Below are 72,089 nucleotides of genomic sequence, written 5' to 3' on the forward strand. Positions count from 1 at the left end.
CTATACGGATTCTCCTGCACAGTGGCAGATTTGTAAATACGGGGTTTACATACCATTTCTTGCGCATTACGGTTCGAACACTCGAACACCTATACGAATTCTCCTGCACAGTGGCAGATATGTAAATACGTGGTTTACATACCATTTCTTGCGCAATACGGTTCGAACACTCGAACACCTATACGGATTCTCCTGCACAGTGGCAGATATGTAAATACGGGGTTTACATACCATTTCTTGCGCAATACGGTTCGAACACTCGAACACCTATACGGATTCTCCTGCACAGTGGCAGATATGTAAATACGGGGATTACATACCATTTCTTGCGCAATACAGTTCGAAACCTCGAACACCTATACGGATTCTCCTGCACAGCGGCAGATATGTAAATGCGGGGTTTACTTACCATTTCTTGCGAAATACGGTTCGAACACTCGAACACCTATACGGATTCCCCTGCACAGTGGCAGATATGTAAATACGGGGTTTACATTCCATTTCTTGCGCATTACGGTTCGAACACTCGAACACCTATACGGATTCTCCTGCACAGTGGCAGATATGTAAATACGTGGTTTACATACCATTTCTTGCGCAATACGGTTCGAACACTCGAATACCTATACGGATTCTCCTGCACAGTGGAAGATATGTAAATATGGGGTTTACATACCATTTCTTGCGCAATACGGTTCGAACACTCGAACTCCTATACGGATTCTCCTGCACAGTGGCAGATATGTAAATATGAGGTTTACTTACCATTTCTTGCGAAATACGTTTCGAACACTCGAACACCTATACGGATTCTCCTGCACAGTGGCAGATATGTAAATACGGGGTTTACATACCATTTCTTGCGCAATACGGTTCGAACACTCGAACACCTATACGGATTCTCCTGCACAGTGGCAGATATGTAAATACGGGGTTTACATACCATTTCTTGCTCAATACGGTTCGAACACTCGAACACCTATACGGATTCTCCTGCACAGTGGCAGATATGTAAATACGGGGTTTACATACCATTTCTTGCGCAATACGGTTCGAACATTCGAACACCTATACGGATTCTCCTGCACAGTGGCAGATTTGTAAATACGGGGTTTACATACCATTTCATGCGCATTACGGTTCGAACACTCGAACACCTATACGAATTCTCCTGCACAGTGGCAGATATGTAAATACGTGGTTTACATACCATTTCTTGCGCAATACGGTTCGAACACTCGAACACCTATACGGATTCTCCTGCACAGTGGCAGATATGTAAATACGGGGATTACATACCATTTCTTGCGCAATACAGTTCGAAACCTCGAACACCTATACGGATTCTCCTGCACAGCGGCAGATATGTAAATGCGGGGTTTACTTAGCATTTCTTGCGAAATACGGTTCGAACACTCGAACACCTATACGGATTCCCCTGCACAGTGGCAGATATGTAAATACGGGGTTTACATTCCATTTCTTGCGCATTACGGTTCGAACACTCGAACACCTATACGGATTCTCCTGCACAGTGGCAGATATGTAAATACGTGCTTTACATACCATTTCTTGCGCAATACGGTTCGAACACTCGAACACCTATACGGATTCTCCTGCACAGTGGCAGATATGTAAATATGGGGTTTACATACCATTTCTTGCGCAATACGGTTCGAACACTCGAACTCCTATACGGATTCTCCTGCACAGTGGCAGATATGTAAATATGAGGTTTACTTACCATTTCTTGCGAAATACGTTTCGAACACTCGAACACCTATACGGATTCGCCTGCACAGTGGCAGATATGTAAATACGGGGTTTACATACCATTTCTTGCGCAATACGGTTCGAACACTCGAACACCTATACGGATTCTCCTGCACAGTGGCAGATATGTAAATACGGGGTTTACATACCATTTCTTGCTCAATACGGTTCGAACACTCGAACACCTATACGGATTCTCCTGCACAGTGGCAGATATGTAAATACGGGGTTTACATACCATTTCTTGCGCAATACGGTTCGAACATTCGAACACCTATACGGATTCTCCTGCACAGTGGCAGATATGTAAATACGGGGTTTACATACCATTTCTTGCGCAATACGGTTCGAACACTCGAACACCTATACGGATTCTCCTGCACAGTGGCAGATATGTAAATATGAGGTTTACCTACCATTTCTTGCGAAATACGGTTCGAACACTCGAACACCTATACGGATTCTCCTGCACAGTGGCAGATATGTAAATACGGGGTTTACATACCATTTCTTGCGCAATACGGTTCGAACACTCGAACACCTATACGGATTCTCCTACACAGTGGCAGATATGTAAATACGGGGTTTACATACCATTTCTTGCTCAATACGGTTCGAACACTCGAACACCTATACGGATTCTCCTGCACAGTGGCAGATATGTAAATACGGGGTTTACAAACCATTTCTTGCGCATTACGGTTCGAACACTCGAATACCTATACGGATTCTCCTGCACAGTGGCAGATATGTAAATACGGGGTTTACATACCATTTCTTGCGCATTACGGTTCGAACACTCGAACACCTATACGGATTCTCCTACGTAGTGGCGGATATGTAAATACGGGTTTTCCGTACCATTTCTTGCGCAATACGGTTCGAACACTCGAACACCTATACGGATTCTCCTGCACAGTGGCAGATATGTAAATACGGGGTTTACATACCATTTCTTGCGCAATACGGTTCGAACACTCGAACACCTATACGGATTCTCCTGCACAGTGGCAGATATGTAAATACGGGGTTTACATACCATTTCTTGCGCAATACGGTTCGAACACTCGAACACCTATACGGATTCTCCCGCACAGTGGCAGATATGTAAATGCGGGGTTTACATACCATTTCTTGCGAAATACGGTTCGAACACTCGAACACCTATACGGATTCTCCTGCACAGTGGCAGATATGTAAATACGGGGTTTACATACCATTTCTTGCTCAATACGGTTCGAACACTCGAACACCTATACGGATTCTCCAGCACAGTGGTAGATATGTAAATACGGGGTTTACATACCATTTCTTGCGCATTACGGTTCGAACACTCGAACACCTATACGGATTCTCCTGCACAGTGGCAGATATGTAAATACGGGGTTTACATACCATTTCTTGCGCAATACGGTTCGAACACTCGAACACCTATACGGATTCTCCTGCACAGTGGCAGATATGTAAATACGGGGTTTACATACCATTTCTTGCGCAATACGGTTCGAACACTCGAACACCTATACGGATTCTCCTGCACAGTGGCAGATATGTAAATGCGGGGTTTACATACCATTTCTTGCGAAATACGGTTCGAACGCTCGAACACCTATACGGATTCTCCTGCACAGTGGCAGATTTGTAAATACGGGGTTTACATACCATTTCTTGCGCATTACGGTTCGAACACTCGAACACCTATACGAATTCTCCTGCACAGTGGCAGATATGTAAATACGTGGTTTACATACCATTTCTTGCGCAATACGGTTCGAACACTCGAACACCTATACGGATTCTCCTGCACAGTGGCAGATACGTAAATACGGGGTTTATATACCATTTCTTGCGCAATACGGTTCGAACACTCGAACACCTATACGGATTCTCCTGCACAGTGGCAGATATGTAAATACGGGGTTTACATACCATTTCTTGCGCAATACGGTTCGAACACTCGAACACCTATACGGATTCTCCTGGACAGTGGCAGATATGTAAATACGGGGTTTACATACCATTTCTTGCGCAATACGGTTCGAACACTCGAACACCAATACGGATTCTCCTGCACAGTGGCAGATATGTAAATACGGGGTTTACATACCATTTCTTGCGCAATACGGTTCGAACACTCGAACACCTATACGGATTCTCCTGCACAGTGGCAGATATGTAAATATGAGGTTTACTTACCATTTCTTGCGCAATACGGTTCGAACACTCGAACACCTATACGGATTCTCCTGCACAGTGGCAGATATGTAAATACGGGGTTTACATACCATTTCTTGCGCAATACGGTTCGAACACTCGAACACCTATACGGATTCTCCTGCACAGTGGCAGATATGTAAATACGTGGTTTACATATCATTTCTTGCGCAATACGGTTCGAACACTCGAACACCTATACGGATTCTCCTGCATAGTGGCAGATATGTAAATATGGGGTTTACATACCATTTCTTGCGCAATACGGTTCGAACACTCGAACACCTATACGGATTCTCCTGCACAGTGGCAGATATGTAAATACGGGGTTTACATACCATTTCTTGCGCAATACGGTTCGAACACTCGAAAACCTCTACGGATTCTCCTGCACAGTGGCAGATATGTAAATACGGGGTTTACATACCATTTCTTGCGCAATACGGTTCGAACACTCGAAAACCTATACGGATTCTCCTGCACAGTGGCAGATATGTAAATGCGGGGTTTACATAACATTTTTTGCGCAATACGGTTCGAACACTCGAACACCTATACGGATTCTCCTGCACAGTGGCAGATATGTAAATACGGGGTTTACGTACCATTTCTTGCGCAATACGGTTCGAACACTCGAACACCTATACGGATTCTCCTGGACAGTGGCAGATATGTAAATACGGGGTTTACATACCATTTCTTGCGCAATACGGTTCGAACACTCGAACACCTGTACGGATTCTCCTGCACAGTGGCAGATATGTAAATACGGGGTTTACATACCATTTCTTGCGCAATACGGTTCGAACACTCGAACACCTATACGGATTCTCCTGCACAGTGGCAGATATGTAAATACGGGGTTTACATACCATTTCTTGCGCAATACGGTTCGAACACTCGAACACCTATACGGATTCTCCTGCACAGTTGCAGATATGTAAATACGGGGTTTACATACCATTTCTTGCGCATTACGGTTCGAACACTCGAACACCTATACGGATTCTCCTGCACAGTGGCAGATATGTAAATACGGGGTTTACATACCATTTCTTGCTCAATACGGTTCGAACACTCGAACACCTATACGGATTCTCCAGCACAGTGGTAGATATGTAAATACGGGGTTTACATACCATTTCTTGCGCAATACGGTTCGAACACTCGAACACCTATACGGATTCTCCTGCACAGTGGCAGATATGTAAATACGGGGTTTATATACCATTTCTTGCGCAATACGGTTCGAACACTCGAACACCTATACGGATTCTCCTGCACAGTGGCAGATATGTAAATACGGGGTTTACATACCATTTCTTGCGCAATACGGTTCGAACACTCGAACACCTATACGGATTCTCCTGGACAGTGGCAGATATGTAAATACGGGGTTTACATACCATTTCTTGCGCAATACGGTTCGAACACTCGAACACCAATACGGATTCTCCTGCACAGTGGCAGATATGTAAATACGGGGTTTACATACCATTTCTTGCGCAATACGGTTCGAACACTCGAACACCTATACGGATTCTCCTGCACAGTGGCAGATATGTAAATATGAGGTTTACTTACCATTTCTTGCGCAATACGGTTCGAACACTCGAACACCTATACGGATTCTCCTGCACAGTGGCAGATATGTAAATACGGGGTTTACATACCATTTCTTGCGCAATACGGTTCGAACACTCGAACACCTATACGGATTCTCCTGCACAGTGGCAGATATGTAAATACGGGGTTTACATACCATTTCTTGCGCAATACGGTTCGAACACTCGAACACCTATACGGATTCTCCTGCACAGTGGCAGATATGTAAATGCGGGGTTTACTTACCATTTCTTGCGAAATACGGTACGAACACTCGAACACCTATACGGATTCTCCTGCACAGTGGCAGATATGTAGATACGGGGTTTACATACCATTTCTTGCGCAATACGGTTCGAACACTCGAAAACCTCTACGGATTCTCCTGCACAGTGGCAGATAAGTAAATACGGGGTGTACATACCATTTCTTGCGCAATACGGTTCGAACACTCGAAAACCTATACGGATTCTCCTGCACAGTGGCAGATATGTAAATGCAGGGTTTACATAACATTTCTTGCGCAATGCGGTTCGAACACTCGAACACCTATACGGATTCTCCTGCACAGTGGCAGATATGTAAATACGGGGTTTACATACCATTTCTTGCGCATTACGGTTCGAACACTCGAACACCTATACGGATTCTCCTGTGCAGTGGCAGATATGTAAATACGGGTTTTCCGTACCATTTCTTGCGCAATACGGTTCGAACACTCGAACACCTATACGGATTCTCCTGCACAGTGGCAGATATGTAAATACGGGGTTTACGTACCATTTCTTGCGCAATACGGTTCGAACACTCGAACACCTATACGGATTCTCCTGCACAGTGGCAGATATGTAAATACGGGGTTTACATACCATTTCTTGCGCAATAAGGTTCGAACACTCGAACACCTATACGGATTCTCCTGCACAGTGGCAGATATGTAAATACGTGGTTTACATATCATTTCTTGCGCAATACGGTTCGAACACTCGAACACCTATACGGATTCTCCTGCATAGTGGCAGATATGTAAATATGGGGTTTACATACCATTTCTTGCGCAATACGGTTCGAACACTCGAACACCTATACGGATTCTCCTGCACAGTGGCAGATATGTAAATACGGGGTTTACATACCATTTCTTGCGCAATACGGTTCGAACACTCGAAAACCTCTACGGATTCTCCTGCACAGTGGCAGATATGTAAATACGGGGTTTACATACCATTTCTTGCGCAATACGGTTCGAACACTCGAAAACCTATACGGATTCTCCTGCACAGTGGCAGATATGTAAATGCGGGGTTTACATAACATTTCTTGCGCAATACGGTTCGAACACTCGAACACCTATACGGATTCTCCTGCACAGTGGCAGATATGTAAATACGGGGTTTACGTACCATTTCTTGCGCAATACGGTTCGAACACTCGAACACCTATACGGATTCTCCTGCACAGTGGCAGATATGTAAATACGGGGTTTACATACCATTTCTTGCTCAATACGGTTCGAACACTCGAACACCTATACGGATTCTCCAGCACAGTGGTAGATATGTAAATACGGGGTTTACATACCATTTCTTGCGCATTACGGTTCGAACACTCGAACACCTATACGGATTCTCCTGCACTGTGGCAGATATGTAAATACGGGGTTTACATACCATTTCTTGCGCAATACGGTTCGAACACTCGAACACTTATACGGATTCTCCTGCACAGTGGCAGATATGTAAATACGGGGTTTACATACCATTTCTTGCGCAATACGGTTCGAACACTCGAACACCTATACGGATTCTCCTGCACAGTGGCAGATATGTAAATGCGGGGTTTACATACCATTTCTTGCGAAATACGGTTCGAACGCTCGAACACCTATACGGATTCTCCTGCACAGTGGCAGATTTGTAAATACGGGGTTTACATACCATTTCTTGCGCATTACGGTTCGAACACTCGAACACCTATACGAATTCTCCTGCACAGTGGCAGATATGTAAATACGTGGTTTACATACCATTTCTTGCGCAATACGGTTCGAACACTCGAACACCTATACGGATTCTCCTGCACAGTGGCAGATATGTAAATACGGGGTTTACATACCATTTCTTGCGCAATACGGTTCGAACACTCGAACACCTATACGGATTCTCCTGCACAGTGGCAGATATGTAAATACGGGGATTACATACCATTTCTTGCGCAATACAGTTCGAAACCTCGAACACCTATACGGATTCTCCTGCACAGCGGCAGATATGTAAATGCGGGGTTTACTTACCATTTCTTGCGAAATACGGTTCGAACACTCGAACACCTATACGGATTCCCCTGCACAGTGGCAGATATGTAAATACGGGGTTTACATTCCATTTCTTGCGCATTACGGTTCGAACACTCGAACACCTATACGGATTCTCCTGCACAGTGGCAGATATGTAAATACGTGGTTTACATACCATTTCTTGCGCAATACGGTTCGAACACTCGAATACCTATACGGATTCTCCTGCACAGTGGAAGATATGTAAATATGGGGTTTACATACCATTTCTTGCGCAATACGGTTCGAACACTCGAACTCCTATACGGATTCTCCTGCACAGTGGCAGATATGTAAATATGAGGTTTACTTACCATTTCTTGCGAAATACGTTTCGAACACTCGAACACCTATACGGATTCTCCTGCACAGTGGCAGATATGTAAATACGGGGTTTACATACCATTTCTTGCGCAATACGGTTCGAACACTCGAACACCTATACGGATTCTCCTGCACAGTGGCAGATATGTAAATACGGGGTTTACATACCATTTCTTGCTCAATACGGTTCGAACACTCGAACACCTATACGGATTCTCCTGCACAGTGGCAGATATGTAAATACGGGGTTTACATACCATTTCTTGCGCAATACGGTTCGAACATTCGAACACCTATACGGATTCTCCTGCACAGTGGCAGATTTGTAAATACGGGGTTTACATACCATTTCTTGCGCATTACGGTTCGAACACTCGAACACCTATACGAATTCTCCTGCACAGTGGCAGATATGTAAATACGTGGTTTACATACCATTTCTTGCGCAATACGGTTCGAACACTCGAACACCTATACGGATTCTCCTGCACAGTGGCAGATATGTAAATACGGGGATTACATACCATTTCTTGCGCAATACAGTTCGAAACCTCGAACACCTATACGGATTCTCCTGCACAGCGGCAGATATGTAAATGCGGGGTTTACTTACCATTTCTTGCGAAATACGGTTCGAACACTCGAACACCTATACGGATTCCCCTGCACAGTGGCAGATATGTAAATACGGGGTTTACATTCCATTTCTTGCGCATTACGGTTCGAACACTCGAACACCTATACGGATTCTCCTGCACAGTGGCAGATATGTAAATACGTGCTTTACATACCATTTCTTGCGCAATACGGTTCGAACACTCGAACACCTATACGGATTCTCCTGCACAGTGGCAGATATGTAAATATGGGGTTTACATACCATTTCTTGCGCAATACGGTTCGAACACTCGAACTCCTATACGGATTCTCCTGCACAGTGGCAGATATGTAAATATGAGGTTTACTTACCATTTCTTGCGAAATACGTTTCGAACACTCGAACACCTATACGGATTCGCCTGCACAGTGGCAGATATGTAAATACGGGGTTTACATACCATTTCTTGCGCAATACGGTTCGAACACTCGAACACCTATACGGATTCTCCTGCACAGTGGCAGATATGTAAATACGGGGTTTACATACCATTTCTTGCTCAATACGGTTCGAACACTCGAACACCTATACGGATTCTCCTGCACAGTGGCAGATATGTAAATACGGGGTTTACATACCATTTCTTGCGCAATACGGTTCGAACATTCGAACACCTATACGGATTCTCCTGCACAGTGGCAGATATGTAAATACGGGGTTTACATACCATTTCTTGCGCAATACGGTTCGAACACTCGAACACCTATACGGATTCTCCTGCACAGTGGCAGATATGTAAATATGAGGTTTACCTACCATTTCTTGCGAAATACGGTTCGAACACTCGAACACCTATACGGATTCTCCTGCACAGTGGCAGATATGTAAATACGGGGTTTACATACCATTTCTTGCGCAATACGGTTCGAACACTCGAACACCTATACGGATTCTCCTGCACAGTGGCAGATATGTAAATACGGGGTTTACATACCATTTCTTGCTCAATACGGTTCGAACACTCGAACACCTATACGGATTCTCCTGCACAGTGGCAGATATGTAAATACGGGGTTTACAAACCATTTCTTGCGCATTACGGTTCGAACACTCGAATACCTATACGGATTCTCCTGCACAGTGGCAGATATGTAAATACGGGGTTTACATACCATTTCTTGCGCATTACGGTTCGAACACTCGAACACCTATACGGATTCTCCTACGTAGTGGCGGATATGTAAATACGGGTTTTCCGTACCATTTCTTGCGCAATACGGTTCGAACACTCGAACACCTATACGGATTCTCCTGCACAGTGGCAGATATGTAAATACGGGGTTTACATACCATTTCTTGCGCAATACGGTTCGAACACTCGAACACCTATACGGATTCTCCTGCACAGTGGCAGATATGTAAATACGGGGTTTACATACCATTTCTTGCGCAATACGGTTCGAACACTCGAACACCTATACGGATTCTCCCGCACAGTGGCAGATATGTAAATGCGGGGTTTACATACCATTTCTTGCGAAATACGGTTCGAACGCTCGAACACCTATACGGATTCTCCTGCACAGTGGCAGATATGTAAATACGGGGTTTACATACCATTTCTTGCGCAATACGGTTCGAACACTCGAACACCTATACGGATTCTCCTGCACAGTGGCAGATATGTAAATACGGGGTTTACATACCATTTCTTGCGCAATACGGTTCGAACACTCGAACACCTATACGGATTCTCCTGCACAGTGGCAGATATGTAAATGCGGGGTTTACATACCATTTCTTGCGAAATACGGTTCGAACGCTCGAACACCTATACGGATTCTCCTGCACAGTGGCAGATATGTAAATACGGGGTTTACATACCATTTCTTGCGCAATACGGTTCGAACTCTCGAACACCTATACGGATTCTCCTGCACAGTGGCAGATATGTAAATACGGGGTTTACATACCATTTCTTGCGCAATACGGTTCGAACACTCGAACACCTATACGGATTCACCTGCACAGTGGCAGATATGTAAATGCGGGTTTTCCGTACCATTTCTTGCGCAATACGGTTCGAACACTCGAACACCTATACGGATTCTCCTGCACAGTGGCAGATATGTAAATACGGGGTTTACGTACCATTTCTTGCGCAATACGGTTCGAACAGTCGAACACCTATACGGATTCTCCTGCACAGTGGCAGATATGTAAATACGGGGTTTACATACCATTTCTTGCGCAATACGGTTCGAACACTCGAACACCTATACGGATTCTCCTGCACAGTGGCAGATATGTAAATACGGGGTTTACATAACATTTCTTGCGCAATACGGTTCGAACACTCGAACACCTATACGGATTCTCCTGCACAGTGGCAGATATATAAATACGGGGTTTACATACAATTTCTTGCGCATTACGGTTCGAACACTCGAACACCTATACGGATTCTCCTGCACAGTGGCAGATATGTAAATACGGGGTTTACATACCATTTCTTGCGCAATACGGTTCGAACACTCGAACACCTATACGGATTCTCCTGCACAGTGGCAGATATGTAAATACGGGGTTTACATACCATTTCTTGCGCAATACGGTTCGAACACTCGAACACCTATACGGATTCTCCCGCACAGTGGCAGATATGTAAATGCGGGGTTTACATACCATTTCTTGCGAAATACGGTTCGAACGCTCGAACACCTATACGGATTCTCCTGCACAGTGGCAGATATGTAAATACGGGGTTTACATACCATTTCTTGCGCAATACGGTTCGAACACTCGAACACCTATACGGATTCTCCTGCACAGTGGCAGACATGTAAATACGGGGTTTACATACCATTTCTTGCGCAATACGGTTCGAACACTCGAACACCTATACGGATTCTCCTGCACAGTGGCAGATATGTAAATGCGGGGTTTACATACCATTTCTTCCGAAATACGGTTCGAGCGCTCGAACACCTATACGGATTCTCCTGCACAGTGGCAGATATGTAAATACGGGGTTTACATACCATTTCTTCCGCAATACGGTTCGAACACTCGAACACCTATACGGATTCTCCTGCACAGTGGCAGATATGTAAATACGGGGTTTACATACCATTTCTTGCGCAATACGGTTCGAACACTCGAACACCTATACGGATTCTCCTGCACAGTGGCTGATATGTAAATGCGGGTTTTCCGTACCATTTCTTGCGCAATACGGTTCGAACACTCGAACACCTATACGGATTCTCCTGCACAGTGGCAGATATGTAAATACGGGGTTTACGTACCATTTCTTGCGCAATACGGTTCGAACAGTCGAACACCTATACGGATTCTCCTGCACAGTGGCAGATATGTAAATACGGGGTTTACATACCATTTCTTGCGCAATACGGTTCGAACACTCGAACACCTATACGGATTCTCCTGCACAGTGGCAGATATGTAAATACGGGGTTTACATACCATTTCTTGCGCAATACGGTTCGAACACTCGAACACCTATACGGATTCTCCTGCACAGTGGCAGATATGTAAATGCGGGGTTTACATACCATTTCTTGCGAAATACGGTTCGAACGCTCGAACACCTATACGGATTCTCCTGCACAGTGGCAGATATGTAAATACGGGGTTTACATACCATTTCTTGCGCAATACGGTTCGAACTCTCGAACACCTATACGGATTCTCCTGCACAGTGGCAGATATGTAAATACGGGGTTTACATACCATTTCTTGCGCAATACGGTTCGAACACTCGAACACCTATACGGATTCTCCTGCACAGTGGCAGATATGTAAATGCGGGTTTTCCGTACCATTTCTTGCGCAATACGGTTCGAACACTCGAACACCTATACGGATTCTCCTGCACAGTGGCAGATATGTAAATACGGGGTTTACGTACCATTTCTTGCGCAATACGGTTCGAACAGTCGAACACCTATACGGATTCTCCTGCACAGTGGCAGATATGTAAATACGGGGTTTACATACCATTTCTTGCGCAATACGGTTCGAACACTCGAACACCTATATGGATTCTCCTGCACAGTGGCAGATATGTAAATACGGGGTTTACATAACATTTCTTGCGCAATACGGTTCGAACACTCGAACACCTATACGGATTCTCCTGCACAGTGGCAGATATATAAATACGGGGTTTACATACCATTTCTTGCGCATTACGGTTCGAACACTCGAACACCTATACGGATTCTCCTGCACAGTGGCAGATATGTAAATACGGGGTTTACATACCATTTCTTGCGCAATACGGTTCGAACACTCGAACACCTATACGGATTCTCCTGCACAGTGGCAGATATGTAAATACGGGGTTTACATACCATTTCTTGCGCAATACGGTTCGAACACTCGAACACCTATACGGATTCTCCCGCACAGTGGCAGATATGTAAATGCGGGGTTTACATACCATTTCTTGCGAAATACGGTTCGAACGCTCGAACACCTATACGGATTCTCCTGCACAGTGGCAGATATGTAAATACGGGGTTTACATACCATTTCTTGCGCAATACGGTTCGAACACTCGAACACCTATACGGATTCTCCTGCACAGTGGCAGACATGTAAATACGGGGTTTACATACCATTTCTTGCGCAATACGGTTCGAACGCTCGAACACCTATACAGATTCTCCTGCACAGTGGCAGATATGTAAATACGGGGTTTACATACCATTTCTTGCGCATTACGGTTCGAACACTCGAACACCTATACGAATTCTCCCGCACAGTGGCAGATATGTAAATACGTGGTTTACATACCATTTCTTGCGCAATACGGTTCGAACACTCGAACACCTATACGGATTCTCCTGCACAGTGGCAGATATGTAAATACGGGGTTTACATACCATTTCTTGCGCAATACGGTTCGAACACTCGAACACCTATACGGATTCTCCTGGACAGTGGCAGATATGTAAATACGGGGTTTATATACCATTTCTTGCGCAATACGGTTCGAACACTCGAACACCTATACGGATTCTCCTGTACAGTGGCAGATATGTAAATACGGGGTTTACATACCATTTCTTGCGCAATACGGTTCGAACACTCGAACACCTATACGGATTCTCCTACACAGTGGCAGATATGTAAATATGAGGTTTACTTACCATTTCTTGCGCAATACGGTTCGAACACTCGAACACCTATACGGATTCTCCTGCACAGTGGCAGATATGTAAATACGGGGTTTACATACCATTTCTTGCGCAATACGGTTCGAACACTCGAACACCTATACGGATTCTCCTGCACAGTGGCAGATATGTAAATACGGGGTTTACATACCATTTCTTGCGCATTACGGTTCGAACACTCGAACACCTATACGGATTCTCCTGCACAGTGGTAGATATGTAAATACGGGGTTTACATACCATTTCTTGCGCAATACGGTTCGAACACTCGAACACCTATACGGATTCTCCTGCACAGTGGCAGATATGTAAATACGGGGTTTACATACCATTTCTTGCGCATTACGGTTCGAGCACTCGAACACCTATACGGATTCTCGTACGCAGTGGCAGATATGTAAATACGGGTTTTCCGTACCATTTCTTGCGCAATACGGTTCGAACACTCGAACACCTATACGGATTCTCCTGCACAGTGGCAGATATGTAAATACGGGGTTTACGTACCATTTCTTGCGCAATACGGTTCGAACACTCGAACACCTATACGGATTCTCCTGCACAGTGGCAGATATGTAAATACGGGGTTTACATACCATTTCTTGCGCACTACGGTTCGAACACTCGAACACCTATACGAATTCTCCTGCACAGTGGCAGATATGTAAATACGTGGTTTACATACCATTTCTTGCGCAATACGGTTCGAACACTCGAACACCTATACGGATTCTCCTGCACAGTGGCAGACTTGTAAATACGGGGTTTACATACCATTTCTTGCGCAATACGGTTCGAACACTCGAACACCTATACGGATTCTCCTGGACAGTGGCAGATATGTAAATACGGGGTTTACATACCATTTCTTGCGCAATACGGTTCGAACACTCGAACACCTATACGGATTCTCCTGCACAGTGGCAGATATGTAAATACGGGGTTTACATACCATTTCTTGCGCAATACGGTTCGAACACTCGAACACCTATACGGATTCTCCTGCACAGTGGCAGATATGTAAATATGAGGTTTACTTACCATTTCTTGCGCAATACGGTTCGAACACTCGAACACCTATACGGATTCTCCTGCACAGTGGCAGATATGTAAATACGGGGTTTACATACCATTTCTTGCGCAATACGGTTCGAACACTCGAACACCTATACGAATTCTCCTGCACAGTGGCAGATATGTCAATACGGGGTTTACATACCATTTCTTGCGCATTACGGTTCGAACACTCGAACACCTATACGGATTCTCCTGCACAGTGGCAGATATGTAAATACGGGGTTTACATACCATTTCTTGCGCAATACGGTTCGAACACTCGAACACCTATACGGATTCTCCTGCACAGTGGCAGATATGTAAATACGGGGTTTACATACCATTTCTTGCGCATTACGGTTCGAACACTCGAACACCTATACGGATTCTCCTACGCCGTGGCAGATATGTAAATACGGGTTTTCCGTACCATTCCTTGCGCAATACGGTTCGAACACTCGAACACCTATACGGATTCTCCTGCACAGTGGCAGATATGTAAATACGGGGTTTACGTACCATTTCTTGCGCAATACGGTTCGAACACTCGAACACCTATACGGATTCTCCTGCACAGTGGCAGATATGTAAATACGGGGTTTACTTACCATTTCTTGCGCAATACGGTTCGAACACTCGAACACCTATACGGATTCTCCTGCACAGTGGCAGATATGTAAATACGGGGTTTACATACCATTTCTTGCGCAATACGGTTCGAACACTCGAACACCTATACGGATTGTCCTGCACAGTGGCAGATATATAAATACGGGGTTTACATACCATTTCTTGCGCATTACGGTTCGAACACTCGAACACCTATACGGATTCTCCTGCACAGTGGCAGATATGTAAATACGGGGTTTACATACCATTTCTTGCGCAATACGGTTCGAACACTCGAACACCTATACGGATTCTCCTGCACAGTGGCAGATATGTAAATACGGGGTTTACATTCCATTTCTTGCGCAATACGGTTTGAACACTCGAACACCTATACGGATTCTCCTGCACAGTGGCAGATATATAAATACGGGGTTTACATACCATTTTTTGCGCATTACGGTTCGAACACTCGAACACCTATACGGATTCTCCTGCACAGAGGCAGATATGTAAATACGGGGTTTACATACAATTTCTTGCGCAATACGGTTCGAACACTCGAACACCTATACGGATTCTCCTGCACAGTGGCAGATATGTAAATACGGGGTTTACATACCATTTCTTGCGCAATACGGGTCGAACACTCGAACACCTATACGGATTCTCCTGCACAGTGGCAGATATGTAAATACGGGGTTTACATACCATTTCTTGTGCATTACGGTTCGAACACTCGAACACCTATACGGATTCTCCTGCACAGTGGCAGATATGTAAATACGGGGTTTACATACCATTTCTTGCGCAATACGGTTCGAACACTCGAACACCTATACGGATTCTCCTGCACAGTGGCAGATATGTAAATGCGGGGTTTACTTACCATTTCTTGCGAAATACGGTTCGAACACTCGAACACCTATACGGATTCTCCTGCACAGTGGCAGATATGTAAATACGGGGTTTACATACCATTTCTTGCGCAATACGGTTCGAACACTCGAACACCTATACGGATTCTCCTGCACAGTGGCAGATATGTAAATACGGGGTTTACATACCATTTCTTGCGCATTACGGTTCGAACACTCGAACACCTATACGGATTCTCCTGCACAGTGGCAGATATGTAAATACGGGGTTTACATACCATTTCTTGCGCAATACGGTTCGAACACTCGAACACCTATACGGATTCTCCAGCACAGTGGTAGATATGTAAATACGGGGTTGACATACCATTTCTTGCGCATTACGGTTCGAACACTCGAACACCTATACGGATTCTCCTGCACAGTGGCAGATATGTAAATGCGGGGTTTACATACCATTTCTTGCGAAATACGGTTCGAACGCTCGAACACCTATACGGATTCTCCTGCACAGTGGCAGATTTGTAAATACGGGGTTTACATACCATTTCTTGCGCATTACGGTTCGAACACTCGAACACCTATACGAATTCTCCTGCACAGTGGCAGATATGTAAATACGGGGTTTACATACCATTTTTTGCGCATTACGGTTCGAACACTCGAACACCTATACGGATTCTCCTGCACAGAGGCAGATATGTAAATACGGGGTTTACATACAATTTCTTGCGCAATACGGTTCGAACACTCGAACACCTATACGGATTCTCCTGCACAGTGGCAGATATGTAAATACGGGGTTTACATACCATTTCTTGCGCAATACGGGTCGAACACTCGAACACCTATACGGATTCTCCTGCACAGTGGCAGATATGTAAATACGGGGTTTACATACCATTTCTTGTGCATTACGGTTCGAACACTCGAACACCTATACGGATTCTCCTGCACAGTGGCAGATATGTAAATACGGGGTTTACATACCATTTCTTGCGCAATACGGTTCGAACACTCGAACACCTATACGGATTCTCCTGCACAGTGGCAGATATGTAAATGCGGGGTTTACTTACCATTTCTTGCGAAATACGGTTCGAACACTCGAACACCTATACGGATTCTCCTGCACAGTGGCAGATATGTAAATACGGGGTTTACATACCATTTCTTGCGCAATACGGTTCGAACACTCGAACACCTATACGGATTCTCCTGCACAGTGGCAGATATGTAAATACGGGGTTTACATACCATTTCTTGCGCATTACGGTTCGAACACTCGAACACCTATACGGATTCTCCTGCACAGTGGCAGATATGTAAATACGGGGTTTACATACCATTTCTTGCGCAATACGGTTCGAACACTCGAACACCTATACGGATTCTCCAGCACAGTGGTAGATATGTAAATACGGGGTTGACATACCATTTCTTGCGCATTACGGTTCGAACACTCGAACACCTATACGGATTCTCCTGCACAGTGGCAGATATGTAAATGCGGGGTTTACATACCATTTCTTGCGAAATACGGTTCGAACGCTCGAACACCTATACGGATTCTCCTGCACAGTGGCAGATTTGTAAATACGGGGTTTACATACCATTTCTTGCGCATTACGGTTCGAACACTCGAACACCTATACGAATTCTCCTGCACAGTGGCAGATATGTAAATACGTGGTTTACATACCATTTCTTGCGCAATACGGTTCGAACACTCGAACACCTATACGGATTCTCCTGCACAGTGGCAGATATGTAAATACGGGGTTTATATACCATTTCTTGCGCAATACGGTTCGAACACTCGAACACCTATACGGATTCTCCTGCACAGTGGCAGATATGTAAATACGGGGTTTACATACCATTTCTTGCGCAATACGGTTCGAACACTCGAACACCTATACGGATTCTCCTGGACAGTGGCAGATATGTAAATACGGGGTTTACATACCATTTCTTGCGCAATACGGTTCGAACACTCGAACACCAATACGGATTCTCCTGCACAGTGGCAGATATGTAAATACGGGGTTTACATACCATTTCTTGCGCAATACGGTTCGAACACTCGAACACCTATACGGATTCTCCTGCACAGTGGCAGATATGTAAATATGAGGTTTACTTACCATTTCTTGCGCAATACGGTTCGAACACTCGAACACCTATACGGATTCTCCTGCACAGTGGCAGATATGTAAATACGGGGTTTACATACCATTTCTTGCGCAATACGGTTCGAACACTCGAACACCTATACGGATTCTCCTGCACAGTGGCAGATATGTAAATACGGGGTTTACATACCATTTCTTGCGCAATACGGTTCGAACACTCGAACACCTATACGGATTCTCCTGCACAGTGGCAGATATGTAAATGCGGGGTTTACTTACCATTTCTTGCGAAATACGGTACGAACACTTGAACACCTATACGGATTCTCCTGCACAGTGGCAGATATGTAGATACGGGGTTTACATACCATTTCTTGCGCAATACGGTTCGAACACTCGAAAACCTCTACGGATTCTCCTGCACAGTGGCAGATATGTAAATACGGGGTGTACATACCATTTCTTGCGCAATACGGTTCGAACACTCGAAAACCTATACGGATTCTCCTGCACAGTGGCAGATATGTAAATGCAGGGTTTACATAACATTTCTTGCGCAATGCGGTTCGAACACTCGAACACCTATACGGATTCTCCTGCACAGTGGCAGATATGTAAATACGGGGTTTACATACCATTTCTTGCGCATTACGGTTCGAACACTCGAACACCTATACGGATTCTCCTGCGCAGTGGCAGATATGTAAATACGGGTTTTCCGTACCATTTCTTGCGCAATACGGTTCGAACACTCGAACACCTATACGGATTCTCCTGCACAGTGGCAGATATGTAAATACGGGGTTTACGTACCATTTCTTGCGCAATACGGTTCGAACACTCGAACACCTATACGGATTCTCCTGCACAGTGGCAGATATGTAAATACGGGGTTTACATACCATTTCTTGCGCAATACGGTTCGAACACTCGAACACCTATACGGATTCTCCTGCACAGTGGCAGATATGTAAATACGTGGTTTACATATCATTTCTTGCGCAATACGGTTCGAACACTCGAACACCTATACGGATTCTCCTGCATAGTGGCAGATATGTAAATATGGGGTTTACATACCATTTCTTGCGCAATACGGTTCGAACACTCGAACACCTATACGGATTCTCCTGCACAGTGGCAGATATGTAAATACGGGGTTTACATACCATTTCTTGCGCAATACGGTTCGAACACTCGAAAACCTCTACGGATTCTCCTGCACAGTGGCAGATATGTAAATACGGGGTTTACATACCATTTCTTGCGCAATACGGTTCGAACACTCGAAAACCTATACGGATTCTCCTGCACAGTGGCAGATATGTAAATGCGGGGTTTACATAACATTTCTTGCGCAATACGGTTCGAACACTCGAACACCTATACGGATTCTCCTGCACAGTGGCAGATATGTAAATACGGGGTTTACGTACCATTTCTTGCGCAATACGGTTCGAACACTCGAACACCTATACGGATTCTCCTGCACAGTGGCAGATATGTAAATACGGGGTTTACATACCATTTCTTGCTCAATACGGTTCGAACACTCGAACACCTATACGGATTCTCCAGCACAGTGGTAGATATGTAAATACGGGGTTTACATACCATTTCTTGCGCATTACGGTTCGAACACTCGAACACCTATACGGATTCTCCTGCACTGTGGCAGATATGTAAATACGGGGTTTACATACCATTTCATGCGCAATACGGTTCGAACACTCGAACACCTATACGGATTCTCCTGCACAGTGGCAGATATGTAAATACGGGGTTTACATACCATTTCTTGCGCAATACGGTTCGAACACTCGAACACCTATACGGATTCTCCTGCACAGTGGCAGATATGTAAATGCGGGGTTTACATACCATTTCTTGCGAAATACGGTTCGAACGCTCGAACACCTATACGGATTCTCCTGCACAGTGGCAGATTTGTAAATACGGGGTTTACATACCATTTCTTGCGCATTACGGTTCGAACACTCGAACACCTATACGAATTCTCCTGCACAGTGGCAGATATGTAAATACGTGGTTTACATACCATTTCTTGCGCAATACGGTTCGAACACTCGAACACCTATACGGATTCTCCTGCACAGTGGCAGATATGTAAATACGGGGTTTACATACCATTTCTTGCGCAATACGGTTCGAACACTCGAACACCTATACGGATTCTCCTGCACAGTGGCAGATATGTAAATACGGGGTTTACATACCATTTCTTGCGCAATACGGTTCGAACACTCGAACACCTATACGGATTCTCCTGGACAGTGGCAGATATGTAAATACGGGGTTTACATACCATTTCTTGCGCAATACGGTTCGAACACTCGAACACCTATACGGATTCTCCTGCACAGTGGCAGATATGTAAATACGGGGTTTACATACCATTTCTTGCGCAATACGGTTCGAACACTCGAACACCTATACGGATTCTCCTGCACAGTGGCAGATATGTAAATATGAGGTTTACTTACCATTTCTTGCGCAATACGGTTCGAACACTCGAACACCTATACGGATTCTCCTGCACAGTGGCAGATATGTAAATACGGGGTTTACATACCATTTCTTGCGCAATACGGTTCGAACACTCGAACACCTATACGGATTCTCCTGCACAGTGGCAGATATGTAAATACGGGGTTTACATACCATTTCTTGCGCATTACGGTTCGAACACTCGAACACCTATACGGATTCTCCTGCACAGTGGCAGATATGTAAATACGGGGTTTACATACCATTTCTTGCGCAATACGGTTCGAACACTCGAACACCTATACGGATTCTCCTGCACAGTGGCAGATATGTAAATGCGGGGTTTACTTACCATTTCTTGCGAAATACGGTTCGAACACTCGAACACCTATTCGGATTCTCCTGCACAGTGGCAGATATGTAGATACGGGGTTTACATACCATTTCTTGCGCAATACGGTTCGAACACTCGAAAACCTCTACGGATTCTCCTACACAGTGGCAGATATGTAAATACGGGGTTTACATACCATTTCTTGCGCAATACGGTTCGAACACTCGAAAACCTATACGGATTCTCCTGCGCAGTGGCAGATATGTAAATGCGGGGTTTACAGAACATTTCTTGCGCAATACGGTTCGAACACTCGAACACCTATACGGATTCTCCTGCACAGTGGCAGATATGTTAATACGGGGTTTACATACCATTTCTTGCGCATTACGGTTCGAACACTCGAACACCTATACGGATTCTCCTGCACAGTGGCAGATATGTAAATACGGGGTTTACATACCATTTCTTGCGCATTACGGTTCGAACACTCGAACACCTATACTGATTCTCCTGCGCAGTGGCAGATATATAAATACGAGTTTTCCGTACCATTTCTTGCGCAATACGGTTCGAACACTCGAACACCTATACGGATTCTCCTGCACAGTGGCAGATATGTAAATACGGGGTTTACGTACCATTTCTTGCGCAATACGGTTCGAACACTCGAACACCTATACGGATTCTCCTGCACAGTGGCAGATATGTAAATACGGGGTTTACATACCATTTCTTGCGCAATACGGTTCGAACACTCGAACACCTATACGGATTCACCTGCACAGTGGCAGATATGTAAATACGGGGTTTACATATCATTTCTTGCGCAATACGGTCCGAACACTCGAACACCTATACGGATTCTCCTGCACAGTGACAGATATGTAAATACGGGGTTTACATACCATTTCTTGCGCATTACGTTTCGAACACTCGAACACCTATACGGATTCTCCTGCATAGTGGCAGATATGTAAATATGGGGTTTACATACCATTTCTTGCGCAATACGGTTCGAACACTCGAACACCTATACGGATTCTCCTACACAGTGGCAGATATGTAAATACGGGGTTTACGTACCATTTCTTGCGCAATACGGTTCGAACACTCGAACACCTATACGGATTCTCCTGCACAGTGGCAGATATGTAAATACGGGGTTTACATACCATTTCTTGCGCAATACGGTTCGAACACTCGAACACCTATACGGATTCTCCTGCACAGTGGCAGATATGTAAATACGGGGTTTACATACCATTTCTTGCGCAATACGGTTCGAACACTCGAACACCTATACGGATTCACCTGCACAGTGGCAGATATGTAAATACGGGGTTTACATACCATTTCTTGCGAAATACGGTTCGAACGCTCGAACACCTATACGGATTCTCCTGCACAGTGGCAGATTTGTAAATACGGGGTTTACATACCATTTCTTGCGCATTACGGTTCGAACACTCGAACACCTATACGAATTCTCCTGCACAGTGGCAGATATGTAAATACGTGGTTTACATACCATTTCTTGCGCAATACGGTTCGAACACTCGAACACCTATACGGATTCTCCTGCACAGTGGCAGATATGTAAATACGGGGTTTACATACCATTTCTTGCGCAATACGGTTCGAACACTCGAACACCTATACGGATTCTCCTGCACAGTGGCAGATATGTAAATACGGGGTTTACATACCATTTCTTGCGCAATACGGTTCGAACACTCGAACACCTATACGGATTCTCCTGGACAGTGGCAGATATGTAAATACGGGGTTTACATACCATTTCTTGCGCAATACGGTTCGAACACTCGAACACCTATACGGATTCTCCTGCACAGTGGCAGATATGTAAATACGGGGTTTACATACCATTTCTTGCGCAATACGGTTCGAACACTCGAACACCTATACGGATTCTCCTGCACAGTGGCAGATATGTAAATATGAGGTTTACTTACCATTTCTTGCGCAATACGGTTCGAACACTCGAACACCTATACGGATTCTCCTGCACAGTGGCAGATATGTAAATACGGGGTTTACATACCATTTCTTGCGCAATACGGTTCGAACACTCGAACACCTATACGGATTCTCCTGCACAGTGGCAGATATGTAAATACGGGGTTTACATACCATTTCTTGCGCATTACGGTTCGAACACTCGAACACCTATACGGATTCTCCTGCACAGTGGCAGATATGTAAATACGGGGTTTACATACCATTTCTTGCGCAATACGGTTCGAACACTCGAACACCTATACGGATTCTCCTGCACAGTGGCAGATATGTAAATGCGGGGTTTACTTACCATTTCTTGCGAAATACGGTTCGAACACTCGAACACCTATTCGGATTCTCCTGCACAGTGGCAGATATGTAGATACGGGGTTTACATACCATTTCTTGCGCAATACGGTTCGAACACTCGAAAACCTCTACGGATTCTCCTACACAGTGGCAGATATGTAAATACGGGGTTTACATACCATTTCTTGCGCAATACGGTTCGAACACTCGAAAACCTATACGGATTCTCCTGCGCAGTGGCAGATATGTAAATGCGGGGTTTACAGAACATTTCTTGCGCAATACGGTTCGAACACTCGAACACCTATACGGATTCTCCTGCACAGTGGCAGATATGTTAATACGGGGTTTACATACCATTTCTTGCGCATTACGGTTCGAACACTCGAACACCTATACGGATTCTCCTGCACAGTGGCAGATATGTAAATACGGGGTTTACATACCATTTCTTGCGCATTACGGTTCGAACACTCGAACACCTATACTGATTCTCCTGCGCAGTGGCAGATATATAAATACGAGTTTTCCGTACCATTTCTTGCGCAATACGGTTCGAACACTCGAACACCTATACGGATTCTCCTGCACAGTGGCAGATATGTAAATACGGGGTTTACGTACCATTTCTTGCGCAATACGGTTCGAACACTCGAACACCTATACGGATTCTCCTGCACAGTGGCAGATATGTAAATACGGGGTTTACATACCATTTCTTGCGCAATACGGTTCGAACACTCGAACACCTATACGGATTCACCTGCACAGTGGCAGATATGTAAATACGGGGTTTACATATCATTTCTTGCGCAATACGGTTCGAACACTCGAACACCTATACGGATTCTCCTGCATAGTGGCAGATATGTAAATATGGGGTTTACATACCATTTCTTGCGCAATACGGTTCGAACACTCGAACACCTATACGGATTCTCCTGCACAGTGGCAGTTATGTAAATACGGGGTTTACGTACCATTTCTTGCGCAATACGGTTCGAACACTCGAACACCTATACGGATTCTCCTGCACAGTGGCAGATATGTAAATACGGGGTTTACATACCATTTCTTGCGCAATACGGTTCGAACACTCGAACACCTATACGGATTCTCCTGCACAGTGGCAGATATGTAAATACGGGGTTTACATACCATTTCTTGCGCAATACGGTTTGAACACTCGAACACCTATACGGATTCTCCTGCACAGTGGCAGATATATAAATACGGGGTTTACATACCATTTCTTGCGCATTACGGTTCGAACACTCGAACACCTATACGGATTCTCCTGCACAGTGGCAGATATGTAAATACGGGGTTTACATACCATTTCTTGCGCAATACGGTTCGAACACTCGAACACCTATACGGATTCTCCTGCACAGTGGCAGATATGTAAATACGGGGTTTACATACCATTTCTTGCGCAATACGGGTCGAACACTCGAACACCTATACGGATTCTCCTGCAAAGTGGCAGATATGTAAATACGGGGTTTACATACCATTTCTTGCGCAATACGGTTCGAACACTCGAACACCTATACGGATTCTCCTGCACAGTGGCAGATATGTAAATACGGGGTTTACATACCATTTCTTGCGCATTACGGTTCGAACACTCGAACACCTATACGGATTCTCCTGCACAGTGGCAGATATGTAAATACGGGGTTTACATACCATTTCTTGCGCAATACGGTTCGAACACTCGAACACCTATACGGATTCTCCTGCACTGTGGCAGATATGTAAATGCGGGGTTTACTTACCGTTTCTTGCGAAATACGGTTCGAACACTCGAACACCTATTCGGATTCTCCTGCACAGTGGCAGATATGTAGATACGGGGTTTACATACCATTTCTTGCGCAATACGGTTCGAACACTCGAAAACCTCTACGGATTCTCCTACACAGTGGCAGATATGTAAATACGGGGTTTACATACCATTTCTTGCGCAATACGGTTCGAACACTCGAAAACCTATACGGATTCTCCTGCGCAGTGGCAGATATGTAAATGCGGGGTTTACATAACATTTCTTGCGCAATACGGTTCGAACACTCGAACACCTATACGGATTCTCCTGCACAGTGGCAGATATGTTAATACGGGGTTTACATACCATTTCTTGCGCATTACGGTTCGAACACTCGAACACCTATACGGATTCTCCTGCACAGTGGCAGATATGTAAATACGGGGTTTACATACCATTTCTTGCGCATTACGGTTCGAACACTCGAACACCTATACTGATTCTCCTGCGCAGTGGCAGATATATAAATACGAGTTTTCCGTACCATTTCTTGCGCAATACGGTTCGAACACTCGAACACCTATACGGATTCTCCTGCACAGTGGCAGATATGTAAATACGGGGTTTACGTACCATTTCTTGCGCAATACGGTTCGAACACTCGAACACCTATACGGATTCTCCTGCACAGTGGCAGATATGTAAATACGGGGTTTACATACCATTTCTTGCGCAATACGGTTCGAACACTCGAACACCTATACGGATTCACCTGCACAGTGGCAGATATGTAAATACGGGGTTTACATATCATTTCTTGCGCAATACGGTCCGAACACTCGAACACCTATACGGATTCTCCTGCACAGTGACAGATATGTAAATACGGGGTTTACATACCATTTCTTGCGCATTACGTTTCGAACACTCGAACACCTATACGGATTCTCCTGCATAGTGGCAGATATGTAAATATGGGGTTTACATACCATTTCTTGCGCAATACGGTTCGAACACTCGAACACCTATACGGATTCTCCTGCACAGTGGCAGTTATGTAAATACGGGGTTTACGTACCATTTCTTGCGCAATACGGTTCGAACACTCGAACACCTATACGGATTCTCCTGCACAGTGGCAGATATGTAAATACGGGGTTTACATACCATTTCTTCCGCAATACGGTTCGAACACTCGAACACCTATACGGATTCTCCTGCACAGTGGCAGATATGTAAATACGGGGTTTACATACCATTTCTTGCGCAATACGGTTTGAACACTCGAACACCTATACGGATTCTCCTGCACAGTGGCAGATATATAAATACGGGGTTTACATACCATTTCTTGCGCATTACGGTTCGAACACTCGAACACCTATACGGATTCTCCTGCACAGTGGCAGATATGTAAATACGGGGTTTACATACCATTTCTTGCGCAATACGGTTCGAACACTCGAACACCTATACGGATTCTCCTGCATAGTGGCAGATATGTAAATATGGGGTTTACATACCATTTCTTGCGCAATACGGTTCGAACACTCGAACACCTATACGGATTCTCCTGCACAGTGGCAGATATGTAAATACGGGGTTTACATACCATTTCTTGCGCAATACGGTTCGAACACTCGAACACCTATACGGATTCTCCTGCACAGTGGCAGATATGTAAATACGGGGTTTACATACCATTTCTTGCGCAATACGGGTCGAACACTCGAACACCTATACGGATTCTCCTGCAAAGTGGCAGATATGTAAATACGGGGTTTACATACCATTTCTTGCGCAATACGGTTCGAACACTCGAACACCTATACGGATTCTCCTGCACAGTGGCAGATATGTAAATACGGGGTTTACATACCATTTCTTGCGCATTACGGTTCGAACACTCGAACACCTATACGGATTCTCCTGCACAGTGGCAGATATGTAAATACGGGGTTTACATACCATTTCTTGCGCAATACGGTTCGAACACTCGAACACCTATACGGATTCTCCTGCACTGTGGCAGATATGTAAATGCGGGGTTTACTTACCGTTTCTTGCGAAATACGGTTCGAACACTCGAACACCTATTCGGATTCTCCTGCACAGTGGCAGATATGTAGATACGGGGTTTACATACCATTTCTTGCGCAATACGGTTCGAACACTCGAAAACCTCTACGGATTCTCCTACACAGTGGCAGATATGTAAATACGGGGTTTACATACCATTTCTTGCGCAATACGGTTCGAACACTCGAAAACCTATACGGATTCTCCTGCGCAGTGGCAGATATGTAAATGCGGGGTTTACATAACATTTCTTGCGCAATACGGTTCGAACACTCGAACACCTATACGGATTCTCCTGCACAGTGGCAGATATGTTAATACGGGGTTTACATACCATTTCTTGCGCATTACGGTTCGAACACTCGAACACCTATACGGATTCTCCTGCACAGTGGCAGATATGTAAATACGGGGTTTACATACCATTTCTTGCGCATTACGGTTCGAACACTCGAACACCTATACTGATTCTCCTGCGCAGTGGCAGATATATAAATACGAGTTTTCCGTACCATTTCTTGCGCAATACGGTTCGAACACTCGAACACCTATACGGATTCTCCTGCACAGTGGCAGATATGTAAATACGGGGTTTACGTACCATTTCTTGCGCAATACGGTTCGAACACTCGAACACCTATACGGATTCTCCTGCACAGTGGCAGATATGTAAATACGGGGTTTACATACCATTTCTTGCGCAATACGGTTCGAACACTCGAACACCTATACGGATTCACCTGCACAGTGGCAGATATGTAAATACGGGGTTTACATATCATTTCTTGCGCAATACGGTCCGAACACTCGAACACCTATACGGATTCTCCTGCACAGTGACAGATATGTAAATACGGGGTTTACATACCATTTCTTGCGCATTACGTTTCGAACACTCGAACACCTATACGGATTCTCCTGCATAGTGGCAGATATGTAAATATGGGGTTTACATACCATTTCTTGCGCAATACGGTTCGAACACTCGAACACCTATACGGATTCTCCTGCACAGTGGCAGTTATGTAAATACGGGGTTTACGTACCATTTCTTGCGCAATACGGTTCGAACACTCGAACACCTATACGGATTCTCCTGCACAGTGGCAGATATGTAAATACGGGGTTTACATACCATTTCTTCCGCAATACGGTTCGAACACTCGAACACCTATACGGATTCTCCTGCACAGTGGCAGATATGTAAATACGGGGTTTACATACCATTTCTTGCGCAATACGGTTTGAACACTCGAACACCTATACGGATTCTCCTGCACAGTGGCAGATATATAAATACGGGGTTTACATACCATTTCTTGCGCATTACGGTTCGAACACTCGAACACCTATACGGATTCTCCTGCACAGTGGCAGATATGTAAATACGGGGTTTACATACCATTTCTTGCGCAATACGGTTCGAACACTCGAACACCTATACGGATTCTCCTGCACAGTGGCAGATATGTAAATACGGGGTTTACATACCATTTCTTGCGCAATACGGGTCGAACACTCGAACACCTATACGGATTCTCCTGCACAGTGGCAGATATGTAAATACGGGGTTTACATACCATTTCTTGTGCATTACGGTTCGAACACTCGAACACCGATACGGATTCTCCTGCACAGTGGCAGATATGTAAATACGGGGTTTACATACCATTTCTTGCGCAATACGGTTCGAACACTCGAACACCTATACGGATTCTCCTGCACAGTGGCAGATATGTAAATGCGGGGTTTACTTACCATTTCTTGCGAAATACGGTTCGAACACTCGAACACCTATACGGATTCTCCTGCACAGTGGCAGATATGTAAATACGGGGTTTACATACCATTTCTTGCGCAATACGGTTCGAACACTCGAACACCTATACGGATTCTCCTGCACAGTGGCAGATATGTAAATACGGGGTTTACATACCATTTTTTGCGCATTACGGTTCGAACACTCGAACACCTATACGGATTCTCCTGCACAGTGGCAGATATGTAAATACGGGGTTTACATACCATTTCTTGCGCAATACGGTTCGAACACTCGAACACCTATACGGATTCTCCTACACAGTGGCAGATATGTAAATGCGGGGTTTACTTACCATTTCTTGCGAAATACGGTACGAACACTCGAACACCTATACGGATTCTCCTGCACAGTGGCAGATATGTAGATACGGGGTTTACATACCATTTCTTGCGCAATACGGTTCGAACACTCGAAAACCTCTACGGATTCTCCTGCACAGTGGCAGATATGTAAATACGGGGTTTACATACCATTTCTTGCGCAATACGGTTCGAACACTCGAAAACCTATACGGATTCTCCTGCACAGTGGCAGATATGTAAATACGGGGTTTACATACCATTTCTTGCGCAATACGGTTCGAACACTCGAAAACCTCTACGGATTCTCCTGCACAGTGGCAGATATTTAAATACGGGGTTTACATACCATTTCTTGCGCAATACGGTTCGAACACTCGAAAACCTATACGGATTCTCCTGCACAGTGGCAGATATGTAAATGCGGGGTTTACATAACATTTCTTGCGCAATACGGTTCGAACACTCGAACACCTATACGGATTCTCCTGCACAGTGGCAGATATGCAAATACGGGGTTTACGTACCATTTCTTGCGCAATACGGTTCGAACACTCGAACACCTATACGGATTCTCCTGGACAGTGGCAGATATGTAAATACGGGGTTTACATACCATTTCTTGCGCAATACGGTTCGAACACTCGAACACCTATACGGATTCTCCTGCACAGTGGCAGATATGTAAATACGGGGTTTACATACCATTTCTTGCGCAATACGGTTCGAACACTCGAACACCTATACGGATTCTCCTGCACAGTGGCTGATATGTAAATACGGGGTTTACATACCATTTCTTGCGCAATACGGTTCGAACACTCGAACACCTATACGGATTCTCCTGCACAGTTGCAGATATGTAAATACGGGGTTTACATACCATTTCTTGCGCATTACGGTTCGAACACTCGAACACCTATACGGATTCTCCTGCACAGTGGCAGATATGTAAATACGGGGTTTACATACCATTTCTTGCTCAATACGGTTCGAACACTCGAACACCTATACGGATTCTCCAGCACAGTGGTAGATATGTAAATACGGGGTTTACATACCATTTCTTGCGCATTACGGTTCGAACACTCGAACACCTATACGGATTCTCCTGCACAGTGGCAGATATGTAAATACGGGGTTTACATACCATTTCTTGCGCAATACGGTTCGAACACTCGAACACCTATACGGATTCTCCTGCACAGTGGCAGATATGTAAATACGGGGTTTACATACCATTTCTTGCGCAATACGGTTCGAACACTCGAACACCTATACGGATTCTCCTGCACAGTGGCAGATATGTAAATACGGGGTTTACATACCATTTCTTGCGCAATACGGTTCGAACACTCGAAAACCTCTACGGATTCTCCTGCACAGTGGCAGATATGTAAATACGGGGTTTACATACCATTTCTTGCGCAATACGGTTCGAACACTCGAAAACCTATACGGATTCTCCTGCACAGTGGCAGATATGTAAATGCGGGGTTTACATAACATTTCTTGCGCAATACGGTTCGAACACTCGAACACCTATACGGATTCTCCTGCACAGTGGCAGATATGTAAATACGGGGTTTACATACCATTTCTTGCTCAATACGGTTCGAACACTCGAACACCTATACGGATTCTCCAGCACAGTGGTAGATATGTAAATACGGGGTTTACATACCATTTCTTGCGCATTACGGTTCGAACACTCGAACACCTATACGGATTCTCCTGCACTGTGGCAGATATGTAAATACGGGGTTTACATACCATTTCTTGCGCAATACGGTTCGAACACTCGAACACCTATACGGATTCTCCTGCACAGTGGCAGATATGTAAATATGAGGTTTACTTACCATTTCTTGCGCAATACGGTTCGAACACTCGAACACCTATACGGATTCTCCTGCACAGTGGCAGATATGTAAATACGGGGTTTACATACCATTTCTTGCGCAATACGGTTCGAACACTCGAACACCTATACGGATTCTCCTGCACAGTGGCAGATATGTAAATACGGGGTTTACATACCATTTCTTGCGCAATACGGTTCGAACACTCGAACACCTATACGGATTCTCCTGCACAGTGGCAGATATGTAAATGCGGGGTTTACTTACCATTTCTTGCGAAATACGGTACGAACACTCGAACACCTATACGGATTCTCCTGCACAGTCGCAGATATGTAGATACGGGGTTTACATACCATTTCTTGCGCAATACGGTTCGAACACTCGAAAACCTCTACGGATTCTCCTGCACAGTGGCAGATATGTAAATACGGGGTGTACATACCATTTCTTGCGCAATACGGTTCGAACACTCGAAAACCTATACGGATTCTCCTGCACAGTGGCAGATATGTAAATGCAGGGTTTACATAACATTTCTTGCGCAATGCGGTTCGAACACTCGAACACCTATACGGATTCTCCTGCACAGTGGCAGATATGTAAATACGGGGTTTACATACCATTTCTTGCGCATTACGGTTCGAACACTCGAACACCTATACGGATTCTCCTGCGCAGTGGCAGATATGTAAATACGGGTTTTCCGTACCAATCCTTGCGCAATACGGTTCGAACACTCGAACACCTATACGGATTCTCCTGCACAGTGGCAGATATGTAAATACGGGGTTTACGTACCATTTCTTGCGCAATACGGTTCGAACACTCGAACACCTATACGGATTCTCCTGCACAGTGGCAGATATGTAAATACGGGGTTTACATACCATTTCTTGCGCAATACGGTTCGAACACTCGAACACCTATACGGATTCTCCTGCACAGTGGCAGATATGTAAATACGTGGTTTACATATCATTTCTTGCGCAATACGGTTCGAACACTCGAACACCTATACGGATTCTCCTGCATAGTGGCAGATATGTAAATATGGGGTTTACATACCATTTCTTGCGCAATACGGTTCGAACACTCGAACACCTATACGGATTCTCCTGCACAGTGGCAGATATGTAAATACGGGGTTTACATACCATTTCTTGCGCAATACGGTTCGAACACTCGAAAACCTCTACGGATTCTCCTGCACAGTGGCAGATATGTAAATACGGGGTTTACATACCATTTCTTGCGCAATACGGTTCGAACACTCGAAAACCTATACGGATTCTCCTGCACAGTGGCAGATATGTAAATGCGGGGTTTACATAACATTTCTTGCGCAATACGGTTCGAACACTCGAACACCTATACGGATTCTCCTGCACAGTGGCAGATATGTAAATACGGGGTTTACGTACCATTTCTTGCGCAATACGGTTCGAACACTCGAACACCTATACGGATTCTCCTGCACAGTGGCAGATATGTAAATACGGGGTTTACATACCATTTCTTGCTCAATACGGTTCGAACACTCGAACACCTATACGGATTCTCCAGCACAGTGGTAGATATGTAAATACGGGGTTTACATACCATTTCTTGCGCATTACGGTTCGAACACTCGAACACCTATATGGATTCTCCTGGACAGTGGCAGATATGTAAATACGGGGTTTACATACCATTTCTTGCGCAATACGGTTCGAACACTCGAACACCTATACGGATTCTCCTGCACAGTGGCAGATATGTAAATACGGGGTTTACATACCATTTCTTGCGCAATACGGTTCGAACACTCGAACACCTATACGGATTCTCCTGCACAGTGGCAGATATGTAAATACGGGGTTTACATACCATTTCTTGCGCAATACGGTTCGAACACTCGAACACCTATACGGATTCTCCTGGACAGTGGCAGATATGTAAATACGGGGTTTACATACCATTTCTTGCGCAATACGGTTCGAACACTCGAACACCTATACGGATTCTCCTGCACAGTGGCAGATATGTAAATACGGGGTTTACATACCATTTCTTGCGCAATACGGTTCGAACACTCGAACACCTATACGGATTCTCCTGCACAGTGGCAGATATGTAAATATGAGGTTTACTTACCATTTCTTGCGCAATACGGTTCGAACACTCGAACACCTATACGGATTCTCCTGCACAGTGGCAGATATGTAAATACGGGGTTTACATACCATTTCTTGCGCAATACGGTTCGAACACTCGAACACCTATACGGATTCTCCTGCACAGTGGCAGATATGTAAAAACGGGGTTTACATACCATTTCTTGCGCATTACGGTTCGAACACTCGAACACCTATACGGATTCTCCTGCACAGTGGCAGATATGTAAATACGGGGTTTACATACCATTTCTTGCGCAATACGGTTCGAACACTCGAACACCTATACGGATTCTCCTGCACAGTGGCAGATATGTAAATGCGGGGTTTACTTACCATTTCTTGCGAAATACGGTTCGAACACTCGAACACCTATTCGGATTCTCCTGCACAGTGGCAGATATGTAGATACGGGGTTTACATACCATTTCTTGCGCAATACGGTTCGAACACTCGAAAACCTCTACGGATTCTCCTACACAGTGGCAGATATGTAAATACGGGGTTTACATACCATTTCTTGCGCAATACGGTTCGAACACTCGAAAACCTATACGGATTCTCCTGCGCAGTGGCAGATATGTAAATGCGGGGTTTACATAACATTTCTTGCGCAATACGGTTCGAACACTCGAACACCTATACGGATTCTCCTGCACAGTGGCAGATATGTTAATACGGGGTTTACATACCATTTCTTGCGCATTACGGTTCGAACACTCGAACACCTATACGGATTCTCCTGCACAGTGGCAGATATGTAAATACGGGGTTTACATACCATTTCTTGCGCATTACGGTTCGAACACTCGAACACCTATACTGATTCTCCTGCGCAGTGGCAGATATATAAATACGAGTTTTCCGTACCATTTCTTGCGCAATACGGTTCGAACACTCGAACACCTATACGGATTCTCCTGCACAGTGGCAGATATGTAAATACGGGGTTTACGTACCATTTCTTGCGCAATACGGTTCGAACACTCGAACACCTATACGAATTCTCCTGCACAGTGGCAGATATGTAAATACGGGGTTTACATACCATTTCTTGCGCAATACGGTTCGAACACTCGAACACCTATACGGATTCACCTGCACAGTGGCAGATATGTAAATACGGGGTTTACATATCATTTCTTGCGCAATACGGTCCGAACACTCGAACACCTATACGGATTCTCCTGCACAGTGACAGATATGTAAATACGGGGTTTACATACCATTTCTTGCGCATTACGTTTCGAACACTCGAACACCTATACGGATTCTCCTGTATAGTGGCAGATATGTAAATATGGGGTTTACATACCATTTCTTGCGCAATACGGTTCGAACACTCGAACACCTATACGGATTCTCCTGCACAGTGGCAGTTATGTAAATACGGGGTTTACGTACCATTTCTTGCGCAATACGGTTCGAACACTCGAACACCTATACGGATTCTCCTGCACAGTGGCAGATATGTAAATACGGGGTTTACATACCATTTCTTGCGCAATACGGTTCGAACACTCGAACACCTATACGGATTCTCCTGCACAGTGGCAGATATGTAAATACGGGGTTTACATACCATTTCTTGCGCAATACGGTTTGAACACTCGAACACCTATACGGATTCTCCTGCACAGTGGCAGATATATAAATACGGGGTTTACATACCATTTCTTGCGCATTACGGTTCGAACACTCGAACACCTATACGGATTCTCCTGCACAGTGGCAGATATGTAAATACGGGGTTTACATACCATTTCTTGCGCAATACGGTTCGAACACTCGAACACCTATACGGATTCTCCTGCACAGTGGCAGATATGTAAATACGGGGTTTACATACCATTTCTTGCGCAATACGGGTCGAACACTCGAACACCTATACGGATTCTCCTGCAAAGTGGCAGATATGTAAATACGGGGTTTACATACCATTTCTTGCGCAATACGGTTCGAACACTCGAACACCTATACGGATTCTCCTGCACAGTGGCAGATATGTAAATACGGGGTTTACATACCATTTCTTGCGCAATACGGTTCGAACACTCGAACACCTATACGGATTCTCCTGCACAGTGGCAGATATGTAAATACGTGGTTTACATATCATTTCTTGCGCAATACGGTTCGAACACTCGAACACCTATACGGATTCTCCTGCAAAGTGGCAGATATGTAAATATGGGGTTTACATACCATTTCTTGCGCAATACGGTTCGAACACTCGAACACCTATACGGATTCTCCTGCACAGTGGCAGATATGTAAATACGGGGTTTACATACCATTTCTTGCGCAATACGGTTCGAACACTCGAAAACCTCTACGGATTCTCCTGCACAGTGGCAGATATGTAAATACGGGGTTTACATACCATTTCTTGCGCAATACGGTTCGAACATTCGAAAACCTATACGGATTCTCCTGCACAGTGGCAGATATGTAAATGCGGGGTTTACATAACATTTCTTGCGCAATACGGTTCGAACACTCGAACACCTATACGGATTCTCCTGCACAGTGGCAGATATGTAAATACGGGGTTTACGTACCATTTCTTGCGCAATACGGTTCGAACACTCGAACACCTATACGGATTCTCCTGCACAGTGGCAGATATGTAAATACGGGGTTTACATACCATTTCTTGCTCAATACGGTTCGAACACTCGAACACCTATACGGATTCTCCAGCACAGTGGTAGATATGTAAATACGGGGTTTACATACCATTTCTTGCGCATTACGGTTCGAACACTCGAACACCTATACGGATTCTCCTGCACTGTGGCAGATATGTAAATACGGGGTTTACATACCATTTCTTGCGCAATACGGTTCGACCACTCGAACACCTATACGGATTCTCCTGCACAGTGGCAGATATGTAAATACGGGGTTTACATACCATTTCTTGCGCAATACGGTTCGAACACTCGAACACCTATACGGATTCTCCTGCACAGTGGCAGATATGTAAATGCGGGGTTTACATACCATTTCTTGCGAAATACGGTTCGAACGCTCGAACACCTATACGGATTCTCCTGCACAGTGGCAGATTTGTAAATACGGGGTTTACATACCATTTCTTGCGCATTACGGTTCGAACACTCGAACACCTATACGAATTCTCCTGCATAGTGGCAGATATGTAAATACGTGGTTTACATACCATTTCTTGCGCAATACGGTTTGAACACTCGAACACCTATACGGATTCTCCTGCACAGTGGCAGATATGTAAATATGAGGTTTACTTACCATTTCTTGCGCAATACGGTTCGAACACTCGAACACCTATACGGATTCTCCTGCACAGTGGCAGATATGTAAATACGGGGTTTACATACCATTTCTTGCGCAATACGGTTCGAACACTCGAACACCTATACGGATTCTCCTGCACAGTGGCAGATATGTAAAAACGGGGTTTACATACCATTTCTTGCGCATTACGGTTCGAACACTCGAACACCTATACGGATTCTCCTGCACAGTGGCAGATATGTAAATACGGGGTTTACATACCATTTCTTGCGCAATACGGTTCGAACACTCGAACACCTATACGGATTCTCCTGCACAGTGGCAGATATGTAAATGCGGGGTTTACTTACCATTTCTTGCGAAATACGGTTCGAACACTCGAACACCTATTCGGATTCTCCTGCACAGTGGCAGATATGTAGATACGGGGTTTACATACCATTTCTTGCGCAATACGGTTCGAACACTCGAAAACCTCTACGGATTCTCCTACACAGTGGCAGATATGTAAATACGGGGTTTACATACCATTTCTTGCGCAATACGGTTCGAACACTCGAAAACCTATACGGATTCTCCTGCGCAGTGGCAGATATGTAAATGCGGGGTTTACATAACATTTCTTGCGCAATACGGTTCGAACACTCGAACACCTATACGGATTCTCCTGCACAGTGGCAGATATGTTAATACGGGGTTTACATACCATTTCTTGCGCATTACGGTTCGAACACTCGAACACCTATACGGATTCTCCTGCACAGTGGCAGATATGTAAATACGGGGTTTACATACCATTTCTTGCGCATTACGGTTCGAACACTCGAACACCTATACTGATTCTCCTGCGCAGTGGCAGATATATAAATACGAGTTTTCCGTACCATTTCTTGCGCAATACGGTTCGAACACTCGAACACCTATACGGATTCTCCTGTACAGTGGCAGATATGTAAATACGGGGTTTACGTACCATTTCTTGCGCAATACGGTTCGAACACTCGAACACCTATACGAATTCTCCTGCACAGTGGCAGATATGTAAATACGGGGTTTACATACCATTTCTTGCGCAATACGGTTCGAACACTCGAACACCTATACGGATTCACCTGCACAGTGGCAGATATGTAAATACGGGGTTTACATATCATTTCTTGCGCAATACGGTCCGAACACTCGAACACCTATACGGATTCTCCTGCACAGTGACAGATATGTAAATACGGGGTTTACATACCATTTCTTGCGCAGTACGTTTCGAACACTCGAACACCTATACGGATTCTCCTGCATAGTGGCAGATATGTAAATATGGGGTTTACATACCATTTCTTGCGCAATACGGTTCGAACACTCGAACACCTATACGGATTCTCCTGCACAGTGGCAGTTATGTAAATACGGGGTTTACGTACCATTTCTTGCGCAATACGGTTCGAACACTCGAACACCTATACGGATTCTCCTGCACCGTGGCAGATATGTAAATACGGGGTTTACATACCATTTCTTGCGCAATACGGTTCGAACACTCGAACACCTATACGGATTCTCCTGCACAGTGGCAGATATGTAAATACGGGGTTTACATACCATTTCTTGCGCAATACGGTTTGAACACTCGAACACCTATACGGATTCTCCTGCACAGTGGCAGATATATAAATACGGGGTTTACATACCATTTCTTGCGCATTACGGTTCGAACACTCGAACACCTATACGGATTCTCCTGCACAGTGGCAGATATGTAAATACGGGGTTTACATACCATTTCTTGCGCAATACGGTTCGAACACTCGAACACCTATACGGATTCTCCTGCACAGTGGCAGATATGTAAATACGGGGTTTACATACCATTTCTTGCGCAATACGGGTCGAACACTCGAACACCTATACGGATTCTCCTGCAAAGTGGCAGATATGTAAATACGGGGTTTACATACCATTTCTTGCGCAATACGGTTCGAACACTCGAACACCTATACGGATTCTCCTGCACAGTGGCAGATATGTAAATACGGGGTTTACATACCATTTCTTGCGCAATACGGTTCGAACACTCGAACACCTATACGGATTCTCCTGCACAGTGGCAGATATGTAAATACGTGGTTTACATATCATTTCTTGCGCAATACGGTTCGAACACTCGAACACCTATTCGGATTCTCCTGCACAGTGGCAGATATGTAGATACGGGGTTTACATACCATTTCTTGCGCAATACGGTTCGAACACTCGAAAACCTCTACGGATTCTCCTACACAGTGGCAGATATGTAAATACGGGGTTTACATACCATTTCTTGCGCAATACGGTTCGAACACTCGAAAACCTATACGGATTCTCCTGCGCAGTGGCAGATATGTAAATGCGGGGTTTACATAACATTTCTTGCGCAATACGGTTCGAACACTCGAACACCTATACGGATTCTCCTGCACAGTGGCAGATATGTTAATACGGGGTTTACATACCATTTCTTGCGCATTACGGTTCGAACACTCGAACACCTATACGGATTCTCCTGCACAGTGGCAGATATGTAAATACGGGGTTTACATACCATTTCTTGCGCATTACGGTTCGAACACTCGAACACCTATACTGATTCTCCTGCGCAGTGGCAGATATATAAATACGAGTTTTCCGTACCATTTCTTGCGCAATACGGTTCGAACACTCGAACACCTATACGGATTCTCCTGTACAGTGGCAGATATGTAAATACGGGGTTTACGTACCATTTCTTGCGCAATACGGTTCGAACACTCGAACACCTATACGAATTCTCCTGCACAGTGGCAGATATGTAAATACGGGGTTTACATACCATTTCTTGCGCAATACGGTTCGAACACTCGAACACCTATACGGATTCACCTGCACAGTGGCAGATATGTAAATACGGGGTTTACATATCATTTCTTGCGCAATACGGTCCGAACACTCGAACACCTATACGGATTCTCCTGCACAGTGACAGATATGTAAATACGGGGTTTACATACCATTTCTTGCGCATTACGTTTCGAACACTCGAACACCTATACGGATTCTCCTGCATAGTGGCAGATATGTAAATATGGGGTTTACATACCATTTCTTGCGCAATACGGTTCGAACACTCGAACACCTATACGGATTCTCCTGCACAGTGGCAGTTATGTAAATACGGGGTTTACGTACCATTTCTTGCGCAATACGGTTCGAACACTCGAACACCTATACGGATTCTCCTGCACCGTGGCAGATATGTAAATACGGGGTTTACATACCATTTCTTGCGCAATACGGTTCGAACACTCGAACACCTATACGGATTCTCCTGCACAGTGGCAGATATGTAAATACGGGGTTTACATACCATTTCTTGCGCAATACGGTTTGAACACTCGAACACCTATACGGATTCTCCTGCACAGTGGCAGATATATAAATACGGGGTTTACATACCATTTCTTGCGCATTACGGTTCGAACACTCGAACACCTATACGGATTCTCCTGCACAGTGGCAGATATGTAAATACGGGGTTTACATACCATTTCTTGCGCAATACGGTTCGAACACTCGAACACCTATACGGATTCTCCTGCACAGTGGCAGATATGTAAATACGGGGTTTACATACCATTTCTTGCGCAATACGGGTCGAACACTCGAACACCTATACGGATTCTCCTGCAAAGTGGCAGATATGTAAATACGGGGTTTACATACCATTTCTTGCGCAATACGGTTCGAACACTCGAACACCTATACGGATTCTCCTGCACAGTGGCAGATATGTAAATACGGGGTTTACATACCATTTCTTGCGCAATACGGTTCGAACACTCGAACACCTATACGGATTCTCCTGCACAGTGGCAGATATGTAAATACGTGGTTTACATATCATTTCTTGCGCAATACGGTTCGAACACTCGAACACCTATACGGATTCTCCTGCAAAGTGGCAGATATGTAAATATGGGGTTTACATACCATTTCTTGCGCAATACGGTTCGAACACTCGAACACCTATACGGATTCTCCTGCACAGTGGCAGATATGTAAATACGGGGTTTACATACCATTTCTTGCGCAATACGGTTCGAACACTCGAAAACCTCTACGGATTCTCCTGCACAGTGGCAGATATGTAAATACGGGGTTTACATACCATTTCTTGCGCAATACGGTTCGAACATTCGAAAACCTATACGGATTCTCCTGCACAGTGGCAGATATGTAAATGCGGGGTTTACATAACATTTCTTGCGCAATACGGTTCGAACACTCGAACACCTATACGGATTCTCCTGCACAGTGGCAGATATGTAAATACGGGGTTTACGTACCATTTCTTGCGCAATACGGTTCGAACACTCGAACACCTATACGGATTCTCCTGCACAGTGGCAGATATGTAAATACGGGGTTTACATACCATTTCTTGCGCAATACGGTTCGAACACTCGAACACCTATACGGATTCTCCTGCACAGTGGCAGATATGTAAAAACGGGGTTTACATACCATTTCTTGCGCATTACGGTTCGAACACTCGAACACCTATACGGATTCTCCTGCACAGTGGCAGATATGTAAATACGGGGTTTACATACCATTTCTTGCGCAATACGGTTCGAACACTCGAACACCTATACGGATTCTCCTGCACAGTGGCAGATATGTAAATGCGGGGTTTACTTACCATTTCTTGCGAAATACGGTTCGAACACTCGAACACCTATTCGGATTCTCCTGCACAGTGGCAGATATGTAGATACGGGGTTTACATACCATTTCTTGCGCAATACGGTTCGAACACTCGAAAACCTCTACGGATTCTCCTACACAGTGGCAGATATGTAAATACGGGGTTTACATACCATTTCTTGCGCAATACGGTTCGAACACTCGAAAACCTATACGGATTCTCCTGCGCAGTGGCAGATATGTAAATGCGGGGTTTACATAACATTTCTTGCGCAATACGGTTCGAACACTCGAACACCTATACGGATTCTCCTGCACAGTGGCAGATATGTTAATACGGGGTTTACATACCATTTCTTGCGCATTACGGTTCGAACACTTGAACACCTATACGGATTCTCCTGCACAGTGGCAGATATGTAAATACGGGGTTTACATACCATTTCTTGCGCATTACGGTTCGAACACTCGAACACCTATACTGATTCTCCTGCGCAGTGGCAGATATATAAATACGAGTTTTCCGTACCATTTCTTGCGCAATACGGTTCGAACACTCGAACACCTATACGGATTCTCCTGCACAGTGGCAGATATGTAAATACGGGGTTTACGTACCATTTCTTGCGCAATACGGTTCGAACACTCGAACACCTATACGAATTCTCCTGCACAGTGGCAGATATGTAAATACGGGGTTTACATACCATTTCTTGCGCAATACGGTTCGAACACTCGAACACCTATACGGATTCACCTGCACAGTGGCAGATATGTAAATACGGGGTTTACATATCATTTCTTGCGCAATACGGTCCGAACACTCGAACACCTATACGGATTCTCCTGCACAGCGACAGATATGTAAATACGGGGTTTACATACCATTTCTTGCGCATTACGTTTCGAACACTCGAACACCTATACGGATTCTCCTGCATAGTGGCAGATATGTAAATATGGGGTTTACATACCATTTCTTGCGCAATACGGTTCGAACACTCGAACACCTATACGGATTCTCCTGCACAGTGGCAGTTATGTAAATACGGGGTTTACGTACCATTTCTTGCGCAATACGGTTCGAACACTCGAACACCTATACGGATTCTCCTGCACAGTGGCAGATATGTAAATACGGGGTTTACATACCATTTCTTGCGCAATACGGTTCGAACACTCGAACACCTATACGGATTCTCCTGCACAGTGGCAGATATGTAAATACGGGGTTTACATACCATTTCTTGCGCAATACGGTTTGAACACTCGAACACCTATACGGATTCTCCTGCACAGTGGCAGATATATAAATACGGGGTTTACATACCATTTCTTGCGCATTACGGTTCGAACACTCGAACACCTATACGGATTCTCCTGCACAGTGGCAGATATGTAAATACGGGGTTTACATACCATTTCTTGCGCAATACGGTTCGAACACTCGAACACCTATACGGATTCTCCTGCACAGTGGCAGATATGTAAATACGGGGTTTACATACCATTTCTTGCGCAATACGGGTCGAACACTCGAACACCTATACGGATTCTCCTGCAAAGTGGCAGATATGTAAATACGGGGTTTACATACCATTTCTTGCGCAATACGGTTCGAACACTCGAACACCTATACGGATTCTCCTGCACAGTGGCAGATATGTAAATACGGGGTTTACATACCATTTCTTGCGCAATACGGTTCGAACACTCGAACACCTATACGGATTCTCCTGCACAGTGGCAGATATGTAAATACGTGGTTTACATATCATTTCTTGCGCAATACGGTTCGAACACTCGAACACCTATACGGATTCTCCTGCAAAGTGGCAGATATGTAAATATGGGGTTTACATACCATTTCTTGCGCAATACGGTTCGAACACTCGAACACCTATACGGATTCTCCTGCACAGTGGCAGATATGTAAATACGGGGTTTACATACCATTTCTTGCGCAATACGGTTCGAACACTCGAAAACCTCTACGGATTCTCCTGCACAGTGGCAGATATGTAAATACGGGGTTTACATACCATTTCTTGCGCAATACGGTTCGAACATTCGAAAACCTATACGGATTCTCCTGCACAGTGGCAGATATGTAAATGCGGGGTTTACATAACATTTCTTGCGCAATACGGTTCGAACACTCGAACACCTATACGGATTCTCCTGCACAGTGGCAGATATGTAAATACGGGGTTTACGTACCATTTCTTGCGCAATACGGTTCGAACACTCGAACACCTATACGGATTCTCCTGCACAGTGGCAGATATGTAAATACGGGGTTTACATACCATTTCTTGCTCAATACGGTTCGAACACTCGAACACCTATACGGATTCTCCAGCACAGTGGTAGATATGTAAATACGGGGTTTACATACCATTTCTTGCGCATTACGGTTCGAACACTCGAACACCTATACGGATTCTCCTGCACTGTGGCAGATATGTAAATACGGGGTTTACATACCATTTCTTGCGCAATACGGTTCGACCACTCGAACACCTATACGGATTCTCCTGCACAGTGGCAGATATGTAAATACGGGGTTTACATACCATTTCTTGCGCAATACGGTTCGAACACTCGAACACCTATACGGATTCTCCTGCACAGTGGCAGATATGTAAATGCGGGGTTTACATACCATTTCTTGCGAAATACGGTTCGAACGCTCGAACACCTATACGGATTCTCCTGCACAGTGGCAGATTTGTAAATACGGGGTTTACATACCATTTCTTGCGCATTACGGTTCGAACACTCGAACACCTATACGAATTCTCCTGCACAGTGGCAGATATGTAAATACGTGGTTTACATACCATTTCTTGCGGAATACGGTTCGAACACTCGAACACCTATACGGATTCTCCTGCACAGTGGCAGATATGTAAATACGGGGTTTACATACCATTTCTTGCGCAATACGGTTCGAACACTCGAACACCTATACGGATTCTCCTGCACAGTGGCAGATATGTAAATACGGGGTTTACATACCATTTCTTGCGCAATACGGTTCGAACACTCGAACACCTATACGGATTCTCCTGGACAGTGGCAGATATGTAAATACGGGGTTTACATACCATTTCTTGCGCAATACGGTTCGAACACTCGAACACCTATACGGATTCTCCTGCACAGTGGCAGATATGTAAATACGGGGTTTACATACCATTTCTTGCGCAATACGGTTCGAACACTCGAACACCTATACGGATTCTCCTGCACAGTGGCAGATATGTAAATATGAGGTTTACTTACCATTTCTTGCGCAATACGGTTCGAACACTCGAACACCTATACGGATTCTCCTGCACAGTGGCAGATATGTAAATATGGGGTTTACATACCATTTCTTGCGCAATACGGTTCGAACACTCGAACACCTATACGGATTCTCCTGCACAGTGGCAGATATGTAAATACGGGGTTTACATACCATTTCTTGCGCATTACGGTTCGAACACTCGAACACCTATACGGATTCTCCTGCACAGTGGCAGATATGTAAATACGGGGTTTACATACCATTTCTTGCGCAATACGGTTCGAACACTCGAACACCTATACGGATTCTCCTGCACAGTGGCAGATATGTAAATGCGGGGTTTACTTACCATTTCTTGCGAAATACGGTTCGAACACTCGAACACCTATTCGGATTCTCCTGCACAGTGGCAGATATGTAGATACGGGGTTTACATACCATTTCTTGCGCAATACGGTTCGAACACTCGAAAACCTCTACGGATTCTCCTACACAGTGGCAGATATGTAAATACGGGGTTTACATACCATTTCTTGCGCAATACGGTTCGAACACTCGAAAACCTATACGGATTCTCCTGCGCAGTGGCAGATATGTAAATGCGGGGTTTACATAACATTTCTTGCGCAATACGGTTCGAACACTCGAACACCTATACGGATTCTCCTGCACAGTGGCAGATATGTTAATACGGGGTTTACATACCATTTCTTGCGCATTACGGTTCGAACACTCGAACACCTATACGGATTCTCCTGCACAGTGGCAGATATGTAAATACGGGGTTTACATACCATTTCTTGCGCATTACGGTTCGAACACTCGAACACCTATACTGATTCTCCTGCGCAGTGGCAGATATATAAATACGAGTTTTCCGTACCATTTCTTGCGCAATACGGTTCGAACACTCGAACACCTATACGGATTCTCCTGCACAGTGGCAGATATGTAAATACGGGGTTTACGTACCATTTCTTGCGCAATACGGTTCGAACACTCGAACACCTATACGGATTCTCCTGCACAGTGGCAGATATGTAAATACGGGGTTTACATACCATTTCTTGCGCAATACGGTTCGAACACTCGAACACCTATACGGATTCACCTGCACAGTGGCAGATATGTAAATACGGGGTTTACATATCATTTCTTGCGCAATACGGTCCGAACACTCGAACACCTATACGGATTCTCCTGCACAGTGACAGATATGTAAATACGGGGTTTACATACCATTTCTTGCGCGTTACGTTTCGAACACTCGAACACCTATACGGATTCTCCTGCATAGTGGCAGATATGTAAATATGGGGTTTACATACCATTTCTTGCGCAATACGGTTCGAACACTCGAACACCTATACGGATTCTCCTGCACAGTGGCAGTTATGTAAATACGGGGTTTACGTACCATTTCTTGCGCAATACGGTTCGAACACTCGAACACCTATACGGATTCTCCTGCACAGTGGCAGATATGTAAATACGGGGTTTACATACCATTTCTTGCGCAATACGGTTCGAACACTCGAACACCTATACGGATTCTCCTGCATAGTGGCAGATATGTAAATACGGGGTTTACATACCATTTCTTGCGCAATACGGTTCGAACACTCGAACACCTATACGGATTCTCCTGGACAGTGGCAGATATGTAAATACGGGGTTTACATACCATTTCTTGCGCAATACGGTTCGAACACCTATACGGATTCTCCTGCACAGTGGCAGATATATAAATACGGGGTTTACATACCATTTCTTGCGCATTACGGTTCGAACACTCGAACACCTATACGGATTCTCCTGCACAGTGGCAGATATGTAAATACGGGGTTTACATACCATTTCTTGCGCAATACGGTTCGAACACTCGAACACCTATACGGATTCTCCTGCACAGTGGCAGATATGTAAATACGGGGTTTACATACCATTTCTTGCGCAATACGGGTCGAACACTCGAACACCTATACGGATTCTCCTGCACAGTGGCAGATATGTAAATACGGGGTTTACATACCATTTCTTGCGCAATACGGTTCGAACACTCGAACACCTATACGGATTCTCCTGCACAGTGGCAGATATGTAAATACGGGGTTTACATACCATTTCTTGCGCATTACGGTTTGAACACTCGAACACCTATACGGATTCTCCTGCACAGTGGCAGATATATAAATACGGGGTTTACATACCATTTCTTGCGCATTACGGTTCGAACACTCGAACACCTATACGGATTCTCCTGCACAGTGGCAGATATGTAAATATGGGGTTTACATACCATTTCTTGCGCAATACTGTTCGAACACTCGAACACCTATACGGATTCTCCTGCACAGTGGCAGATATGTAAATACGGGGTTTACATACCATTTCTTGCGCAATACGGGTCGAACACTCGAACACCTATACGGATTCTCCTGCACAGTGGCAGATATGTAAATACGGGGTTTACATACCATTTCTTGCGCAATACGGTTCGAACACTCGAACACCTATACGGATTCTCCTGCACAGTGGCAGATATGTAAATACGGGGTTTACATACCATTTCTTGCGCATTACGGTTCGAACACTCGAACACCTATACGGATTCTCCTGCACAGTGGCAGATATGTAAATACGGGGTTTACATACCATTTCTTGCGCAATACGGTTCGAACACTCGAACACCTATACGGATTCTCCTGCACAGTGGCAGATATGTAAATGCGGGGTTTACTTACCATTTCTTGCGAAATACGGTTCGAACACTCGAACACCTATTCGGATTCTCCTGCACAGTGGCAGATATGTAGATACGGGGTTTACATACCATTTCTTGCGCAATACGGTTCGAACACTCGAAAACCTCTACGGATTCTCCTACACAGTGGCAGATATGTAAATACGGGGTTTACATACCATTTCTTGCGCAATACGGTTCGAACACTCGAAAACCTATACGGATTCTCCTGCGCAGTGGCAGATATGTAAATGCGGGGTTTACATAACATTTCTTGCGCAATACGGTTCGAACACTCGAACACCTATACGGATTCTCCTGCACAGTGGCAGATATGTTAATACGGGGTTTACATACCATTTCTTGCGCATTACGGTTCGAACACTCGAACACCTATACGGATTCTCCTGCACAGTGGCAGATATGTAAATACGGGGTTTACATACCATTTCTTGCGCATTACGGTTCGAACACTCGAACACCTATACTGATTCTCCTGCGCAGTGGCAGATATATAAATACGAGTTTTCCGTACCATTTCTTGCGCAATACGGTTCGAACACTCGAACACCTATACGGATTCTCCTGCACAGTGGCAGATATGTAAATACGGGGTTTACGTACCATTTCTTGCGCAATACGGTTCGAACACTCGAACACCTATACGGATTCTCCTGCACAGTGGCAGATATGTAAATACGGGGTTTACATACCATTTCTTGCGCAATACGGTTCGAACACTCGAACACCTATACGGATTCACCTGCACAGTGGCAGATATGTAAATACGGGGTTTACATATCATTTCTTGCGCAATACGGTCCGAACACTCGAACACCTATACGGATTCTCCTGCACAGTGACAGATATGTAAATACGGGGTTTACATACCATTTCTTGCGCATTACGTTTCGAACACTCGAACACCTATACGGATTCTCCTGCATAGTGGCAGATATGTAAATATGGGGTTTACATACCATTTCTTGCGCAATACGGTTCGAACACTCGAACACCTATACGGATTCTCCTGCACAGTGGCAGTTATGTAAATACGGGGTTTACGTACCATTTCTTGCGCAATACGGTTCGAACACTCGAACACCTATACGGATTCTCCTGCACAGTGGCAGATATGTAAATACGGGGTTTACATACCATTTCTTGCGCAATATGGTTCGAACACTCGAACACCTATACGGATTCTCCTGCACAGTAGCAGATATGTAAATACGGGGTTTACATACCATTTCTTGCGCAATACGGTTTGAACACTCGAACACCTATACGGATTCTCCTGCACAGTGGCAGATATATAAATACGGGGTTTACATACCATTTCTTGCGCATTACGGTTCGAACACTCGAACACCTATACGGATTCTCCAGCACAGTGGCAGATATGTAAATACGGGGTTTACATACCATTTCTTGCGCAATACGGTTCGAACACTCGAACACCTATACGGATTCTCCTGCACAGTGGCAGATATGTAAATACGGGGTTTACATACCATTTCTTGCGCAATACGGGTCGAACACTCGAACACCTATACGGATTCTCCTGCACAGTGGCAGATATGTAAATACGGGGTTTACATACCATTTCTTGTGCATTACGGTTCGAACACTCGAACACCTATACGGATTCTCCTGCACAGTGGCAGATATGTAAATACGGGGTTTACATACCATTTCTTGCGCAATACGGTTCGAACCCTCGAACACCTATACGGATTCTCCTGCACAGTGGCAGATATGTAAATACGGGGTTTACATACCATTTTTTGCGCATTACGGTTCGAACACTCGAACACCTATACGGATTCTCCTGCACAGTGGCAGATATGTAAATACGGGGTTTACATACCATTTCTTGCGCAATACGGTTCGAACACTCGAACACCTATACGGATTCTCCTACACAGTGGCAGATATGTAAATGCGGGGTTTACTTACCATTTCTTGCGAAATACGGTACGAACACTCGAACACCTATACGGATTCTCCTGCACAGTGGCAGATATGTAGATACGGGGTTTACATACCATTTCTTGCGCAATACGGTTCGAACACTCGAAAACCTCTACGGATTCTGCTGCACAGTGGCAGATATGTAAATACGGGGTTTACATACCATTTCTTGCGCAATACGGTTCGAACACTCGAAAACCTATACGGATTCTCCTGCACAGTGGCAGATATGTAAATGCGGGGTTTACATAACATTTCTTGCGCAATACGGTTCGAACACTCGAACACCTATACGGATTCTCTTGCACAGTGGCAGATATGTAAATACGGGGTTTACATACCATTTCTTGCGAATTACGGTTCGAACACTCGAACACCTATACGGATTCTCCTGCGCAGTGGCAGATATGTAAATACGGGTTTTCCGTAGCATTTCTTGCGCAATACGGTTCGAACACTCGAACACCTATACGGATTCTCCTGCACAGTGGCAGATATGTAAATACGGGGTTTACGTACCATTTCTTGCGCAATACGGTTCGAACACTCGAACACCTATACGGATTCTCCTGCACAGTGGCAGATATGTAAATACGGGGTTTACATACCATTTCTTGCGCAATACGGTTCGAACACTCGAACACCTATACGGATTCTCCTGCACAGTGGCAGATATGTAGATACGGGGTTTACATACCATTTCTTGCGCAATACGGTTCGAACACTCGAAAACCTCTACGGATTCTGCTGCACAGTGGCAGATATGTAAATACGGGGTTTACATACCATTTCTTGCGCAATACGGTTCGAACACTCGAAAACCTATACGGATTCTGCTGCACAGTGGCAGATATGTAAATACGGGGTTTACATACCATTTCTTGCGCAATACGGTTTGAACACTCGAACACCTATACGGATTCTCCTGCACAGTGGCAGATATGTAAATACGGGGTTTACATACCATTTCTTGCGCAATACGGTTCGAACCCTCGAACACCTATACGGATTCTCCTGCACAGTGGCAGATATGTAAATACGGGGTTTACATACCATTTTTTGCGCATTACGGTTCGAACACTCGAACACCTATACGGATTCTCCTGCACAGTGGCAGATATGTAAATACGGGGTTTACATACCATTTCTTGCGCAATACGGTTCGAACACTCGAACACCTATACGGATTCTCCTACACAGTGGCAGATATGTAAATGCGGGGTTTACTTACCATTTCTTGCGAAATACGGTACGAACACTCGAACACCTATACGGATTCTCCTGCACAGTGGCAGTTATGTAGATACGGGGTTTACATACCATTTCTTGCGCAATACGGTTCGAACACTCGAAAACCTCTACGGATTCTGCTGCACAGTGGCAGATATGTAAATACGGGGTTTACATACCATTTCTTGCGCAATACGGTTTGAACACTCGAACACCTATACGGATTCTCCTGCACAGTGGCAGATATATAAATACGGGGTTTACATACCATTTCTTGCGCATTACGGTTCGAACACTCGAACACCTATACGGATTCTCCAGCACAGTGGCAGATATGTAAATACGGGGTTTACATACCATTTCTTGCGCAATACGGTTCGAACACTCGAACACCTATACGGATTCTCCTGCACAGTGGCAGATATGTAAATACGGGGTTTACATACCATTTCTTGCGCAATACGGGTCGAACACTCGAACACCTATACGGATTCTCCTGCACAGTGGCAGATATGTAAATACGGGGTTTACATACCATTTCTTGTGCATTACGGTTCGAACACTCGAACACCTATACGGATTCTCCTGCACAGTGGCAGATATGTAAATACGGGGTTTACATACCATTTCTTGCGCAATACGGTTCGAACCCTCGAACACCTATACGGATTCTCCTGCACAGTGGCAGATATGTAAATACGGGGTTTACATACCATTTTTTGCGCATTACGGTTCGAACACTCGAACACCTATACGGATTCTCCTGCACAGTGGCAGATATGTAAATACGGGGTTTACATACCATTTCTTGCGCAATACGGTTCGAACACTCGAACACCTATACGGATTCTCCTACACAGTGGCAGATATGTAAATGCGGGGTTTACTTACCATTTCTTGCGAAATACGGTACGAACACTCGAACACCTATACGGATTCTCCTGCACAGTGGCAGATATGTAGATACGGGGTTTACATACCATTTCTTGCGCAATACGGTTCGAACACTCGAAAACCTCTACGGATTCTGCTGCACAGTGGCAGATATGTAAATACGGGGTTTACATACCATTTCTTGCGCAATACGGTTCGAACACTCGAAAACCTATACGGATTCTCCTGCACAGTGGCAGATATGTAAATGCGGGGTTTACATAACATTTCTTGCGCAATACGGTTCGAACACTCGAACACCTATACGGATTCTCTTGCACAGTGGCAGATATGTAAATACGGGGTTTACATACCATTTCTTGCGAATTACGGTTCGAACACTCGAACACCTATACGGATTCTCCTGCGCAGTGGCAGATATGTAAATACGGGTTTTCCGTAGCATTTCTTGCGCAATACGGTTCGAACACTCGAACACCTATACGGATTCTCCTGCACAGTGGCAGATATGTAAATACGGGGTTTACGTACCATTTCTTGCGCAATACGGTTCGAACACTCGAACACCTATACGGATTCTCCTGCACAGTGGCAGATATGTAAATACGGGGTTTACATACCATTTCTTGCGCAATACGGTTCGAACACTCGAACACCTATACGGATTCTCCTGCACAGTGGCAGATATGTAAATACGTGGTTTACATATCATTTCTTGCGCAATACGGTTCGAACACTCGAACACCTATATGGATTCTCCTGCACAGTGGCAGATATGTAAATACGGGGTTTACATACCATTTCTTGCGCATTACGGTTCGAACACTCGAACACCTATACGGATTCTCCTGCATAGTGGCAGATATGTAAATATGGGGTTTACATACCATTTCTTGCGCAATACGGTTCGAACACTCGAACACCTATACGGATTCTCCTGCACAGTGGCAGATATGTAAATACGGGGTTTACATACCATTTCTGGCGCAATACGGTTCGAACACTCGAACACCTATACGGATTCTCCTGCACAGTGGCAGATATGTAAATACGGGGTTTACATACCATTTCTTGCGCATTACGGTTCGAACACTCGAACACCTATACGGATTCTCCTGCACAGTGGTAGATATGTAAATACGGGGTTTACATACCATTTCTTGCGCAATACGGTTCGAACACTCGAACACCTTACGGATTCTCCTGCACAGTGGCTGATATGTAAATGTGGGGTTTACTTACCATTTCTTGTGAAATACGGTTCGAACACTCGAACACCTATACGGATTCTCCTGCACAGTGGCAGATATGTAAATACGGGGTTTACATACCATTTCTTGCTCAATACGGTTCGAACACTCGAACACCTATACGGATTCTCCAGCACAGTGGCAGATATGTAAATACGGGGTTTACATACCATTTCTTGCGCAATACGGTTCGAACACTCGAACACCTATACGGATTCTCCTGCACAGTGGCAGATATGTAAATACGGGGTTTACATACCATTTCTTGCGCATTACGGTTCGAACACTCGAACACCTATACGGATTCTCCTGCACAGTGGCAGATATGTAAATACGGGGTTTACATACCATTTCTTGCGCAATACAGTTCGAACACTCGAACACCTATACGGATTCTCCTGCACAGTGGCAGATATGTAAATGCGGGGTTTACTTACCATTTCTAGCGAAATACGGTTCGAACACTCGAACACCTATACGGATTCTCCTGCACAGTGGCAGATATGTAAATACGGGGTTTACATACCATTTCTTGCGCAATACGGTTCGAACACTCGAACACCTATACGGATTCTCCTGCACAGTGGCAGATATGTAAATACGGGGTTTACATACCATTTCTTGCGCATTACGGTTCGAACACTCGAACACCTATACGGATTCTCCTGCACAGTGGCAGATATGTAAATACGGGGTTTACATACCATTTCTTGCGCAATACGGTTCGAACACTCGAACACCTATACGGATTCTCCTGCACAGTGGCAGATATGTAAATGCGGGGTTTACTTACCATTTCTTGCGAAATACGGTTCGAACACTCGAACACCTATACGGATTCTCCTGCACAGTGGCAGATATGTAGATACGGGGTTTACATACCATTTCTTGCGCAATACGGTTCGAACACTCGAAAACCTCTACGGATTCTCCTGCACAGTGGCAGATATGTAAATACGGGGTTTACATACCATTTCTTGCGCAATACGGTTCGAACACTCGAAAACCTATACGGATTCTCCTGCACAGTGGCAGATATGTAAATGCGGGGTTTACATAACATTTCTTGCGCAATACGGTTCGAACACTCGAACACCTATACGGATTCTCCTGCACAGTGGCAGATATGTAAATACGGGGTTTACATACCATTTCTTGCGCATTACGGTTCGAACACTCGAACACCTATACGGATTCTCCTGCGCAGTGGCAGATATGTAAATACGGGTTTTCCGTAGCATTTCTTGCGCAATACGGTTCGAACACTCGAACACCTATACGGATTCTCCTGCACAGTGGCAGATATGTAAATACAGGGTTTACGTACCATTTCTTGCGCAATACGGTTCGAACACTCGAACACCTACACGGATTCTCCTGCACAGTGGCAGATATGTAAATACAAGGTTTACATACCATTTCTTGCGCAATACGGTTCGAACACTCGAAAACCTCTACGGATTCTCCAGCACAGTGGCAGATATGTAAATACGGGGTTTACATACCATTTCTTGCGCAATACGGTTCGAACACTCGAAAACCTATACGGATTCTCCTGCACAGTGGCAGATATGTAAATGCGGGGTTTACATAACATTTCTTGCGCAATACGGTTCGAACACTCGAACACCTATACGGATTCTCCTGCACAGTGGCAGATATGTAAATACGGGGTTTACGTACCATTTCTTGCGCAATACGGTTCGAACACTCGAACACCTATACGGATTCTCCTGCACAGTGGCAGATATGTAAATACGGGGTTTACATACCATTTCTTGGTCAATACGGTTCGAACACTCGAACACCTATACGGATTCTCCAGCACAGTGGTAGATATGTAAATACGGCGTTTAGATACCATTTCTTGCGCATTACGGTTCGAACACTCGAACACCTATACGGATTCTCCTGCACAGTGGCAGATATGTAATACGGGGTTTACATACCATTTCTTGCGCAATACGGTTCGAACACTCGAACACCTATACGGATTCTCCTGCAAAGTGGCAGATATGTAAATACGGGGTTTACATACCATTTCTTGCGCAATACGGTTCGAACACTCGAACACCTATACGGATTCTCCTGCACCGTGGCAGATATGTAAATGCGGGGTTTACATACCATTTCTTGCGAAATACGGTTCGAACGCTCGAACACCTATACGGATTCTCCTGCACAGTGGCAGATATGTAAATACGGGGTTTACATACCATTTCTTGCGCATTACGGTTCGAACACTCGAACACCTATACGGATTATCCTACGCAGTGGCAGATATGTAAATACGGGTTTAACGTACCATTTCTTGCGCAATACGGTTCGAACACTCGAACACCTATACGGATTCTCCTGCACAGTGGCAGATATGTAAATACGGGGTTTACGTACCATTTCTTGCGCAATACGGTTCGAACACTCGAACACCTATACGGATTCTGCTGCACAGTGGCAGATATGTAAATACGGGGTTTACATACCATTTCTTGCGCAATACGGTTCGAACACTCGAACACCTATACGGATTCTCCTGCACAGTGGCAGATATGTAAATACGGGGTTTACATACCATTTCTTGCGCAATACGGTTCGAACACTCGAACACCTATACGGATTCTCCTGCACCGTGGCAGATATGTAAATGCGGGGTTTACATACCATTTCTTGCGAAATACGGTTCGAACGCTCGAACACCTATACGGATTCTCCTGCACAGTGGCAGATATGTAAATACGGGGTTTACATACCATTTCTTGCGCATTACGGTTCGAACACTCGAACACCTATACGAATTCTCCTGCACAGTGGCAGATATGTAAATACGAGGTTTACATACCATTTCTTGCGCAATACGGTTCGAACACTCGAACACCTATACGGATTCTCCTGCACAGTGGCAGATATGTAAATACGGGGTTTACATACCATTTCTTGCGCAATACGGTTCGAACACTCGAACGCCTATACGGATTCTCCTGCACAGTGGCAGATATGTAAATACGGGGTTTACATACCATTTCTTGCGCAATACGGTTCGAACACTCGAACACCTATACGGATTCTCCTGGACAGTGGCAGATATGTAAATACGGGGTTTACATACCATTTCTTGCGCAATACGGTTCGAACACTCGAACACCTATACGGATTCTCCTGCACAGTGGCAGATATGTAAATACGGGGTTTACATACCATTTCTTGCGCAATACGGTTCGAACACTCGAACACCTATACGGATTCTCCTGCACAGTGGCAGATATGTAAATATGAGGTTTACTTACCATTTCTTGCGCAATACGGTTCGAACACTCGAACACCTATACGGATTCTCCTGCACAGTGGCAGATATGTAAATACGGGGTTTACATACCATTTCTTGCGCAATACGGTTCGAACACTCGAACACCTATACGGATTCTCCTGCACAGTGGCAGATATGTAAATACGGGGTTTACATACCATTTCTTGCGCATTACGGTTCGAACACTCGAAAACCTATACGGATTCTCCTGCACAGTGGCAGATATGTAAATACGGGGTTTACATACCATTTCTTGCGCAATACGGTTCGAACACTCGAACACCTATACGGATTCTCCTGCACAGTGGCAGATATGTAAATACGGGGTTTACATACCATTTCTTGCGCATTACGGTTCGAACACTCGAACACCTATACGGATTATCCTACGCAGTGGCAGATATGTAAATACGGGTTTAACGTACCATTTCTTGCGCAATACGGTTCGAACACTCGAACACCTATACGGATTCTCCTGCACAGTGGCAGATATGTAAATACGGGGTTTACGTACCATTTCTTGCGCAATACGGTTCGAACACTCGAACACCTATACGGATTCTGCTGCACAGTGGCAGATATGTAAATACGGGGTTTACATACCATTTCTTGCGCAATACGGTTCGAACACTCAAACACCTATACGGATTCTCCTGCACAGTGGCAGATATGTAAATACGGGGTTTACATACCATTTCTTGCGCAATACGGTTCGAACACTCGAACACCTATACGGATTCACCTGCACAGTGGCAGATATGTAAATACGGGGTTTACATATCATTTCTTGCGCAATACGGTTCGAACACTCGAACACCTATACGGATTCTCCTGCACAGTGACAGATATGTAAATACGGGGTTTACATATCATTTCTTGCGCATTACGTTTCGAACACTCGAACACCTATACGGATTCTCCTGCATAGTGGCAGATATGTAAATATGGGGTTTACATACCATTTCTTGCGCAATACGGTTCGAACACTCGAACACCTATACGGATTCTCCTGTACAGTGGCAGATATGTAAATACGGGGTTTACGTACCATTTCTTGCGCAATACGGTTCGAACACTCGAACACCTATACGGATTCTCCTGCACAGTGGCAGATATGTAAATACGGGGTTTACATACCATTTCTTGCGCAATACGGTTCGAACACTCGAACACCTATACGGATTCTCCTGCACAGTGGCAGATATGTAAATACGGGGTTTACATACCATTTCTTGCGCAATACGGTTTGAACACTCGAACACCTATACGGATTCTCCTGCACAGTGGCAGATATATAAATACGGGGTTTACATACCATTTCTTGCGCATTACGGTTCGAACACTCGAACACCTATACGGATTCTCCTGCACAGTGGCAGATATGTAAATACGGGGTTTACATACCATTTCTTGCGCAATACGGTTCGAACACTCGAACACCTATACGGATTCTCCTGCACAGTGGCAGATATGTAAATACGGGGTTTACATACCATTTCTTGCGCAATACGGGTCGAACACTCGAACACCTATACGGATTCTGCTGCACAGTGGCAGATATGTAAATACGGGGTTTACATACCATTTCTTGTGCATTACGGTTCGAACACTCGAACACCTATACGGATTCTCCTGCACAGTGGCAGATATGTAAATACGGGGTTTACATACCATTTCTTGCGCAATACGGTTCGAACACTCGAACACCTATACGGATTCTCCTGCACAGTGGCAGATATGTAAATGCGGGGTTTACTTACCATTTCTTGCGAAATACGGTTCGAACACTCGAACACCTATACGGATTCTCCTGCACAGTGGCAGATATGTAAATACGGGGTTTACATACCATTTCTTGCGCAATACGGTTCGAACACACGAAAACCTCTACGGATTCTCCTGCACAGTGGCAGATATGTAAATACGGGGTTTACATACCATTTCTTGCGCAATACGGTTCGAACACTCGAAAACCTATACGGATTCTCCTGCACAGTGGCAGATATGTAAATGCGGGGTTTACATAACATTTCTTGCGCAATACGGTTCGAACACTCGAACACCTATACGGATTCTCCTGCACAGCGGCAGATATGTAAATACGGGGTTTACATACCATTTCTTGCGCATTACGGTTCGAACACTCGAACACCTATACGGATTCTCCTGCGCAGTGGCAGATATGTAAATACGGGTTTTCCGTAGCATTTCTTGCGCAATACGGTTCGAACACTCGAATACCTATACGGATTCTCCTGCACAGTGGCAGATATGTAAATACGGGGTTTACGTACCATTTCTTGCGCAATACGGTTCGAACACTCGAACACCTATACGGATTCTGCTGCACAGTGGCAGATATGTAAATACGGGGTTTACATACCATTTCTTGCGCAATACGGTTCGAACACTCGAACACCTATACGGATTCTCCTGCACAGTGGCAGATATGTAAATACGGGGTTTACATACCATTTCTTGCGCAATACGGTTCGAACACTCGAACACCTATACGGATTCACCTGCACAGTGGCAGATATGTAAATACGGGGTTTACATATCATTTCTTGCGCAATACGGTTCGAACACTCGAACACCTATACGGATTCTCCTGCACAGTGACAGATATGTAAATACGGGGTTTACATATCATTTCTTGCGCATTACGTTTCGAACACTCGAACACCTATACGGATTCTCCTGCATAGTGGCAGATATGTAAATATGGGGTTTACATACCATTTCTTGCGCAATACGGTTCGAACACTCGAACACCTATACGGATTCTCCTGCACAGTGGCAGATATGTAAATACGGGGTTTACGTACCATTTCTTGCGCAATACGGTTCGAACACTCGAACACCTATACGGATTCTCCTGCACAGTGGCAGATATGTAAATACGGGGTTTACATACCATTTCTTGCGCAATACGGTTCGAACACTCGAACACCTATACGGATTCTCCTGCACAGTGGCAGATATGTAAATACGGGGTTTACATACCATTTCTTGCGCAATACGGTTTGAACACTCGAACACCTATACGGATTCTCCTGCACAGTGGCAGATATATAAATACGGGGTTTACATACCATTTCTTGCGCATTACGGTTCGAACACTCGAACACCTATACGGATTCTCCTGCACAGTGGCAGATATGTAAATACGGGGTTTACATACCATTTCTTGCGCAATACGGGTCGAACACTCGAACACCTATACGGATTCTCCTGCACAGTGGCAGATATGTAAATACGGGGTTTACATACCATTTCTTGTGCATTACGGTTCGAACACTCGAACACCTATACGGATTCTCCTGCACAGTGGCAGATATGTAAATACGGGGTTTACATACCATTTCTTGCGCAATACGGTTCGAACACTCGAACACCTATACGGATTCTCCTGCACAGTGGCAGATATGTAAATGCGGGGTTTACTTACCATTTCTTGCGAAATACGGTTCGAACACTCGAACACCTATACGGATTCTCCTGCACAGTGGCAGATATGTAAATACGGGGTTTACATACCATTTCTTGCGCAATACGGTTCGAACACACGAAAACCTCTACGGATTCTCCTGCACAGTGGCAGATATGTAAATACGGGGTTTACATACCATTTCTTGCGCAATACGGTTCGAACACTCGAAAACCTATACGGATTTTCCTGCACAGTGGCAGATATGTAAATGCGGGGTTTACATAACATTTCTTGCGCAATACGGTTCGAACACTCGAACACCTATACGGATTCTCCTGCACAGTGGCAGATATGTAAATACGGGGTTTACATACCATTTCTTGCGCATTACGGTTCGAACACTCGAACACCTATACGGATTCTCCTGCGCAGTGGCAGATATGTAAATACGGGTTTTCCGTAGCATTTCTTGCGCAATACGGTTCGAACACTCGAACACCTATACGGATTCTCCTGCACAGTGGCAGATATGTAAATACGGGGTTTACGTACCATTTCTTGCGCAATACGGTTCGAACACTCGAACACCTATACGGATTCTCCTGCACAGTGGCAGATATGTAAATACGGGGTTTACATACCATTTCTTGCGCAATACGGTTCGAACACTCGAACACCTATACGGATTCTCCTGCACAGTGGCAGATATGTAAATACGTGGTTTACATATCATTTCTTGCGCAATACGGTTCGAACACTCGAACACCTATATGGATTCTCCTGCACAGTGGCAGATATGTAAATACGGGGTTTACATACCATTTCTTGCGCATTACGGTTCGAACACTCGAACACCTATACGGATTCTCCTGCATAGTGGCAGATATGTAAATATGGGGTTTACATACCATTTCTTGCGCAATACGGTTCGAACACTCGAACACCTATACGGATTCTCCTGCACAGTGGCAGATATGTAAATACGGGGTTTACATACCATTTCTGGCGCAATACGGTTCGAACACTCGAACACCTATACGGATTCTCCTGCACAGTGGCAGATATGTAAATACGGGGTTTACATACCATTTCTTGCGCATTACAGTTCGAACACTCGAACACCTATACGGATTCTCCTGCACATTGGCAGATATGTAAATACGGGGTTTACATACCATTTCTTGCGCAATACGGTTCGAACACTCGAACACCTATACGGATTCTCCTGCACAGTGGCAGATATGTAAATGTGGGGTTTACTTACCATTTCTTGTGAAATACGGTTCGAACACTCGAACACCTATACGGATTCTCCTGCACAGTGGCAGATATGTAAATGCGGGGTTTACATACCATTTCTTGCGAAATACGATTCGAACGCTCGAACACCTATACGGATTCTCCTGCACAGTGGCAGATTTGTAAATACGGGGTTTACATACCATTTCTTGCGCATTACGGTTCGAACACTCGAACACCTATACGAATTCTCCTGCACAGTGGCAGATATGTAAATACGTGGTTTACATACCATTTCTTGCGCAATACGGTTCGAACACTCGAACACCTATACGGATTCTCCTGCACAGTGGCAGATATGTAAATACAGGGTTTACATACCATTTCTTGCGCAATACGGTTCGAACACTCGAACACCTATACGGATTCTCCTGCACAGTGGCAGATATGTAAATACGGGGTTTACATACCATTTCTTGCGCAATACGGTTCGAACACTCGAACACCTATACGGATTCTCCTGGACAGTGGCAGATATGTAAATACGGGGTTTACATACCATTTCTTGCGCAATACGGTTCGAACACTCGAACACCTATACGGATTCTCCTGCACAGTGGCAGATATGTAAATACGGGGTTTACATACCATTTCTTGCGCAATACGGTTCGAACACTCGAACACCTATACGGATTCTCCTGCACAGTGGCAGATATGTAAATATGAGGTTTACTTACCATTTCTTGCGCAATACGGTTCGAACACTCGAACACCTATACGGATTCTCCTGCACAGTGGCAGATATGTAAATATGGGGTTTACATACCCTTTCTTTCGCAATACGGTTCGAACACTCGAACACCTATACGGATTCTCCTGCACAGTGGCAGATATGTAAATACGGGGTTTACATACCATTTCTGGCGCAATACGGTTCGAACACTCGAACACCTATACGGATTCTCCTGCACAGTGGCAGATATGTAAATACGGGGTTTACATACCATTTCTTGCGCATTACGGTTCGAACACTCGAACACCTATACGGATTCTCCTGCACATTGGCAGATATGTAAATACGGGGTTTACATACCATTTCTTGCGCAATACGGTTCGAACACTCGAACACCTATACGGATTCTCCTGCACAGTGGCAGATATGTAAATGTGGGGTTTACTTACCATTTCTTGTGAAATACGGTTCGAACACTCGAACACCTATACGGATTCTCCTGCACAGTGGCAGATATGTAAATGCGGGGTTTACATACCATTTCTTGCGAAATACGATTCGAACGCTCGAACACCTATACGGATTCTCCTGCACAGTGGCAGATTTGTAAATACGGGGTTTACATACCATTTCTTGCGCATTACGGTTCGAACACTCGAACACCTATACGAATTCTCCTGCACAGTGGCAGATATGTAAATACGTGGTTTACATACCATTTCTTGCGCAATACGGTTCGAACACTCGAACACCTATACGGATTCTCCTGCACAGTGGCAGATATGTAAATACGGGGTTTACATACCATTTCTTGCGCAATACGGTTCGAACACTCGAACACCTATACGGATTCTCCTGCACAGTGGCAGATATGTAAATATGAGGTTTACTTACCATTTCTTGCGCAATACGGTTCGAACACTCGAACACCTATACGGATTCTCCTGCACAGTGGCAGATATGTAAATGCGGGGTTTACTTACCATTTCTTGCGAAATACGGTTCGAACACTCGAACACCTATTCGGATTCTCCTGCACAGTGGCAGATATGTAAATACGGGGTTTACATACCATTTCTTGTGCATTACAGTTCGAACACTCGAACACCTATACGGATTCTCCTGCACAGTGGCAGATATGTAAATACGGGGTTTACATACCATTTCTTGCGCAATACGGTTCGAACACTCGAACACCTATACGGATTCTCCTGCACAGTGGCAGATATGTAAATGCGGGGTTTACTTACCATTTCTTGCGAAATACGGTTCGAACACTCGAACACCTATACGGATTCTCCTGCACAGTGGCAGATATGTAAATACGGGGTTTACATACCATTTCTTGCGCAATACGGTTCGAACACACGAAAACCTCTACGGATTCTCCTGCACAGTGGCAGATATGTAAATACGGGGTTTACATACCATTTCTTGCGCAATACGGTTCGAACACTCGAAAACCTATACGGATTCTCCTGCACAGTGGCAGATATGTAAATGCGGGGTTTACATAACATTTCTTGCGCAATACGGTTCGAACACTCGAACACCTATACGGATTCTCCTGCACAGCGGCAGATATGTAAATACGGGGTTTACATACCATTTCTTGCGCATTACGGTTCGAACACTCGAACACCTATACGGATTCTCCTGCGCAGTGGCAGATATGTAAATACGGGTTTTCCGTAGCATTTCTTGCGCAATACGGTTCGAACACTCGAATACCTATACGGATTCTCCTGCACAGTGGCAGATATGTAAATACGGGGTTTACGTACCATTTCTTGCGCAATACGGTTCGAACACTCGAACACCTATACGGATTCTGCTGCACAGTGGCAGATATGTAAATACGGGGTTTACATACCATTTCTTGCGCAATACGGTTCGAACACTCGAACACCTATACGGATTCTCCTGCACAGTGGCAGATATGTAAATACGGGGTTTACATACCATTTCTTGCGCAATACGGTTCGAACACTCGAACACCTATACGGATTCACCTGCACAGTGGCAGATATGTAAATACGGGGTTTACATATCATTTCTTGCGCAATACGGTTCGAACACTCGAACACCTATACGGATTCTCCTGCACAGTGACAGATATGTAAATACGGGGTTTACATATCATTTCTTGCGCATTACGTTTCGAACACTCGAACACCTATACGGATTCTCCTGCATAGTGGCAGATATGTAAATATGGGGTTTACATACCATTTCTTGCGCAATACGGTTCGAACACTCGAACACCTATACGGATTCTCCTGCACAGTGGCAGATATGTAAATACGGGGTTTACGTACCATTTCTTGCGCAATACGGTTCGAACACTCGAACACCTATACGGATTCTCCTGCACAGTGGCAGATATGTAAATACGGGGTTTACATACCATTTCTTGCGCAATACGGTTCGAACACTCGAACACCTATACGGATTCTCCTGCACAGTGGCAGATATGTAAATACGGGGTTTACATACCATTTCTTGCGCAATACGGTTTGAACACTCGAACACCTATACGGATTCTCCTGCACAGTGGCAGATATATAAATACGGGGTTTACATACCATTTCTTGCGCATTACGGTTCGAACACTCGAACACCTATACGGATTCTCCTGCACAGTGGCAGATATGTAAATACGGGGTTTACATACCATTTCTTGCGCAATACGGGTCGAACACTCGAACACCTATACGGATTCTCCTGCACAGTGGCAGATATGTAAATACGGGGTTTACATACCATTTCTTGTGCATTACGGTTCGAACACTCGAACACCTATACGGATTCTCCTGCACAGTGGCAGATATGTAAATACGGGGTTTACATACCATTTCTTGCGCAATACGGTTCGAACACTCGAACACCTATACGGATTCTCCTGCACAGTGGCAGATATGTAAATGCGGGGTTTACTTACCATTTCTTGCGAAATACGGTTCGAACACTCGAACACCTATACGGATTCTCCTGCACAGTGGCAGATATGTAAATACGGGGTTTACATACCATTTCTTGCGCAATACGGTTCGAACACACGAAAACCTCTACGGATTCTCCTGCACAGTGGCAGATATGTAAATACGGGGTTTACATACCATTTCTTGCGCAATACGGTTCGAACACTCGAAAACCTATACGGATTTTCCTGCACAGTGGCAGATATGTAAATGCGGGGTTTACATAACATTTCTTGCGCAATACGGTTCGAACACTCGAACACCTATACGGATTCTCCTGCACAGTGGCAGATATGTAAATACGGGGTTTACATACCATTTCTTGCGCATTACGGTTCGAACACTCGAACACCTATACGGATTCTCCTGCGCAGTGGCAGATATGTAAATACGGGTTTTCCGTAGCATTTCTTGCGCAATACGGTTCGAACACTCGAACACCTATACGGATTCTCCTGCACAGTGGCAGATATGTAAATACGGGGTTTACGTACCATTTCTTGCGCAATACGGTTCGAACACTCGAACACCTATACGGATTCTCCTGCACAGTGGCAGATATGTAAATACGGGGTTTACATACCATTTCTTGCGCAATACGGTTCGAACACTCGAACACCTATACGGATTCTCCTGCACAGTGGCAGATATGTAAATACGTGGTTTACATATCATTTCTTGCGCAATACGGTTCGAACACTCGAACACCTATATGGATTCTCCTGCACAGTGGCAGATATGTAAATACGGGGTTTACATACCATTTCTTGCGCAATACGGTTCGAACTCTCGAACACCTATACGGATTCTCCTGCACAGTGGCAGATATGTAAATACGGGGTTTACATACCATTTCTTGCGCAATACGGTTCGAACACTCGAACACCTATACGGATTCTCCTGCACAGTGGCAGATATGTAAATACGGGGTTTACATACCATTTCTTGCGCAATACGGTTCGAACACTCGAACACCTATACGGATTCTCCTGCACAGTGGCAGATATGTAAATATGAGGTTTACTTACCATTTCTTGCGCAATACGGTTCGAACACTCGAACACCTATACGGATTCTCCTGCACAGTGGCAGATATGTAAATATGGGGTTTACATACCATTTCTTGCGCAATACGGTTCGAACACTCGAACACCTATACGGATTCTCCTGCACAGTGGCAGATATGTAAATACGGGGTTTACATACCATTTCTTGCGCATTACGGTTCGAACACTCGAACACCTATACGGATTCTCCTGCACAGTGGCAGATATGTAAATACGGGGTTTACATACCATTTCTTGCGCAATACGGTTCGAACACTCGAACACCTATATGGATTCTCCTGCACAGTGGCAGATATGTAAATGCGGGGTTTACTTACCATTTCTTGCGAAATACGGTTCGAACACTCGAACACCTATTCGGATTCTCCTGCACAGTGGCAGATATGTAGATACGGGGTTTACATACCATTTCTTGCGCAATACGGTTCGAACACTCGAAAACCTCTACGGATTCTCCTACACAGTGGCAGATATGTAAATACGGGGTTTACATACCATTTCTTGCGCAATACGGTTCGAACACTCGAAAACCTATACGGATTCTCCTGCACAGTGGCAGATATGTAAATGCGGGGTTTACATAACATTTCTTGCGCAATACGGTTCGAACACTCGAACACCTATACGGATTCTCCTGCACAGTGGCAGATATGTTAATACGGGGTTTACATACCATTTCTTGCGCATTACGGTTCGAACACTCGAACACCTATACGGATTCTCCTGCACAGTGGCAGATATGTAAATACGGGGTTTACATACCATTTCTTGCGCATTACGGTTCGAACACTCGAACACCTATACTGATTCTCCAGCGCAGTGGCAGATATATAAATACGAGTTTTCCGTACCATTTCTTGCGCAATACGGTTCGAACACTCGAACACCTATACGGATTCTCCTGCACAGTGGCAGATATGTAAATACGGGGTTTACGTACCATTTCTTGCGCAATACGGTTCGAACACTCGAACACCTATACGGATTCTCCTGCACAGCGGCAGATATGTAAATACGGGGTTTACATACCATTTCTTGCGCAATACGGTTCGAACACTCGAACACCTATACGGATTAACCTGCACAGTGGCAGATATGTAAATACGGGGTTTACATATCATTTCTTGCGCAATACGGTTCGAACACTCGAACACCTATACGGATTCTCCTGCACAGTGACAGATATGTAAATACGGGGTTTACATACCATTTCTTGCGCATTACGTTTCGAACACTCGAACACCTATACGGATTCTCCTGCATAGTGGCAGATATGTAAATATGGGGTTTACATACCATTTCTTGCGGAATACGGTTCGAACACTCGAACACCTATACGGATTCTCCTGCACAGTGGCAGATATGTAAATACGGGGTTTACGTACCATTTCTTGCGCAATACGGTTCGAACACTCGAACACCTATACGGATTCTCCTGCACAGTGGCAGATATTTAAATACGGGGTTTACATACCATTTCTTGCGCAATACGGTTCGAACACTCGAACACCTATACGGATTCTCCTGCACAGTGGCAGATATGTAAATACGGGGTTTACATACCATTTCTTGCGCAATACGGTTTGAACACTCGAACACCTATACGGATTCTCCTGCACAGTGGCAGATATATAAATACGGGGTTTACATACCATTTCTTGCGCATTACGGTTCGAACACTCGAACACCTATACGGATTCTCCTGCACAGTGGCAGATATGTAAATACGGGGTTTACATACCATTTCTTGCGCAATACGGTTCGAACACTCGAACACCTATACGGATTCTCCTGCACAGTGGCAGATATGTAAATACGGGGTTTACATACCATTTCTTGCGCAATACGGGTCGAACACTCGAACACCTATACGGATTCTCCTGCACAGTGGCAGATATGTAAATACGGGGTTTACATACCATTTCTTGTGCATTACGGTTCGAACACTCGAACACCTATACGGATTCTCCTGCACAGAGGCAGATATGTAAATACGGGGTCTACATACCATTTCTTGCGCAATACGGTTCGAACACTCGAACACCTATACGGATTCTCCTGCACAGTGGCAGATATGTAAATGCGGGGTTTACTTACCATTTCTTGCGAAATACGGTTCGAACACTCGAACACCTATACGGATTCTCTTGCACAGTGGCAGATATGTAAATACGGGGTTTACATACCATTTCTTGCGCAATACGGTTCGAACACTCGAACACCTATACGGATTCTCCTGCACAGTGGCAGATATGTAAATACGGGGTTTACATACCATTTCTTGCGCATTACGGTTCGAACACTCGAACACCTATACGGATTCTCCTGCACAGTGGCAGATATGTAAATACGGGGTTTACATATCATTTCTTGCGCAATACGGTTCGAACACTCGAACACCTATACGGATTCTCCTGCACAGTGGCAGATATGTAAATGCGGGGTTTACTTACCATTTCTTGCGAAATACGGTACGAACACTCGAACACCTATACGGATTCTCCTGCACAGTGGCAGATATGTAAATACGGGGTTTACATATCATTTCTTGCGCATTACGGTTCGAACACTCGAACACCTATACGGATTCTCCTGCACAGTGGCAGATATGTAAATACGGGGTTTACAAACCATTTCTTGCGCATTACGGTTCGAACACTCGAACACCTATACGGATTCTCCTGCACAGTGGCAGATATGTAAATACGGGGTTTACATATCATTTCTTGCGCAATACGGTTCGAACACTCGAACACCTATACGGATTCTCCTGCACAGTGACAGATATGTAAATACGGGGTTTACATTTCATTTCTTGCGCATTACGTTTCGAACACTCGAACACCTATACGGATTCTCCTGCACAGTGGCAGATATGTAAATACGGGGTTTACATACCATTTCTTGCGCAATACGGTTCGAACACACGAAAACCTCTACGGATTCTCCTGCACAGTGGCAGATATGTAAATACGGGGTTTACATACCATTTCTTGCGCAATACGGTTCGAACACTCGAACACCTATACGGATTCTCCTGCACAGTGGCAGATATGTAAATACGGGGTTTACGTACCATTTCTTGCGCAATACGGTTCGAACACTCGAACACCTATACGGATTCTCCTGCACAGTGGCAGATATGTAAATACGGGGTTTACATACCATTTCTTGCGCAATACGGTTCGAACACTCGAACACCTATACGGATTCTCCTGCACAGTGGCAGATATGTAAATACGGGGTTTACATACCATTTCTTGCGCAATACGGTTTGAACACTCGAACACCTATACGGATTCTCCTGCACAGTGGCAGATATATAAATACGGGGTTTACATACCATTTCTTGCGCATTACGGTTCGAACACTCGAACACCTATACGGATTCTCCTGCACAGTGGCAGATATGTAAATACGGGGTTTACATACCATTTCTTGCGCAATACGGTTCGAACACTCGAACACCTATACGGATTCTCCTGCACAGTGGCAGATATGTAAATACGGGGTTTACATACCATTTCTTGCGCAATACGGGTCGAACACTCGAACACCTATACGGATTCTCCTGCACAGTGGCAGATATGTAAATACGGGGTTTACATACCATTTCTTGTGCATTACGGTTCGAACACTCGAACACCTATACGGATTCTCCTGCACAGAGGCAGATATGTAAATACGGGGTCTACATACCATTTCTTGCGCAATACGGTTCGAACACTCGAACACCTATACGGATTCTCCTGCACAGTGGCAGATATGTAAATGCGGGGTTTACTTACCATTTCTTGCGAAATACGGTTCGAACACTCGAACACCTATACGGATTCTCTTGCACAGTGGCAGATATGTAAATACGGGGTTTACATACCATTTCTTGCGCAATACGGTTCGAACACTCGAACACCTATACGGATTCTCCTGCACAGTGGCAGATATGTAAATACGGGGTTTACATACCATTTCTTGCGCATTACGGTTCGAACACTCGAACACCTATACGGATTCTCCTGCACAGTGGCAGATATGTAAATACGGGGTTTACATATCATTTCTTGCGCAATACGGTTCGAACACTCGAACACCTATACGGATTCTCCTGCACAGTGGCAGATATGTAAATGCGGGGTTTACTTACCATTTCTTGCGAAATACGGTACGAACACTCGAACACCTATACGGATTCTCCTGCACAGTGGCAGATATGTAAATACGGGGTTTACATATCATTTCTTGCGCATTACGGTTCGAACACTCGAACACCTATACGGATTCTCCTGCACAGTGGCAGATATGTAAATACGGGGTTTACAAACCATTTCTTGCGCATTACGGTTCGAACACTCGAACACCTATACGGATTCTCCTGCACAGTGGCAGATATGTAAATACGGGGTTTACATATCATTTCTTGCGCATTACGGTTCGAACACTCGAACACCTATACGGATTCTCCTGCACAGTGGCAGATATGTAAATACGGGGTTTACAAACCATTTCTTGCGCATTACGGTTCGAACACTCGAACACCTATACGGATTCTCCTGCACAGTGGCAGATATGTAAATACGGGGTTTACATATCATTTCTTGCGCAATACGGTTCGAACACTCGAACACCTATACGGATTCTCCTGCACAGTGACAGATATGTAAATACGGGGTTTACATTTCATTTCTTGCGCATTACGTTTCGAACACTCGAACACCTATACGGATTCTCCTGCACAGTGGCAGATATGTAAATACGGGGTTTACATACCATTTCTTGCGCAATACGGTTCGAACACACGAAAACCTCTACGGATTCTCCTGCACAGTGGCAGATATGTAAATACGGGGTTTACATACCATTTCTTGCGCAATACGGTTCGAACACTCGAACACCTATACGGATTCTCCTGCACAGTGGCAGATATGTAAATACGGGGTTTACGTACCATTTCTTGCGCAATACGGTTCGAACACTCGAACACCTATACGGATTCTCCTGCACAGTGGCAGATATGTAAATACGGGGTTTACATACCATTTCTTGCGCAATACGGTTCGAACACTCGAACACCTATACGGATTCTCCTGCACAGTGGCAGATATGTAAATACGGGGTTTACATACCATTTCTTGCGCAATACGGTTTGAACACTCGAACACCTATACGGATTCTCCTGCACAGTGGCAGATATATAAATACGGGGTTTACATACCATTTCTTGCGCATTACGGTTCGAACACTCGAACACCTATACGGATTCTCCTGCACAGTGGCAGATATGTAAATACGGGGTTTACATACCATTTCTTGCGCAATACGGTTCGAACACTCGAACACCTATACGGATTCTCCTGCACAGTGGCAGATATGTGAATACGGGGTTTACATACCATTTCTTGCGCAATACGGGTCGAACACTCGAACACCTATACGGATTCTCCTGCACAGTGGCAGATATGTAAATACGGGGTTTACATACCATTTCTTGTGCATTACGGTTCGAACACTCGAACACCTATACGGATTCTCCTGCACAGAGGCAGATATGTAAATACGGGGTCTACATACCATTTCTTGCGCAATACGGTTCGAACACTCGAACACCTATACGGATTCTCCTGCACAGTGGCAGATATGTAAATGCGGGGTTTACTTACCATTTCTTGCGAAATACGGTTCGAACACTCGAACACCTATACGGATTCTCTTGCACAGTGGCAGATATGTAAATACGGGGTTTACATACCATTTCTTGCGCAATACGGTTCGAACACTCGAACACCTATACGGATTCTCCTGCACAGTGGCAGATATGTAAATACGGGGTTTACATACCATTTCTTGCGCATTACGGTTCGAACACTCGAACACCTATACGGATTCTCCTGCACAGTGGCAGATATGTAAATACGGGGTTTACATATCATTTCTTGCGCAATACGGTTCGAACACTCGAACACCTATACGGATTCTCCTGCACAGTGGCAGATATGTAAATGTGGGGTTTACTTACCATTTCTTGCGAAATACGGTACGAACACTCGAACACCTATACGGA

Source organism: Camellia sinensis, chromosome 10 (genome assembly GCF_055761805.1).
Source record: "Camellia sinensis isolate YWXY chromosome 10, ASM5576180v1, whole genome shotgun sequence".
In the NCBI taxonomy this organism is placed as follows: domain Eukaryota; kingdom Viridiplantae; phylum Streptophyta; class Magnoliopsida; order Ericales; family Theaceae; genus Camellia; species Camellia sinensis.